The sequence below is a fragment of the Osmerus mordax genome, chromosome 11 (assembly GCF_038355195.1).
Source record: "Osmerus mordax isolate fOsmMor3 chromosome 11, fOsmMor3.pri, whole genome shotgun sequence".
Classification (NCBI taxonomy): Eukaryota; Metazoa; Chordata; class Actinopteri; order Osmeriformes; family Osmeridae; genus Osmerus; species Osmerus mordax.
In genome coordinates, this window is record NC_090060.1 from 14,354,202 (window position 1) to 14,412,360 (window position 58,159).

The window sequence follows — 58,159 nt, forward strand, 5'->3', positions numbered from 1 at the left end:
ATTGGGTGGTAATAAGGCTCTGTGTGCATCATCCAAGTGGGTTAAGATGTTAGTTTCATGCTGAGCAGCAGGAATCGGGGTAATTTTCACTTGTACGTTCACAATGACCGTACAAGCAGATTCACACTGGAACTGGATTTAGCCAAGTGTTTCTCAATTGAAGTCCTGAATTCTATCGGGCCTGTGTTGTTTTCATCAGTGACTTTTCTTTTAATATGATGTATGGCTCCAAACTTCTGTTTGGAGATGTATTTGTCTTATTTGATGTTATCGGAACAGCTTTGGCAGTTATAAATTAGAAACACAGTTTTCAGAGTGTTGTGTCTTTGGTGATGATGAATATGACTGTGTGAATAGTAGGCTACATCTCACATCAATCACCTCTGACACAATCGAAGAGGAAATGTCTCACAATCAAGGCTAGATTAATATACTGTCTGAATAGAGATTTTCCTTCTCCACTCTGGCATGAGAACATCTAGAAAATATGTTTCTAGCCCTTCGGTCTTTGGGGGTCTAATGTGCCAAATGCATGTTCAGTACAGAGTAAATGGTGTCTGTCCAGTTATATGCTGCTAACCCTCAGTCAGTCTGCCAGGGATGTCTGAGCGGGTTAGTTGAGTAATTGAGTCAATTTCTGTTTGAGGTACTGATAGAATCTTCTAGATGCTTTTGTTTTCTTGCATCATTATTGAGAGACAAATTACCTGTGGTCAGCTCACTAGTATCGATGCCTCCAGATATTCATAACCGCAGGCTGACAGCCAGGCTGGTAGACAGGCTGACAGCCAGGCTGGTAGACAGGCTGATAGACAGGCAGGTTGTCCGGCTGACATAATTCTACTGTACCATACCTGTATACCTTGCTGTGTGAGGCTGCATATTCATGGTAGATCATGTCTACAGTTTTGTTGAATTAGGCTACATTCAAGCAACGTTGTCTAAACGTTCGATCCAAGATGGCGCCGATGATGGCTGCCTCGGTCGTTAGGTGCGCTCTTTTTTGTCTTGTTTTGTCTGTTAATTCAGTGTTCTGCCAAGATTTCCAGGGTTCTCTAACTAGAGAAGTACTTCTAAACATCAGGACTACAACTCCTGTGGATTTATTTCCCACTTTTCTGCTTCCAGCGGCAGAATTAGTGGGAATTATAGTCAAAGCCACCCTCGGCTTTGTCCTAGCAGCGAAGCGCCGTAGGAGAGGCAAACGAGCCGGTGCTCTGGTGCGACTCCGTCGGCGTGGGGCACGCACAGCGTTACCGGGGATATTTCTCTCCAACGTGCGTTCACTGAGCAACAAACTGGATGAACTTCAGCTACTGGTGTGGAAAAACAGAGACTTTCATTCATCTTCCGTTTTGTGCTTTACGGAGACATCCATCAGGACCAATACCTCACGCCACAAAAACAGTTTCTTCCCTTCCGCTGTTGGCCTCTTCAACAAGGCCAAGGGACCACACTGACTCTAATGACTTCTTGCTTAAAACACACTGCTTTTTGCACTGCATTACAATAATGGTATCTTGTACATTTGTATTTTTTGTAATATTTGTATTTTTGTATTTTATATTGTAATTTACGGCAACTTATATTTTATTTTATTGTATATTTAATTCTATTCTAATCCCACTTAGTACTGCTAGTTTATGTACCCCTAGTATAGATAGTCCACATATTAAAATTTTAGGTATATGTTTATTGTATGCACCTTCCTGCCAAAGCAAATTCCTTGTCTGTGCAAACTTTCATGGCGAATAAATCCCATTCTGATTCTGATTCTGATGGAAAAACCAAAAAAAATAAAAAAATAAAGTGTCCCGTCAGACACTATGTAAGCAGGCTAGAGTATCACATGATTGAAAAAATCCACGTGATTATTAGCAGTGGCAGCTCTGCTGGGTCTCATAATGGCTGACTGCTGAGCTAGCAGCGTAGATAAGGACATTGCTGCAAGGATTTAATGGAAGGTACTGAGCAGAACGAGCAAAGGCCCTGAATTATACATCTAAGCAGGGATGCAGACATAAACCCCTCACACGATACCAGTGTCATTAACGATATGTTCTCACTCCCTGCCTCACAGGCTCACCCGGTGGCTTATTAGCTACTTACTGTAAATGTACTATTGATGTCTCTCTCTCTCTGTCCTCAGTGGCTTTGGACGTGCAGATCACCCCCAGGCAGGGAGAGATCAGTGTCGGGGAGTCGAAGTTCTTCCTGTGCGAAGGTAAGCTCACCAGCTGGAACACTGCAGTGTCCACTTTGACCAACCGTCTCGTTACAATATTAAACATCTCGTCAAACATCAACGCCGACACTGTTTTCCCCCTCGTCGGCATGTCCGATGAGGGGGGCAGAGACGGCTGATCACTCACAGTGACACGGCAGGAAGCTAGGTCTCCTGTACCCATGACTATTCAACTCTCCGCTTGTTCACCTTCTTTTTACATCACACTAACAGCCAGGAAGCTCATTGCTGTAAAACAACACAACAGGAACACCACAGAAACAAGAAAAAGGCACACGTTGAGTCATGCTGCGTACATGAGTATTCATGAGTATCTACATTTACATTTAGCAGACACTCTTATCCAGAGCGACTTACAGTAAGTACAGGGACATTCCCCCCAAAGCAAGTAGGGTGAAGTGCCTTGCCCAAGGACACAACGTCATTTGGCACGGCTGGGAATCGAACTGGTAACCTTCAGATTACTAGCCCGACTCCCTCACCACTCAGCCATCTGACTCCCTTTTCTACTACACACTTTCCTGTTGTCAGATGTTTTGGCAACCACAGATGTCAGGTCACGACAGGAACAAGGAAATGCTCACCTTGTCCTGGGACACGTAATACCATCGGCCCTCTTTTGACACTGCTGTATAGAGTGTCCTGCATCAGTATTCTAGAGACTTACCCCCCCCCACCCCCCCCCCCCCCCCCCCCCCTCCCCCTTCAAACATTACAGCATGCCAACTCATGACATAATGACCTCTGGAGATCAGGTGTTAAGAGCGCCGTTCTAACAGAGCATGCACTGAGTGTCTGTTTCCCGTCGGGACTCGAGGGATTTTCGTTCGCTTACAGCCCAAGCGACCTGTTTGTGTTTACAGTGGTCGGGGAGGCCGAGAAGATCGACTGGTTTCTCTCCCAGCGGCGACCGGATCGAGAGCAACAGGCCGGACGTCACCGTGACCCGCAACGACGAGTCGTCGTGCACGCTCACGCTCTACAGGGCCGGCGTGGACAACGCCGGGACGTACAAGTGCGTCGCCACCAACGGAGGCCAGCAGGCCGAGTCCACGGTCAACGTCAAGATCTACCGTGAGCCCCTCCGAATGCTTCTTACGTGGTGTTATTGGATGAATGCAGGAGGGGCGGTCTGGTCGCAGTAATAGCTTCATAGGATCATACGAGGATGTCTGGGTCCTAACAGGGGGGATGCGCTAATTATGTTATTTTCAGTAAAGAGCAGGAAACAGTGGATTGTATTGATGGCTGTAGGGCAACACATCTTTCTTTTCATTTTCTGTGAAGATGGATTTTTCATCACTCCAATAAACCCTCTGAAGTCTATTAAAGCAGGAGCTAATGACCCTGTCTGTTGTGCACTTCTTCTGAGTAATGGGTTTTATTTCTCTTGATTGCCTACCATCAGGAAACGTCCATCAGAGAAATCCTTTATGACTGAGTATCCCAGTGTTTGCAGCGGAAGCCATTAGAAATGGTGGCGTAGCGAAAGATATTAGCATATATAAAAATTAAAAAAACGGAACATCAGTTCAGTTTGGTTTGTCGTCGTGCATTTGCTGAGTGAACGTGTCGCCTGTCGCCCTCTCTAGAGAAGATCACTTTCCAGAATGCCCCGTCCCCCCAAGAGTTCAACGAAGGAGACAGCGCCAGCCTCATCTGTGATGTCATCAGCTCCCCGCCCCCCACCGTCATCTGGAAACACAAAGGGGCCAAGATCCAAATGGAGAAGGATGGTAAGACACCCACACACACACACACACACACACACTCCTGGGGGATACATCGTTCTCTTTCCACCCCCTCCTAGTGTTGTCACCCATTTACACCCAGACATCTCTGCCCAGTCGTCTCCCTGCTGCCAGCCACCGTTCTGTCTGAATTCTTTCCTGACAAATGATAAGTGATGAATGGGTTACTGTAAAAACACTTTTACAGCTTAATGAATCACACAGAAGAGTGCGAGTTTTTGTCTTGTTCCCGGGGATTGCCCATTTTCCACCCATTAAATCACAGCTCGTCTGACTCTCATGCGAGTGTTGACGTGCTGAATTCAAACCCTTCCTCCGTACAGTTCGGTTTAAGATCCTGAGCAACAACCACCTGCAGATCCGGGGGATCAAGAGACTGACGAGGGCACGTACACCTGCGAGGGGCGCCTCATGGCCCGGGGAGAGATCGATTTCCGGGTCATCAAGGTCGTCGTCAACGGTCAGTTAACCCGCACCCTCTCTCTCGAACCCCACGGCTAAACTCTCAGCTCGCTGGAAAACATGTTTCACATCTGCCAGCAATTCTCCCGGATGGATTTGTTTTTGTCGTTCAGAGTTGAGTTTTTTTCCCTCTGCTTTGACAGTGGCCCCCGTCCATCAGGGTCTGGCAGTCTGAGGTGAACGCCACGGCCGACGCCGGCCAGGCGGCCATGTTGTCTTGTGCTGCCGACGGCTTCCCAGAGCCCATGGTGTCCTGGGCAAGGTGAGCAGACACACACACACGCAAACACACACACACACACACGAATACACACACAAATACTACCCCATGAGCCCCTCACTCTGACTGGCAGGACTCTTCCTGCTCGTCCTTAGCTTGTTTTTCCTGCTTCCCTGACGTCCTCTGAGCAGTTTTTAAATGATAAGAAAAGGGCAAGACAGAAGTGGACTGCGTTTGACACCTCAGAGTCGATACGTTGAAGGGTCTAAGATCACGTCTTCATTGGAATGGAACCATCCCCCCCCCCCCCCCCCCTTGCTATCTCCTCTACCCTTCCATTCTCTCTCTCCCTCCCCATCACTCTCAAGACCACAATGCAATTATCTGAGCCTAAACCTTGACTTCAAGGGTCATCGTTCTTGTCAAAAAATAAATGGCTTTCAAGAGTAGTCTTGGTTTCAGACTGGGTGAAAACACCCAACATTGGATGAGGAGAGTTCTTCAGGTTCGCACTGAAACTTGAAGTTATATGGGAGCTAATTTGTCCACAATGTGATAACGTGTTGTTGGCCCACTTCACAGTTTGAAAACTACGTTTAGGGTGAACGGTTTCATTTATTAAAAGCCACACAAGCGCTGTGGCAGACTTATCTGTCGGTTGTCTTGGATTCTGGCCTGTGTGGTTTCAGGAGAGCTGATTGCTATCACGAGACTAATGACCTCTGTATGCCCGCTGCCTGCCTCCTCACTGGCCTAACTCAGGAACGGAGTGGTTCTGGAAGCAGGGGAGAAGTACAGCTTCAACGACGACGGCTCCGAGATGACTCTAATGGACGTGGCCAAGCTGGACGAGGGAGAATACACCTGCATCGCCAAGAACAAGGCCGGGGAGGTGGAACAGGAACTCAGCCTGCGCGTGTTCGGTGAGACGACCACTTCAGATCCACTTCAACTTGGTCTGCCCAGGGGCATGGAGGGTCATATTGGATTTATTGTGTGTGTGTGTTCCCAGTGAAGCCCAGGATCACCTACCTGGTGAACCAAACCGCGTCAGAGATGCAGGAGCAGGTGACTCTGACCTGCGAGGCGTCAGGTGACCCCACCCCCACCATCAACTGGAGCTCCAGCAAGCGGGTCTTCAAGGAGGAGGAGCAGGTAGAGTCACTGAGGCTGTGGGGGGGGGGGGGGGGGGGGGGGGGGGGGGGCATGGTCTCATTTAGCCAGCGGACCAGTCATGTTCAGATGACAGAACACACCCTTAGGATGGAAGGGTAGCACGCACAAGCTAGTTACCTCCTCGCCTTAGGCCCAGTATTCCCCCCAGCACCCTCTGCTGCTGTAGACCCTCCTGCTAACCACCGCACAGTCACCTGTATGCCCTTAATCTCCATGCACTGCAGCCTCCTGTACTGTGCTAGGCTAGTGGAATCTAGGCCAGTAGGAGGAGGAGGAAGCTGGGAGTTCTGGGAGAAGTGTGGGCGGAGCCTCTAAGGTCCGTTTCATATACAACATTCTCTCCTTTACAGGAACATCCAAACAGGATCTATCAGGTATGACATCAGCGTGGCACAGAAATGTACAAAAAAACGAAACCCAAAAAACAATTTCTGGAACAAATTATGTATGCGATTCAATCGCCCCAAAACCCTGATGGAATCAAATAAGCCTTTTTTATTGAATTTTCTACTCTGCCCTTGAGTCAGAATTTATTGGAAAATCCTCAGATATGATCTTATCAGGGTTTGTGAATTCAATTTCAAAGTTGCATGCCTTCCAATTATCGCCTGATTCTCGGTCCTTTAAACACAGTGTTTATGGGTGTTTACAACGTGGGGTCTTCCTCCGGCCTGTCCACTGAGGTCAGGGGAAACCGTGTAAGTGATGGCGCTCATAAAGAGAGGACCTCCTCGTTTCGGTGTTGTCGTTCCTCCATCACCTGCGTCTCCCCCCTCGGGAGATCCATCCATCCTCTGTCATCGCCTCTCCTGTCATCTGTCATCGTCATGGGGTCAAGGTTGAAGCTGAAAGCAAAACGCCCCGCGTCCGCCCTCTGCCCCCGGGCCGCGCTGCCCCCCGGGGCCACGCTGCCCTCTGCCCCCCGGGCCGCGCTGCCCTCTGCCCCCCGGGCCGCGCTGCCCCCCGGGGCCACGCTGCCCTCTGCCCCCGGGGCCACCCTGCCCCCCGGGCCTCGCTGCCGTCTGCCCCCCGGGCCGCACTGCCCTCTGCCCCCCGGGGCCACCCTGCCCCCCGGGGCCGCGCTGCCCTCTGCCCCCCCGGGGCCCACGCTGCCCTCTGCCTCCTGGGGCCGCGCTGCCCTCTGCCCCCCGGGGCCACGCTGCCCTCTGCCCCCCGGGGCCGCGCTGCCCTCTGCCCCCCGGGGCCACGCTGCCCTCTGCCCCCGGGCCGCGCTGCCCCCCGGGGCCACGCTGCCCTCTGCCCCCCGGGCCGCGCTGCCCCCCGGGGCCACGCTGCCCTCTGCCCCCCGGGGCCACCCTGCCCCCCGGGGCCACGCTGCCCTCTGCCCCCGGGGCCACCCTGCCCCCCGGGCCTCGCTGCCCTCTGCCCCCCGGGCCGCACTGCCCTCTGCCCCCCGGGGCCACCCTGCCCCCCGGGCCTCGCTGCCCTCTGCCCCCCGGGCCGCGCTGCCCCCCGGGGCCACGCTGCCCTCTGCCCCCCGGGCCGCGCTGCCCCCCGGGGCCACGCTGCCCTCTGCCCCCCGGGCCGCGCTGCCCCCCGGGGCCACGCTGCCCCTCTGCCCCCGGGGCCACCCTGCCCCCCCGGGCCTCGCTGCCGTCTGCCCCCCGGGCCGCACTGCCCTCTGCCCCCTGGGGCCACCCTGCCCCCCGGGCCTCGCTGCCGTCTGCCCCCCGGGCCGCACTGCCCTCTGCCCCCCGGGGCCACCCTGCCCCCCGGGCCTCGCTGCCCTCTGCCCCCCGGGGCCGCGCTGCCCTCTGCCCCCCGGGGCCGCGCTGCCCTCTGCCCCCCGGGCCGCACTTCCCTCTGCCCCCCGGGGCCACGCTGCCCTCTGCCCCCCAGGGCCACGCTGCCCTCTGCCCCCCGGGGCCGCGCTGCCCTCTGCCCCCCAGGGCCACGCTGCCCTCTGCCCCCCGGGCCGCACTGCCCTCTGCCTGCCAGGCCGCACTGCCGTCCTCCCGTTGTGGTTCTGCGGGGGCCGTGGGGTGTAGAGATGATCAGCATCCTCGTTTTGATTGTGGTTCAGAGCGGCATGAGTAATGTACACATGCGGCACACAAGGGAGATGGCGCCACACCATCAGCAGACATTGTGCTTCCATTGTTAATGGTGTGCATGGAACGTCTGTTCCCAAGGCGGCCCGAGTGTGAATTGCAAATGGCTGTTAATTGTTTGAAACTTTCCTGTCGTGTGGTTTCTCTATAACAGCCTCTGTTTCAAGTGGGTATTTGGCTTGGGAAGTTATGAGAGATGAAAAGGCCTCACTTGTCTCTGTTCAGCCGTTGGGAAAAGTTGTTTCAGTGAATACGGCCGGTGTTGAGCTGGCTCTTAGCATGATAATGACTGCTTTCCTCGTTCCTGGATCTGGTGATGCTGGATATTGTCGTCCCTGTCTGTACAGCACCCGTGGGCTTGCACGGTGGGTGTGTTCCTCTGCTGTGCACTGTGTCGTTGTCGCCTATCTCTCTCTGTCTCTCTCTCTGTCTCCCTCTCTCTCTCCCTCTCTGTCTCCCTCTCTGTCTCCCTGTCTCTCTCCCTCTCTCTCTCTCTCCCTCTCTCCCTCCCTCTCTGTCTCCCTCTCTCTCTCCCTCTCTGTCTCCCTCTCTGTCTCCCTGTCTCTCTCTCTCCCTCTCTCTCTCCCTCTCTCCCTCCCTCTCTCCCTCCCTCTCTCCCTCCCTCTCTCTCTCCCTGTCTCTCTCCCTCTCTGTCTCCCTCTCTCTCCCTGTCTCTCTCTCTCTCTGTCTCCCTCTCTGTCTCCCTCTCTCTCTCCCTCTCTGTCTCCCTCTCTGTCTCCCTGTCTCTCTCTCTCCCTCTCTCTCTCCCTCTCTCCCTCCCTCTCTCCCTCCCTCTCTCCCTCCCTCTCTCTCTCCCTGTCTCTCTCCCTCCCTCTCTCCCTCCTTCTCTCTCTCCCTGTCTCTCTCTCTCCCTGTCTCTCTCTCTCCCTCTCTGTCTCCCTCTCTCTGTCCCTGTCTCCCTTTCAGCGTTTTGAAGTCCATTCTCCTCGGGCAGATGGCACCGTTGTACTCCCTTCAAACACTCATACTCAAAATTCCATCTGAAAGCTGTGAAGGATTAGCGTAATCACAGCCACCTGGGCGTTCCCCGCCCACTCCTGTCTGGGCTGACCTCAGAACCAGGCGTCCGTCCGAGGTGAAAGAGGCTTCTCTGGAAAAGAGACTGGTTTCTATTCTGAAGCACCCAGACGTGAGTGTGTGGCTAACAGGCTCACAGAAGAGCGCTCGTCGTGTGTGAGAGACGACACAGACGATAGTACAATGACGCTCGGCTTGTTGGAAAGGAGATTACCGTACCATACTACAAAGACACAGTAAAGAAGCCCCTTAGATTAGAAGCGTTAAAAAGCATTTTGAAGGATTTCTATGTGGGGTTTCCATGTGGTTGGATCTGTAATTATGTAAGTACATTCTACTACTAGTCTGTTCCTCCACTTGCGGTTTGCAAGCAGTGGTATTTTTGGTTGTGAAGGAAAGTTACATTAACTTTTTCCACAGTGAATGCACAGTGAGTCGAGTGCAGTTGGTTGTAGAGTGTCTGTTTAATAACCGAGATGCAAATAAACTGTTTTCTCGTGCTTCACACTTTATCTACATAATGAAGGCTTTGCTTATTTGAATACATATTAAACATTCAGCTGCAACACTAGGGTTTGCCAGCCAATGTTCTGTTGCTGTGAAAGCCGAGGTTCCTGCGAACAAAATTAATTGATTCTCATTTGATTTGTTCCAAAGTCATGCAGAGGATGGGGTCTCGATGTAGACCCGACGATTACATGACTAATGTCGAGTGGCGGATGAAGTGTCGTGAAACGAGGCTGTCCTTTTGTGTGAACCATCGGTGGCCATGGACATGAAACCAGAAGCATGCACTCTGCAGTAGGTGAGGGCCTGCTTCTCTGAGAGCCGTGCTGTGTTGTGAAGAGGCTCTTGTTGTCCATAGAAACAATGCCCATCTCTGTGCCTCGATGCCAGAGCGAGGGTGGAATGACTGGGGTTTCTTATCCGCAGAAAAGCCGGTTTGTTCTCAGACATGGAACTGGCCCGGTCGTCAGGATTGATGACGGACATTTTTCCACGCAGCGGCCGGTCAGAGTTCATTAAATGGCCCAAACCCTGTTGCCCCTGCGTGCTCTCCTGGCTATCTAGGCTGAACCGTGATCCCATATCAACATGATTGTCTGTGCTCTCACAGCCGCTGTTCCTTCTGTCGAGTCCCTGCCACAGCCCCCTCCCCCAAGACTCCCGTGACATCATTAAGCACGTCAGAGCAGACAGCCTGTGTGCAGAGACGCGCCTTGTTTACCGCTCTCTCCATCATCGTGTCATTTGCCGTTGTTTATTTACCTCCTCGTCTAAAACAAACGTCGTCGTGTGAGTTTTTTTTTTTTTTTTACGTCGACACGTGTCAACTCAATTACAGCCACGGAGCAGCCGTGCCAGACTCGACTGTTACTGCCTGTTCCTGCCCGCCTGCCCGCTCGCCAATCTGCCTGCGTGATAATTGGTCATCAGCCCATCCTCCTCCCTGCGGGACACGCAGCCCTACTGCTGTTCTGTGATCATGAGCAGAACGTCTTTCACAGGGGTGGGGGGCTCCTCTCCACCCCCCCCCCTCTCCACCTCCCTCCCTCCCTCCCTCTCCACCCCCTCCCTCTCCACCCCCTTCCTCTCCACCCCCCCCCCCCTCTCCACCTCCCCCCCACTCCACCTCCTTCCCTCTCCACCTCCCCCCCCTCTCCACCTCCCCCCCACTCCACCTCCATCCCTCTCCACCCCCCCCCTCTCCACCTCCCTCTCCACCCCCCCCCCCCCCCCCTCTCCACCTCCCTCCCCGACCCCCTACCGACAGCCTGGTCTCACCCCAGCGAGCACCAGAAATTACAATTACAACCAGGCACTCTGTTGCCAACACTCACTCCCGGGCTATAACAGCTACCCCAACCGCTAGCACTACCCACCGCTCATTGAGAAAGAGATTCCTATCTCAGTGTGACCTCTCCGTGACCCACACACACACACAGCCAGGGCAGCGCACAGTAGAACACAGATGCCACAGGACAGGCGGTTGAAGAGGGAGTCGCCCCACATCCCAGAGAGAGAGGTCAGGATGTCAGCGGCGCGGGGAAGCGGTGGAGCCCCAGACCCGCGGCCCTGCTCGGCGCTGTGTTAGCATGGCGTGAAGACAGCCAGATTCATCCAACCCTGTGTGTCTGGGTCTCTGCCAGCTGTGAGGAGAGCACGGCGCGGGTAGGAATATAGAACATGACTTCGTTCACGTGTTGAGAGACAGGCTTCTGTTCCCAGCAGGTTGGGAGACATGTTGCTCGCTTTTAGTGCGCCGTTTCTGGTTTTGCTTGTGTTGCTTCAGTGCCCCGCTCCGCCCATCATCCTTCCCTCATCCCATCCCATCCCTGAGTCCTGTGTCTCATCCTCCGCAGGGACTCAGTCGAGCTGCTGTGGCAGAAACACACCTTCTAAAACACATTTCAGTAGGTGTGTAAAGATTTAACCGTAGCCTATTGAGTCTAACTCTCAAAACCAAAGGTGGATAGCTAGCCGTCGGTTTTGTTTTTGCCCGTGAGTTTTTCGTTATCATAAAGGTTATGTTAATTAATATTTATTTGAGTTGATTTTCACACAGATTCCTTCACAGTATAAAAGCCTTAAATGGGAGAACGTAAGCAGGTTTGAAGATAAGGCTTAATGAACCTCCGATTTTCTTTTATTCTTCCTGCAATCCAGCCATGTAAGAAGGTAGTCTTTATCATGCTGGCTACTGGATGTCATACATGAAAGGACACATTTCTGAATTGAATATATAAAGCCTTAAATCCCTCATCGGTGTTAGAATAGTTGGATTGTGACTGGATATATTTACTTCCGGCATGCCTGAAATCTGAAAGACTAATTAGAGGCATGCGGCGAAGCCTACAGAAAGTGCATCAAAGATGTTCTGAATGAAAGCGCGTGCCAAGCGGCACGGCTACATCTTCATTGTTGCCATTCTCATGCTAATCATATGAATCTAGAACATCTGCATATGAATGCAACATAGTCTGGAGCAGTTTTTTTTTACTTTTTACATTTGACCGCCATGCCATGCATGTTCATTTAGCAGTAGCCCGTTTAAAGCCTCGGACTAGAACAGGTACCTGCTCCGGCCGGCCGGCCGGCCGGCAGCCAGACAGTTGTTGCATGCCCTGTGCATTACTAGCTCGTTGAACCCAGCTGCGCCTGGATGAAGACTCCTGTCTAAGGTCTGCTTTGCCTGTCTGTTGTTCTGTCTCTGCCCCCCCCCCCCCTACAGGCCTCGTGGACTCGACCTGAGCAGCACAAGGTAGAGCTCCCGCTGTCTACCCTCATGCATGCTTACCTACTGGAACACGCACGCACGCTCCTCTCTCTCTCTGTCTCTCTTTTTACTTCCTTCTTTCTTGTCCTGAAACACCTTCCTCTGCCGTTGCGGTAGTCATGGAAACCGCACGAGGTTCCTCTCATCAGAGTTCTGTTGGGTTCATTAGAGAGGCTGGCACACCGAGAACCGGGAGATGTTTTTTCCCCTCCTTTCCGAAAGCCCTGAAAAAATGATTACCCTCCTCCCTCGCCCCTCTCCCTCGCCCTCCTCCCTCGCCCTCCTCCCTCGCCCCTCTCCCTCGCCCCCCTCCCTCGCCCCCCTCCCTCGCCCCTCTCCCTCGCCTTCCTCCCTCGCCCTCCTCCCTCGCCCTCCTCCCTCGCCCCCCTCCCTCGCCCTCCTCCCTCGACCTCCTCCCTCGCCCTACTCCCTCGCCCCCCTCCCTCGCCCTCCTCCCTCGCCCTCCTCCCTCGCCCCCCTCCCTCGCCCCCCTCCCTCGCCCTCCTCCCTCGCCCTCCTCCCTCGCCCCCCTCCCTCGCCCTCCTCCCTCGCCCTCCTCCCACGCCCTCCTCCCTCGCCCTCCTCCCTCGCCCCCCTCCCTCGCCCTCCTCCCTCGTCCTCCTCCCTCGTCCCTTTCTGTTCCCAGGTTTCACACACGGCTGAATGATGCCATGTTTCCATTCCTTCCATGGAATAATGGTCTACTCAAATGATCAAGCCAGCCTAAAATCGGCTAGATGTTTTCAATAGACGCCGCCACCCTTTTGAATAATTCATAGCGCTTCCTTGTTGAAGTTATAAAACTTTAATGAATCAGCGATCTCATGTTGCACATCAACAGCGATATCCCCCCCCCCCCCTCTGTCAAACATGAGATTGTGTATCTCTGACGTGTATTCACCTCCTGGTAACACTGTCTGCTTGTAGCCATGGAGATCTGTAGCGACCCTTTGACCTCATACCCCCACTATCTAATCGAATGAGGTCGCTCTCCACCATCTGAACGGTGTGGGGTCACCAGCACGAGCACTCAAACACACCTAGACCCGACTCGGCTCACAAGGGCTGTCATTGGTCGCAACACAACCCAGGTTAAGCAGTGACGACGCGTGATGTCATCCTCTCCAGACTCTGGCTGGCGGTGATGTCATGAGCCTCGTCAGTGTTTGTGGAAGACCAACAGAGGGCATCGGAGAGAATGAAAGGGGGACTGCGTTATGTAAGAGTTTCCCCCGGCCCCGCTCGCCTCGGGCATAATTAATGCCCCAGACACGCTGCTTCCATCCAGTTAGAATGCAAAGTAAGGAGGTCTTCCTCTCACCAGGGCTCCCCTGCTGAGGCCCCCCTCACACGGTCTGTTCCGGAGCTGTAAGTGTAGGTGGCATGCTTGGCATGTCTGCTGGATCAAAGACATGCAAATAATAGAAGTCCCCGGAGGAGGGAAGCAGAATAGACCTGAAAGAGAAACATTGGGAGTATTTGAAGCCGTGAGACCCAGGCGGACCCTGTGTCACCATCCACGCAAACGCAACTCGAAGAGAGATTCCCAGCCCCCTTAAACTGTAGTTAAGGCAGGTATCATAAGGAGACAGCATCTTATTAGCATCGTCTCTGCGTGTGTTGTAATTGGCGAGCCCCTGAGTGTGCTGGCACTCGTCCTTCATCTCCCTCCTGGTCTCCAGGAAGATCTCTTCGGGAAGTTTCCCTCGTCTAACTTTGTTGCCTCCCTCTCAGAATTCGTCAAATGCATCGTCAGCATGAACGTGCTGGCGGTGGAAGCCTGTGACTCATGAAAGCTGCGGCGTCCCAGGGCGCTCGTGTCATAGGTGGCATGTATGCACCATGCCAAGTGCATGGTGGAGTGGAGAAATAATCGAACACCATATTTTATTAATGGACAGTCGTATTTAGGTAATGCTAAATAAATCAAACAGCCGGCAAGACCTCGGAGGGCTTGTAAAAGTGTGAGCTCGGCATGTCGACTCATGTGACAGACCCAGACACCCTTCACAACTGGTGACCTAAATAGGGAACTTTTAACAGTTTTCATCCTCCAACTCGCTGCACAGCCATTGTGAGAATCGGTTGATAGTTTCTATCCGCCTCTTCCATTATTGATGCTGTGTCTCTCCTACTGTACATATCTCTCTTCAGTCTCACACTAAGAGACCACCTGATGTTTTCTCTGGCTATCATGTCTGCCTCTTCTACAGCACCGGCTGCGTGTGTGTATGGTTGTCCACGTCTAACACACACACACGCGCACACACCTTACCAGTGATAAGACTCACCTCATCAGAGATCACAGTTAATTACAGCGCTTCAGACCTCAATGATCCAATATTGTTCAAAGTGGTGTGTGAGGATGTTCCGGCTCCGGGGTCAGGAGGACAGAGGGGTGGATGTGGGGCGGAGGGCCCCAGCGCTGCGTGTCTGACAGGGTCAGGAGGACAGAGGGGTGGATGTGGGGCGGAGGGCCCCAGCGCTGCGTGTCTGACAGGGTCAGGAGGACAGAGGGGTGGATGTGGGGCGGAGGGCCCCAGCGCTGCGTGTCTGACAGGGTCAGGAGGACAGAGGGGTGGATGTGGGGCGGAGGGCCCCAGCGCTGCGTGTCTGACAGGGTCAGGAGGACAGAGGGGTGGATGTGGGGCGGAGGGCCCCAGCGCTGCGTGTCTGACAGGGTCAGGAGGACAGAGGGGTGGATGTGGGGCGGAGGGCCCCAGCGCTGCGTGTCTGACAGGGTCAGGAGGACAGAGGGGTGGATGTGGGGCGGAGGGCCCCAGCGCTGCGTGTCTGACAGGGTCAGGAGGACAGAGGGGTGGATGTGGGGCGGAGGGCCCCAGCGCTGCGTGTCTGACAGGGTCAGGAGGACAGAGGGGTGGATGTGGGGCGGAGGGCCCCAGCGCTGCGTGTCTGACAGGGTCAGGAGGACAGAGGGGTGGATGTGGGGCGGAGGGCCCCAGCGCTGCGTGTCTGACAGGGTCAGGAGGACAGAGGGGGGGATGTGGGGCGGAGGGCCCCAGCGCTGCGTGTCTGACAGGGTCAGGAGGACAGAGGGGTGGATGTGGGGCGGAGGGCCCCAGCGCTGCGTGTCTGACAGGGTCAGGAGGACAGAGGGGTGGATGTGGGGCGGAGGGCCCCAGCGCTGCGTGTCTGACAGGGTCAGGAGGACAGAGGGGTGGATGTGGGGCGGAGGGCCCCAGCGCTGCGTGTCTGACAGGGTCAGGAGGACAGAGGGGTGGATGTGGGGCGGAGGGCCCCAGCGCTGAGTGTCTGACAGGGTCAGGAGGACAGAGGGGGGGATGTGGGGAGGAGGGCCCCAGCGCTGCGTGTCTGACAGGGTCAGGAGGACAGAGGGGTGGATGTGGGGCGGAGGGCCCCAGCGCTGCGTGTCTGACAGGGTCAGGAGGACAGAGGGGGGGATGTGGGGCGGAGGGCCCCAGCGCTGCGTGTCTGACAGGGTCTTCCTGCCCTCCTCGCAGAGCCTGGACGGGAACGTGATGGTGAGGAGCGATGCCCGCCTGTCTTCCCTCACCCTGAAGAAGGCCGAGTACACGGACGCAGGCCTGTACCTCTGCACGGCACGCAGCTCCATCGGAGAGGACGCCCGGCACGCGTACCTGGAAATACGCTGTGAGGCCCCGCCCACCCTAAACTGCCATATCCAGCATTTACTGACTGTTTTTGTTTTGATGAATCATTGACCTTTTTGTGTTTGATGAATCTGTGATTTTTGGGGGGGTTTGTTTGCTACATCTGTGATTCTTTTTGTTTGTTTGTTTGTTTGATAAATCTGTGTTTTTTTTGTTGATAAATCTGAGATTTCTTTTGTTTGTTGGACTGTGCATGACACATGGTTGTTGCTCTCATGGACGTGGTCTTCCTCAGACTCTCCTAAGATCACCGGCTCGGTCGCCGTGTACACCTGGGAGGGCAACCCAGCCAACATGAGCTGTGAGGTCCTGGCCCACCCCAGCCAGGTGTCCTTACTGTGGCTGAGAGACGGCCTGCAGCTGCCCAGCCTCAACACCACCAACATCAAGGTCTACAGCGGCCCATCAGCCAGCTTCTTGGAGGTGGGCACACAAGCAGGCACACGCATACACACTCACACACGCACACATACACAAACGCTTACGTAGGCACTCGGACCAAAATAACACTTACCTCAAGCCATAAAGATTTCATATGTTTGCGCTGGATTGTCAGGGTTTTCCCATAGTTCCATTGTGGAAAAACTCTCCGGTTCCAATCAATAATTCAGCTGTGGGAACGATGTGAGGGAGGAATAAAAATAGAAGCCTCCTGATGGACAAACACCAGCAGAACTAAACACCCCCAGTCACCTTGGCTGGCCTTGTAGAGCCCCTACTCTCCCTGCATCCTCACGCCCGCCGGTGCTTCTGCCTCCGCAGGTCACCCCAGAGTCGGAGAACGACTTTGGGAGCTACAACTGCTCCGCCTCCAATGAGATGGGCACCGAGTCCAAGGAGTTCCTTCTCATTCAGGCCGGTAAGGGCTCCACTGTCTATGCCCCATCACGCAAACACAGACACGCCCTCACACACAGCTGTGTTTGGGGACTGTAGCCCTCTTCATTACCCCCCAGTTTGGTGAAGAAATGTGCTAAGACATGAAATGAAACACTTGAGTTAAGAACCTCGGAGACCAGATTGATGCTAATTACAGACGACTAGAATCAGCTGAGGTCCCCCCTCAGCTGATCCCCCCCCCCCCAGCTGATTCCCCCCCCCCCCAATCCACTTACCCCTGCAGAAACACATTTCTGCACCTAAGCACCCACTGCACTCTGCCTCTCCCCCTCCCCCCCACCCCAGACGTGCCATCTGCCCCCTCCGTGGGACAGGTGGAGCCCTTCTCCAGCTCGGCCAGGGTGCTGTTCCAGGAGCCCGAAGCCTCCGGGGGGGTGCCCATCCTGCGCTACCGGGCCGAGTGGAAGCCCGTGAGCCGGGGGAGCTGGGTGCACCGGGTCTACGAGGTCCAGAGAGGTGAGTCTGGGGTGTACTGGGTAGTGTCAGGTCTACGAGGCCCAGAGAGGTGAGTCTGGGGTGTACTGGGTAGTGTCAGGTCTACGAGGCCCAGAGAGGTGAGTCTGGGGTGTACTGGGTAGTGTCAGGTCTACGAGGTCCAGAGAGGTGAGTCTGGGGTGTACTGGGTAGTGTCAGATCTACGAGGCCCAGAGAGGTGAGTCTGGGGTGTACTGGGTAGTGTCAGGTCTACGAGGTCCAGAGAGGTGAGTCTGGGGTGTACTGGGTAGTGTCAGATCTACGAGGCCCAGAGAGGTGAGTCTGGGGTGTACTGGGTAGTGTCAGGTCTACGAGGTCCAGAGAGGTGAGTCTGGGGTGTACTGGGTAGTGTCAGGTCTACGAGGTCCAGAGAGGTGAGTCTGGGGTGTACTGGGTAGTGTCAGGTCTACGAGGTCCAGAGAGGTGAGTCTGGGGTGTACTGGGTAGTGTCAGGTCTACGAGGCCCAGAGAGGTGAGTCTGGGGTGTACTGGGTAGTGTCAGGTCTACGAGGCCCAGAGAGGTGAGTCTGGGGTGTACTGGGTAGTGTCAGGTCTACGAGGTCCAGAGAGGTGAGTCTGGGGTGTACTGGGTAGTGTCAGGTCTACGAGGCCCAGAGAGGTGAGTCTGGGGTGTACTGGGTAGTGTCAGGTCTACGAGGCCCAGAGAGGTGAGTCTGGGGTGTACTGGGTAGTGTTGGGGCTAGAGAGGATCTCAGAGGTGATGCTGTACGTTGAAGTCTTGTTGGTCATCAGTAGAGCAGGTGTGGTTTTACCGTGTCCCGTCAGAGTGAGATATTGAATGGGTCTTCCCAGGTGCTTCGACGGAGGTGACGATCACAGGCCTGAAGCCAGAGACCAACTATGAGGTGAAGATGTCTGCCGCCAACGGCAAGGGAGAAGGTGACAGCAGCCCCGCTGTGATCTTCAAGACGGAGCCTGTTCGTAAGTCGCACACAAACACACTCGCACTGTCACATCTGTCACACCTACCTCTCTGTCACACCTGCCTCTCTGTCACGCCCGCCTTGACAACCCGAATCTAACCACACACCTGGTCCTCTTTTAAACCTCTCCTGAGGACATAGGAGGCTCCCTGTGTCTTTGTGCTTCATATTTCCCCTATAATTTTTTGTTTCGTACCGTAACCATATTGTTTGTGTTTGAGATGGACTGCATAGTCTGGCTGGAGATCCCCCCTGCTACCAGGATATCCACCCCTCTGCTAATGCTCTCCCGGCCTCCTTAAGTTAGATCGCCACCTGCTGGTTGTGTTTTTCTTAGCGGAATATGCCAAAATGGCCTAGAGAAATTTATAATATACCGACAAGGATTATGTAGAAGTATGTTTTGATCGCTATTTTCAGTTTTGCACGTGACCCCCCCTTTTTTTCTATACGCACATTTGTTTTTTCATGTTGTGTTCATATATTTTCTGTCATCTCTTTAATTTCTTTTTTTCCCCCTTCTGTGGACCACTCAGGTTATTCTTACACAAGTAAGTGTCCCATCACCCCCTGTCCCAAGCCTAGTTTGCGTGGTGCTCACGTGCGGGCCTATCCTGTCCTCAGCTGGGTGTCCTACGGGGGTCTCAGAACCTCTCCCTCAGCTCTGGTGACCCTAACCCTCCCTGTCCTCCTCCCTAAACACATCACCTCTCTCCTCTTCTCTTCAGTCTGACATCTGTTCTTTTTATATCCCCCCCCCCCCCCCAGATGGCATTTTTAATTTTTTCACCGAGAAAACAGGTTTGTTGGGAGGACTTCGGAGGTGATAGACTGTAGTTGGTAGCTAGAAAATTAGTTTGGATTCCTTTTTCAGGAGGAATAGATCCCCCAGTCCCCCCCCCCCTTGTCGCTTCCTGTGCTGGTCCTGGCTCCTGTGTCTTTAGGTCTCTTTGCTCCTTCTGTTGTGCTGTGAACCACACCTCGTTGTGGACCGTGTTTTTTCAGTGTCATTAGATTGTCCAAGCAAGCCCATTAACTGAACATGGCTCATAGTATTACCAATACTACAGTATTTAAAATACCAACATAGTGTCTAAAACGTGCCCTTCTCTCCTGGGAGTGTTTTGAATACTGTCTTTATTGGAAATACTGCAGTTTCCTCTGTCCTGAGTTGACAGACAAGGGCTCCTTTTAGATCAGGCCGAGCCCAGGACTGATTGAAATTATAATGTAGATATCCTGGTGTAAGTCTCACTTGTCAACTTCTTGCAGAGGAACCATGTCTGTTGTTCCCCCTCCTGGATTCTGTGTGGTTTTCTGTTTCTGTAAATCTGTTTCATTTGTCATTTTCTTTTGAAGTCTTTAAAACTGTGCTTTTTCTGTCGTTGTTTTATCTTGTCTATTTTTGTATCTTTCATGTTACCTCTTCCGCTTTCCTTTCAACCAATCACACGCGTGCGTTTCATGTGACTGTTTTGTGGCTTGCATGGTGCTGGTGATCTCGTCTGACCCGCAGAAGGTAACTCTTTGTTCTGAAGAATCACAACCTCGATACTAAAAGCTGCTTCTCACATCCTAACCCTTAAACTACCTCTGACTCACCACATTCATCCACATGCTAGGCACTCAGTTATGTGCAGCCGATTGTCTGCACTGTGTATGGAGGCTCAGAGTCATCACAGAGATTTAGTTGAGAGCGTGCTTTGTTGTCGCAGCTCCAACGGTCTCCTAAGAAGCCCTCCCTGTTTAACAGCTTTAACAGCGCAGGATAAATCACAGCACACACAGTCATAACTCTTCTAGACGGGTTTAGCCCAAATGAAGACAAGCTTTTGTCTCCTTTCCAGATAGCATACTAGCTTTCCATCTGCTGTGCCAGACCAGGCTCTCCATGTTCCTCAGATGCAGTCTTGAACTGGCCTTCTGGATTAATCAAGTGAATTGAATCATTGTACACACCTAACATCAGAACTGCGCCTCTCCTGACTAACGCCGAGTCTTCAGTCTGAGTGTGTTCTGCTGAGGTGCCGTGCCTGTGGGGTGCGCGCTCTGAGGCACGCTCCACACTGTGGGCCATGTCCTCTTCAGTCTGTCCTCACGGCGCTCATCTCCACCACTCTGGAGTGGGAATACACCCCCTAGTGGTCGCTCCTTGCATGTATAATTACTATGCCGAACCTCTTTGTTCTTCCACAGTAGTCAGGCCTGCTGTGTAATTAGATCAGATAAACATAGGCTGCTTATTAAGCGTAAGTAGGTCAGGAATACCAGCGTTAAAAGTTCAGAGGAACTACAAACGGCTTCCTCGCAGCTGTTGCATGCGCCTGGTTTGATGAGGGATTCAGGCTTGAGGTTGAAAAATGAACAAGAAATTAACACTTCTGTTTACTTTTAACAGAATTTTCACATATATTTTACGCAGCTAGCAGGAGGTTACAGGAAACATATTTACACAGTGCCAGACTCAGACGGTGTCCCACTCCTGTCCCAGTGATTCGACTAACGCTGCTGTCCACCTGCAGGGGAGCCCAACCCTCCTAAGCTGGAGGGCATACTGCAGCCCAAAGGCAACTCCCTCAAGGTGAAGTGGACCAAGCAGGACGACGGGGGCTCGCCCATCACACACTACCTGGTCCGCTTCAAACCAGTAAGTAAGGTCGCCTGGAGAACACAGGGGAAGGGTGTCACTCCAGACAGCCCGGCCATCCGCACAGGGCTCTACTGGAGGTGCTGTAGCTGTAACTGTAGGGAGTCAGATGGCTGAGCGGTGAGGGAGTCGGGCTAGTAATCTGAAGGTTGCCAGTTCGATTCCCGGCCGTGCAGAATGACGTTGTGTCCTTGGGCAAGGCACTTCACCCCACTTGCTTCGGGGGGAATGTCCCTGTACTTACTGTAAGTCGCTCTGGATAAGAGCGTCTGCTAAATGACTAAATGTAAACTCTGTTCCTCGGCCCTAACCACTGTCTAACCGCTAGAACGGTCCATTAGTGATCTTTCATTATCCACCGCACTCGCCGCAGCGCGTGCACTTTGTCACGTCGCTCTGGATTTCAAAAGGTCTGCTAAAGGAATGAGTGGAAGTGGATTGCAGCTCTGCGTGGGGAGCAGCTTGGCTGACGGAGGCTCGGGGGGGGGGCGTCTGTGTCTCCAGAAGCAGCTGTCGGAGTGGAAGCCTGAGATGAGGATGCCCAGCGGGAGCGACTACGTGGTGCTCACCAGCCTGGACTGGAACACGGAGTACGAGGTGCTGGTGGTGGCCGAGAACCTGCAGGGGAAGTCCCAGCCCGGGGTCCTGACGGTCCGGACCGACCCCGAGCCAGCGGCCGTCCCAGGTAGGTCCCTCCCCGCGGCCTCCCGTCAGGGGGCACGCGGCGTCTGTTCAAAGTGTCCGCGTCCGTTTTGGACTGCTGTCTGACCTGCGCTGGGGACGCTGGGGATGCTGGGGACGCTGGGGACGCTGGGGACGCTGCGGCGATGAGGCTCACACTCCACACACAGAGCTTTGACTTCGGTACGCCCCTTTTTTTTTTTTTTTTTTTTTTTTTTACGCACTCCTTTTTGCGAAAACGATGGTTGTATCTGGCTTCGGAGATTAATGGCGGAGCCACAGCCGGCCCTCTGTACGAGTATGAGTTATTGTCTCAGGGTTAAAGCAGGCTTCTTCCAGGCTCCCGTACACGCAGAGGGTGCTGCTGACCTGCATCCCACAGAACTGCAGGTGCAAAGCCGTACGTAGCTAGCTGGGCCCTGTGGAAGCAGCCTGTTCCCACGCAGCACCCTTTGATGAATGGAGCTTATTTGTAACATAGCCGGGCCAACTCCCATCCCCATCCCTCGCCCCCAGTAGACCCACACATAGCTGCGCTGCTGCAGTGCCCTCCTCCAGCTTGTCCCCAGGTGAGACAGGGTGCTTTGATCTAATACCGCAGGGCTCTTTCCCTCTCTCACTCCTTCCCTCGTTTGTTTTTCTTTGACTTACTTGTCTCTCACTCGCTCACTCATTCACTCACTCTCGCTCGCTCACTCAGTTACACACACACACACACACACACACACACACACACACACACGGCACTCAGTTACTTCCTCTCTCTCACACACACAAGCACACTTCCTCTGTCAAACACGCACTCTTACTTATGTACACGAGTTATCCCTCATGTACTCACCACAGTCCCGTAATCCTCTTAATCATATCTGCTGTACTCCTATCACTTGTGCTGTGCTTTTGCTTTACTGTTGTAAAGTTTTGCTTTGTTTTCCAATTCTCTCCAATTTGTCCTCTGTTCTTTTTTTGTTTTGTTTTCAAACTTGACATATTTTCTCTTTTCTCTCCCCCCCTCTTTTCTATTTTCCCGCCCTTCTCTCCGTGTCCATTGTTTTCATTTACCCCGACTTCCTTCCCTCGTTTTCCCTTTCTCTTCCCTTTGCTCTCTCTCTCTCTCTCTCTCTCTCTCTCTCTCTCTCTCTCTCTCTCTCTCTGTCTCTCTCCCCTTTCCTCTTCTTCTCTTCCTCTCTCTCTCGTTCCTGTTGTCCTGGCGGGGCTTGGACACGGGTGGACCACATGACCTTTGTCCCCATCACTTTTCAAAACACCTTCCTCTTCCTCTTGCGCCCATGTGCGTGTCACGGTGGGCGTGGTGCGCCCCCCCCCCCCAGCGTCCCAGGGCTGCTCCGCGGTGACCTCCACCCTGAGCGCTCTCTTCATGTCCTTACTGACCACGCTCCTGCTCTCATAGTTCACACACACACACACACACACACAGAGGTCGCCTTGCCCGTCCCGGCTCTCTCTCTCTCTCCGGACGCCTTCTGTCACCATGTCGTCCTGGCTGGGACAGACATGTTTTGTATGGGGAGGGTAGCTGGGGAACATCACCGGGAACATCACTGACCTACTGAACATAAAAGCTTCCTCTGTGTGCTGCAGAAGCAGTGGGCGGTGCGGCGCAGCACCGCTAGCATCAGCACTAGACTACTGAACAGTGCTGGAGTTTACAGTAATGAACACTAGCGTAGTGACCCGGGTATGAGGTATTTGTGGTAGAGCACCCCTTGACCTGTGAAAGGTGAGTAACAGGCGTGTCCGTTTACATGCTGTAAAGGATGTGCATCATTTCTTTTTTTTCACTCACTAAATGGAAATGTACCATATGTAAAGATTTTTTTAACATGAATTATTAAACGAGCAACCATATAAGGCTTCTAACCAGAACCAAATATGTAATATTGAACATTAACGCCCCAGGGTTAGACTGTACCCAAATCATTGTGATGTTGATATGCGTGTCAGTGCGTGTGTTTTAATAAAGGAGTATTTGCCGTGTGGAATCCCATCCCAGTGTGCCAGCTGTTGTGTTTGACACATCCCAGCTGATGTTACTGATGCGTGCTGATGTGTGTGATGCATGCTGGGAGTGGCGCTCCCTGGCCTCGTGGCAGAGATCTCCTCAGCGTGAGCGAGGAGGCAGGAGCGGTCCTGGTGGTAGATGAAGCGTGTGTCCTGAAGGTCTCTACGCAGACTCTACTCCGTCTCTCTGTCTCTCTCTCTCTCTCTCTCTTTCTTGGAGATAAAAAGGCCACTCAAACATCAGAGATGACCCAGTTGAATACACACTGGCGGAGAGGGGGAGAGGGTGGGGGGGTGGGGGGGGGGGGGGCATTTAAAGTGCTGTTTACAAAAGCGTTAATATGGTCCAACACAAAAACCTTCCCTCAGGTTTTATTGTTATTGTATTATTGCTGTTTGGAGTGGTGGCGGCGTGGGTGTCTAATATTAATAAAGTTGGTTTAATACATCTATCTGTAAATTGATCTGTCTTTTTGTAAAGGTCAGGCCAGGCAATGCCTGTTTCAAAACATCTGAAATGGCAGAAAAGATCAATATGTTTATTCGAGTGCATTTAGCACACACACTGTTTGCTAGCTGTGAGCTATTGATTGGCGCGCTGTTCTGCCCGGCACGTGTATCTACTGCTGGGCAGATGCAGGGACTCCTCCACTGTAGACAGGGTCATTGTGCATGCCAGGTGAGTTGTTCATTCCATGAAATCATTTTTTGCCCGACAGTATAGAGTTCTCGTGACCGTGTAAGAGGTCGGCGTAGGTGTGCCCCCAGGTGCGGCTGACCCACCGCCTGTTCCCTCCTCTCCAGCAGACCTGGGCGACGAGTCGGCGCTGTCCACGGGCATCATCGCCAGCATCCTCCTGGTGGCCGTGCTGCTGCTGCTGCTGGCCGTGGACGTCAGCTGCTACTTCATCAACAAGTGCGGCCTGATCATGTGTCTGTGCGGGAAGCCCGGCTCCACGGCCAAGGACAGCAGCCTGGAGGGTGGCAAGGCAGCCTTCATGTGAGCCCCCCCGTTCATCCACACCCTCATTCAAATCCACAACGTGGTTAAGTTCATGTTGGTGAAAAACCTTTCAAGGAAAGGCAATTCGAATGACCTCCCCGACCCCGAACTCTGCCAATAAAACTACTAGTACCCTAACATAGCTACTGTCCTGTAAATGGTGTCATAGATGCGTAACCGGAAGGCTAATCCCAGAATGCTCTCCTCCACAGGAAAGACGAGTCCAAAGAGCCCATCGTGGAGGTGAGGACGGAAGACGAATGCACGGCCAATCACAACGCGGGCGGGCCCACGGAACCCAACGAGACCACGCCCCTCACAGAGCCAGAGTGTGTATAGGCTGGTACTGACTGTACACGGTACATGTCCGAGCTGGTACAGGACACTTCTCTTTGAAGAATCACAAGGCCACGTCCCGACCCATCCGGTTCAGACGTTTCTTTTGGTTGAGTTGTAGCCAAATTCTTGATTCTGACATCTAAAGCACAGCTTGTCAGTGTGGGATGGCAAGTCGTTTATGGTCTGTTACTGTTTACGACGGTAAAAGAAGTGATTCTGAAGGGGAGTCCTCTGTCTTGAGCTCATGTGAAGCTTTCTGTTGTAAAGCTACTCTTTTTCGCTTCTTTTTCAAGGGGGGGGGGGAGGGGGAGTGTGTCGTTAAACCATTTTTCTTTCGCAGCTTTTGGAGATGATTTATTGTGTGTAGAAGGTTGAATCAATACCAGTCAAAGACACGAGCAGGGCTTTTGTCCTCCAGCGTAGGTCATTTATGGTAGTATCACTGAGATACATCCTCAAAATAGTGCTAGTCAACCTGGTGCTGGATTAGCTAACAGTCACTGGTACTGTTCAACCCTTTCAGGCGGTGATGCTTGGTGCTCTAGATGTTTCTAGACGGTCGTCTTTGCCTACAGGACTGTAGGTCCTCTGTGAAGTCTATGGTAGTGGATGCATGGGATGTAGTTCCGCTGTGTGTTCACTCACTGCATGGTTACCTTGTGTGTCTTTTCGTCTGTGCTAGTCGATGTTTGGGGCTGCTCTCTGTGTTTTGGCTGCTGTCTGTCTGTAACGCACGCCTCCCCAGCCTAACTCTGCTTGCCTGCTGTGTGTCAGTCAGCCCTGCTGTGTGTCAGTCACCCGGGTGTCTAGTGTGTGTGTCTCTGCTCTCTCCCTTGCTCTCTCAGGCTGGCCGCTCACGCCGCGGCCCTGGCCCTGGACACGCTCTCCTCCGTAGCCACCAACTCTGACACGCCCACCGCCGACACCTTTGACCCCACCCTGGACAGCCCCTCTAGCGAGACCACCACCCTCACCTGCAGCTTCTCAGCCCCGGCTAGCGACCCCTCTCCTGCCCCGGCCTCTGCCCCGGCCCCCACCCATGCTGCCCCACCCAAACCCACAGCCTCTACACCAGCCCCAGCCCACACCCGCTCCTCTGCCCCAGCCCCACCCACATCCCCTTCCCCAGGCCCCACTCGTTCTGCCCCTGCCCCCGCCGTCACCCCTGCCACGGCCACGCCCCCGGCCCCCACTCGGAAGATCTCCTCTGACGTCCAAGCTAAAGCATCCCCGTTGCTAGGAGACGGAGCCCCCCAGCCTGAGGTCAGAGCTGCCCCTGCTGTGACGGCCTCTGACAGCCCCAAACCTCCACGGTCCCCGATACCAATCCCCCCCAAGCGCCGCAACTCTCCCAAACTACTGGGCACGCCTCGCAGAGCCAGCCCCCCCCCGTCTGCCCTCGCCACTGACTCCCCCTCCTCCTCTCCCACCCTGAACACCAACAAACCCTCTCCCCTGGCCCCTGCGAATACATCTCCTGGCCCTGAAGCACTTGTTACTCCCAGCTCCACCAAACCTACCCCAGCTCCACCTACAGCCCTGTCCACCGGTCTGCTCACCTCGACCCCTCCTAACACTGATCCACCAGCCCCTGGTGTCCAGGACACCAGCGCTGGACCACCTCCTATCAAAGATATCCTGACCCCAGCTCTCACTACCCTGACCCCAGCTCTCACTGCCCTCACTGCCACTAATACCCCAACCTTCCTGGACGCTGACATCATTTCCCCCGGATTCCTTGATAGTATGACACCTGCCGCTGACGCTTCAGACATCCTCACCCCCACCCCTGTAGCTGCACCCACACTTGTCCCTAAAGTCCCCATCCATGCCCAAGCGGTGCCCTCTGCCACCCCCACACCCATCTCCTCTTCCTACGACATGCTAGCTTCCACTCTGACCGCCTGTCCGCCCGCGACCACAGAGCCCAGGGCCCCAGACAATGACTTAGAGCTGAGCGGTGTGCTGAGCCCCTCCGTGGCCCTAGCAGAGCTCTCTAGGCTGGGGAGCGCTCCCATCCCTGCCCCCTCCCTGGCTAACGGAGACGGAGCTGACCTCCTGCCTCTGGAGGACCCTGAGACTCTGGCCAAGGCTGCAGTCCACAACGAGTATGGCGCCCTCTAGAGGTTTATCTCCTTCTGTGTGTGTTTTTCTGTGTGTGTGTGTCTGTATGTGTGTGTGTGTGTGTGCGTGCGCGTCTGACCGTATGCCCATTCACTCCGCATCTTGCCATTGCTCACAGAAAAGGAATTTGTATTATTGTGGGTCATTTGTAGTGAAGTGTGTCGTGCAATGGTGTTACAGAGAGCTAGTGCAAGTCCCTGTAGTTATTCTGAGTGGGTATGCGTGCGTGTGAGTGTGTGTGTGTGTGTGTGTGTACAGTCGATTGGCAGTTGTGCAGTATTGTAGTGTGACCCTTCTTGTCTGTTGAGGTGCTGGTGGTCATGTCTGCTGGCCACTCTCGCTGATTCTGCAGCTTAACTAGAGAGAGGAGGAAGAAGAGGAGGTCCAGCTGGGGGCATCAGCAGGGCTGTGGGCCTGAGGGGGGAATCAGCAGGGCTGTGGGCCTGAGGGGGGAATCAGCAGGGCTGTGGGCCTGAGGGGGGAATCAGCAGGGCTGTGGGCCTGAGGGGGGCGGCAGGCGGCAGGATCAGGCCTTAAGGCTCCTGTCAGATGTGGGGTTATCTCTCCCCTCAGACAGGCTCAGTCTCCCCCCTAACAAGACATAGTCAACATGGCAACAAACTCAGGATTCTCAGGAACTAACTGCTGACTCATTACCGTAGTGTACAGGAAATACATGTTTGTTTACTGCTGGTCTGTTACTGGCTGATGGAGGTGAGTGTTGACTACACAACCTTTCTCCATTACAGGAAGATGATATGCGAGGAAAAGACTAAAGAGGAGTCGGACATGAAGACAGCCCTGTCAGAGGTGACAGGAGAACTCAACGACATCGCACGTCTAAACGCCAGCGAGAGCAAAGCATGATGGGTGGGCGAGGCCCTGGCGTTCCTCATGGCTGCAGCAGCAGCAGAAACTCTGCCGGTTTTGATTTCCAGTGCCCTTAACTGCATCTCCAGCACACATAGACGAGCATGAGAATCATCAGAGCACAATCTGATTGTGCTGTGTTTCAGTTTAGTTTATCATTCCATTACAGTTTGCTTGTCCCATGAAACACTAAAGAACACCGTTTTACGTTTAATTTCAAATCACATGAAGCATTTTCAAGAGACAAGTCTTTTTTTGTTTTTGTTTTTCTTTGTTTTGTTTTTTTACTACACTGAGTTAGTGGTAATTGTTTGAAGTCTGGTTGCACTTAAACATTGGATTATACATTATATATATTAAAAGATTGACTCTATATAGATGTTATTTTATTATTTCCATGTTACATCGTTCAAATGTAAAATTATTTGTATTTTTTTATCTTTAATAATTTGAGGGCTAGTCTAATAGAATAGTGTGTTTGCATGTCAGATTTACAAATGGTTGTAATGTTCAATATTTTTCTCTTGTCTGTTAAGGGGTTGGGTGGTTTTAAACATCCAGATTGTTGTCATGTAGCTAGCTATCAAAACATGTGTATTGATTTGATTACTCTCAAGAAGGGTGTGGCCATGAACACTCTCTACTTTATATGATGTACAGTGAGGTTGGGTTTAAAACACAGATCTCCTGTTAGACAAGATAGTATCAGATGGGCATCTCTTAGCCTGCTAAGCTTTGTGATGCAGAACTTGCAGGTACACATACTGGTGTCAGTCCCACTCCGGTCCCTGTGAAGTCCTTATGTCCCCTGAGGAGAGAGACATCTGGAGCAGCTATCTTACCTGTAGAACAAAGTGTTCCGAGTGTTGGCAGAGAAACGTGGAACCTCAGCAGAGCCCGTGGTTCTCATGGACAAGGGTTGAAGAACCCAGATCAAAGTGAATGTCATCATAAACTTGATGTATAGCACTCCATTCTTTAGCATCAACTATGATGAGTCTCTTCTCATCTGGAGAAGGCAGATGCCGTGCTTCTCTCTATCATCCATTCAATCGTGTTTTTAACACAAATCTTTAAAAAAAGGCATTTTTTTTGTACTCTGTAAATCTGGAGCAATCTTCTTTTCCACTCTTGACTGCAAGCTTGTGCACTGTGACTGTGTCAATTGATTGTCTTGTCATCAGTTTCAATAATATCTGCATAGCTTTGTCGTGAAAAAAAAGCCTTTTTATATGCTGTAGTGTATTAAAAATGATGATACAAGAAATGGATTAAAAGAAAGGTCTAGTGTGTAATGTTGTCAAAGTCTCCCATCATAGCACTATTTATAATAACCAGTAGTGCAAGGGAGATGTGTTTTGAGTCTTGGCATGAATTCAATTAAACCTTAATAACATGTAACTTCAGCCCAGATACCTATGTTGACCATGGTGAAGCTAATTTCTGAATTCTCTGTGAACTCAAAGCCTGTTCAGGCCAATTGAGTTTCGTTTTCTTCCCCTGTTGTGGTTCAAGTGTTCTGAAAAGCTGTTTTAGAGTTTACATTGATTTTGTACAAAAGCAGTCACTGAAAGTGTTTGCCTGTACTGAGGATGATTCCATGGGCAGGAGGTGGGATGGTTATCTGACTTTTATTTTATTTTTATTGAATCCTGAATATGTTGTAAATGCCAAAGGTGATGTAAAATAAGGTCAAGCCCGTGGCCCTTTAATGTAACTGGACAACTAAACATCACCTGTTGAATCATTCGGAGGTGCCGCGTTACCAACCTACCCCCTGGCAAAGATCCTATCTTTTTTTCTGGGTTCAACTCAGAAAATCTCTCAGTGGTGTACAGTCTGAGTACTAACCCATTTACAAAATAAAATAAGGTTTTGAAAACTCACGTGTGCTTGAAGGTCGAAGTCTATTGTGAATCCATTAGATGCAGTACATATTTGTCGGCGCTAGATGGCATAAAATTCAATACATATCCTGCTGGTCAGTGCTCTTTACTCGTAAAATCTCAATATCAATGGTCCAGCTGCTGTGAGACAGTAGAATTAGTAAGATTCATAGATAAACAAGGCTCGTATACAATGTCTGTATTTCTTGTGAATAATGAAAAAAGGTGAGATTACAACGTGGATTTTCATGAAAATAGTTCTTGCGAGGGCATACATTCGTTGAATATGGAGTTTGAGCGCGTTATATTTGGTACTGCTTGGCGAACGTGGCTGCACGCATGCTTGGCTTAAATGAGATTATTAAACAAAGACTCGTTACAGGAGTTTTGCTATTTTGGCACATCGGCAAAACCGTATAGGAATGTCATAGTCTTGGCTATCACATCAAATATGTCTGGTAATGATTTTAACATTATCCTGCAAGTAAATAAACTTAAGTTCTGCTCTTCTGCTGATGTCGTCCATAGATTTGACAAAGCATCCAAACAGAACAGGACTTACTAAAACCCCTCCCTCCTAAACCCAGGTCGTGCCGACAGCTGCCCTGTAGATGTCCCTGTTTGCAGCTCAGAGAGCGCCCTGGAACACAGGACAATCATTCAAAGCTCTGACGCCGCGCGGGTGATGATTTGCTTATTCGGAGCAGGAGGGCGTCCGGAGCGGGTACTGTGAACTGCCTTACCATGATGTTGCCTGAATGATAAAGAAATAGACGGAAGACACGGGGCAATTAAGGTAAGCAGTAGTAGCTTAAAGTTTTTACAAATGAATCGCAATGCTCTTTTACAATTGAATGATACGCGAATATATGGATCCCGCTATACGGTCTACAATGTTGTGTTTACAAATAACGATGTTGGCCATTGATTTGTGATTTATTGCGTAAAATGCTTTGATATGGCTATTTTTTACACACAACATGCCAGATAAGCACTGTAGTTTAATAAATCGCACACACTGAAGTTTTTGCGCACCCAGTAGTTTAATCAAGGACCTAAAAACTGGAAATTCAAAACGCGAGCCAAAAATATTCCGTTTACCTGTTGGTTGTTGTCATAAAATCAACGTTTTTTGCTTTTATCTTGTCACAACAAATTCAAATTGACTGAGAATTTGGGATTTATGATGGGAGCGCGTTCTGCACCTGATGCGCTCAGTGTTGAGGGATCAGTCTAATGTTGATCCATTGCCCACCATTCAAGGTATATAGACCATTAGTCTCAAGCCACTGGACTGTGAGTTTGCACTGTGGGATGTTTAACAAACGTATCGTGCAAAACTGAAGTTGTACATTCATCTACTTCATTTTGAATAGTGACCATTGGACATTGTCTGTCAGGAGCGGTCACCACCCTCAGACATGGGCCACAAACGATAGAGAATAATGCAATGCCTCATTAATCTTTTCACTATTCGTCACGTATTATACATTTAATCTAAAGTATTTATTTTAAATTTAAAACGGAAGTAAATTCTGAACCATTAGTGGTAGAGCTGTGCCCGCTTACGTTTTAACGCATCCCACCAGAAGACTAGACGCATCGGAGCGCGTAGACTGTAGCCAGCTGCATACTCCGAAATCAGGCGGTAACCTGTTGCCTGCACACATAATTTCCCCCCTGTGCAATTGATGTCATGATGGCTTTTATCTGATGACAAGTTGAAGACTTCATTGCCTAGCTTTGACATGGCAAATCGCAAGCAGACCGGGAAATAAGACAGTGGCATGTGCATCATGCCACTGTCTTATTGGGATGTAATGTGCATCCTGCTCTTTCGTTAGACGTTTTAAAACGTCCTTTTGGATTAATTTAAACAATATAAATCATATGTATATATAACATTTATATTGCTTGTAACAAATTGTATTATGATAATTACATTTCATAATCATTTTCAAACTTTAGGAATATGCTGTCAAGATATAATTAAAAAAATATATGTTGACTGTTAATGGCAATTGCATGAGCATCGTTGGTGTAAGCTAATTACAACTGATATTTGTATCTCCCTTCTGCTCCTCCACCTCTCCAGACTCACACACACACTGAAGGCAGGTGGGAGAGTCACACCTCATGCGTGGGCTCCAAGGTGGTCGGAGGCATAGAGGATACGTCTACCATGGGCATGCTCCAACTCCACAACCCCACCCACCCCAGTACACTCCTGCAGAGGGCCAATGAGATGCGTCTGACAGGCACACTCTGTGATGTCATCATCACCGTGGATGGCCAGGAGTTTCCGGCTCACCGCTCCATCCTAGCCTGCACCAGCAAGATGTTTGAGATCCTGTTCCACCGTAGCAGCCTGCGCTACGCTCTGGACTTCCTGTCGCCCAAGACCTTCCAGCAGATCTTAGAGTATGCATACACGGCCTCCCTGCAGGCCACCGTGGAAGACCTGGATGATCTGCTGTACGCTGCTGAGATCCTGGAGATAGAGTATCTGGAGGAACAGTGCCTGAAGGTGTTGGAGACCATCCAGTCAGAGGAGAACCAGGAAACGGGAGGCAGGAACCCGATCCCGGGCGAAGGTGACCACAGCAGGGCCAGACACTGGAGGAACATGCTGAACTCCAAGAAGCATTCCAAACAGGAGAAAGGCTGCAGCCCGTCGGAGCCGTACCTGACGCTTTACCACATGGCCGAGCCGGCCTCCCCCGGGTCAGACCCCCCGGGAGCAGGCTCCACACGGCAGGATGCAGAGGCCAGCCGGGAGGGCGGCGAGCTCTCCCAGCAGAAGAGCTTCGATCTGGGCCGCAGTCCCTCCTCTACCCTGACCAAGAGCATTAAGACCGAGGACATGCAGGTGGACGAGGCCAACAGCTACGGAAGCAGGTCCTCCAGAGACGGAGAAGGGGGCTTTGAGTCCGACCAGCCCAGAGTGCAGAGCCCCGGGACCCCCCTCAGAGGCAGCGTGATCACCAGCGCCCGAGAGCTCCACTCAGGTCAGGAGGAGGGAGTCTCGTCGGCTGGCAATGCCCTGGAGAGCCTCCCCGGCTTGGCCGAGAAACACCTGGCCTCGCTCTACTCCATGGCCCCCAATCACATAGGCGAGGGGATGGTGCCGGTGCCCGTCTCAATGGCCCCATCCCTGGCCATGTCCCTGGACATGAGGGCCTATGGCGGTCTGCTGCCCCAGGGCCTGCTCCACAGGGAGCTGCTCAGCCGGCTGGGCCAGTTTGCAGCAGGGATGAGGCGTGAGGGTCAGGCCGAGGCCCAGCGCTGTGGAGACTGTGGCCTGCAGCTGCACAGCAGGGAGGCCATGGAGCAGCACAGGTAAACCGTGATCCTCCCTGTTTTCTGTCACATCTCCTGCTGCTTTTGACACTGTTGTTGTTGTTGTGTTCTAGCGTTAGCATTGTACTGTACTGCAAGCCCATGTTAGGAAGCCAAGGCAACAGTTGCTAATTATCAGAGCTGTCTCCCATCAGTTTGGTGCTCGACTCCTCAATGTGGGAGATTGGATTTGAGGTTGGGGGCGAGAGTCCATGTTAACCAGCTGAGTCCAGGATTGTGGACGTTTTAATGAACTCCTCTTGATGAAAAGGGTGGATATTTTTTTGATTCATCAGAATTGTATTATCATAATAAAACATCTCAAAGCAATCAGGCTGGGCGCAGACCCAGCTAATATGTTCATTAGTTTGAGGAGACACCTGTGCTGACTCTCAACAGTCAGGCCTGAGGAGAGGTGTGAACAGGCTCTTTGGGAGCTCTTTATTTACACCAGACTTTTTTTAAATAAAGTGTTGACCAACGACCCTCTCACTGACCAATTTCTGTGCATTCCTTTGTCAGTGAGAGAGACTCTTCTCAAACAGGACCTTAGAGACAGCTCCACTCAGCCTGGTTAGGGATGTCTGTTCACGAAGCAGGGAAAGCTCTGGCACAGTGTACATTTAAACCATCCATTGGCCTGTTTCCATTCCTCTTTTCTTTTCAGCTTCAGTCTTTTGTCTTGAACTTTCTGTTGTCTTCAGCCATGAAGACCTCTGACCTCTGTGGGAGGCATTAGGCCCCATGCTTGCTTATCTCCAACACAAGTGACATCAAGTCCCATTGCTCAGTCACCCTATCCTCTCACCCTGTCTGCCCACTCATATACCGGAGCTGACATTTCAGACTCGAACCAATCCAGCGTTTCATACTGCCTGATGAGCCAGAGGGTCCAGCTGGAGATATGGAGCTGCTTCTTGCCCACTCATGGAGACTGGCAGACATCCAGCGTCCAGGCTTGGGAACGCTTCTTTGGTGGCTCAGACAGTCATAATGAGGTGGGACCCTGTGGGACACCGTGCCAATGATCATCCACCTGAGCTAGATTGACATTTTGAATGTCAGGAGAGGACTATCTCAGGGCACAGAGCTCAATGAAAACCGTACTTTTACCACACTGAGGTAATAATTAGGATTGATTGTCTTCAAGAATCTCCGGGGTCCACAGTAGGAGGATTACGTAAACAATATATACTATATAGCATTTTATATTGACTTTAACACACAAAATGATTGTGTGTAACGTAATTAAGCTGTCATGAATTCCGGTACAACTATTCAATTGGTCAAATGTATTTGCTGTGACTTTGGTCAGGCTCCTGAGTGGCCTACTGTTACAAGGAGGAATCTGAGGATAACAGTACAGATGCATTGCACGGTTGGCTGTCTGTGATATGATCCGATTGGTTTGGCTGCAGGCAGAGCAGCGAGTCATGTTTTCTCATGTAGCAGCTGAGGGAGGTAAATGTGAGTGTGTGTGTTCACGTGAGTGTTCATGTGAGTGTATGTAGGCGTGCACACATACCACTGCCTCTGTTTGTATGTTTGTGTTTGTCTCTTTCTGTGTGTGTCTGTGTATGTTTATGTCTGTCTGGATGGTGAGTGTGTGTATGTATGTGTGTGTGTGTGGGTATGTGTGTATGTATGTGTGTGTGTTTATGTCTGTCTGGATGGTGAGTGTGTGTATGTATGTGTGTGTGTGTGTGGGTATGTGTGTATGTATGTATGTGTGTGTGTGTGCGTTTATGTCTGTCTGGATGGTGAGTGTGTCACTGAGTGTTTGAGCATCCCCAGACTGTGTGTGCTCATTGGTTGGAGGCAAGTGCATGCATTGGTTGAATTTAGCCAGATATCCTTTTGTCTGTGTTCTTTTAGCATTCATGCAGTGTTATTCAGGCTCTAAGGGCCTCTTACTTTAATGAAACTGTGTTTTGAGAGCCTGGAATGGAATCATGCTGTTCCGTACGGGGACAGAAATAGAGAGTAGACAGAGATACTTTGGGCCATACCACTTGATCTGCACCCCTCCATCTTTGTGGTCAGTTGTCTTCACCCATCGTCTCTGTCAGTTGTCTGCCCTAAACCTGATCCTCTTCCTCTCCCACAGGTTGCTGCACAGCGGAGACAGCGGCCATGCCTGTGAATACTGTGGGAAATGCTTCATGGACAGTGTGCGGCTCCGGATGCACATGCTGTCCCACACAGGTAATCACTGGAAACCATGAATCCCCATGACACACAACCATTAAACGGTTCATATTTGATGCAAGTTACTGGTTTAGATTAGAAAAGACATTGAGGCCCAGGTGCTGAACGGGTCCACAGGAAAGATGGTTCTGTATCCTGTCTGTGGGGTATGTGTGGTTCCTGTGCCTGTCTCCTGTATCTGAGTCTGTTTCACATCCTTAGAGAGAGAGAGAGGTATATTTATATTATATTTATATTTAGTCATTTAGCAGACGCTCTTATCCAGAGCGACTTACAGTAAGTACAGGGACATTCCCCCCGAAACAAGTAGGGTGAAGTGCCTTGCCCAAGGACACAACCTCATTTGGCACGGCCGGGAATCGAACTGGCAACCTTCAGATTACTAGCCCGATTCCCTAACCGCTCAGCCACCTGACTCCTACCTGAGGTAGACAGACGGAGATGTCTCCTCCTCCTCTCTCTCTCTCTCTCTCTCTCTCTCTCTCTCTCTCTCTCTCTCTCTCTCTCTCTCTCTCTCTCTCTCTCTCTCTCCCTCTCCCCCTCTCACTCTCTCTCTCTGTCTGTCTCTTTCTCCTGCTCTCTGTTTCTCTCTGGGTAGAATCTTTCTGTGTTTTTTTGGAGAGCCTGGCAGCTCGCCAGCTCTGCCCCTTCTGAGTGATGACATCATCAGCTGCCGGCAGGCCTGGGTGTTCTGCCAGTGTTCCGAAGCGTGTGTGATGGCTCGCTCGCAGATGTGTGTCCAGGAACACACTGTACCCAAACGCAGACTTAATCAGACCTGACTGCTCTCCCAGCCACTTTATCCAAAATAGAGCAGGAGGAGGAGGAGGGGGTGGGGGAGGGGGGCATGGTACATATGAAACTAAAACACAAACAGAAATCCCAGTTGGAATATGAGGATGGACTAAACTGGGCTCCCTTTGCTCTCATCTTCTCCCTCTCTCTCTGTCTCTCTCTATTTCCCTCTCTCTGTCTCTCTCTCTCTCTGTCTCTCCCTCTCTCCCTGTCCCCCTCTCACCTCCTCTCCCTTTCTTTTTCGGTGTTTCCCCCTCTTCCTCTGTCCCTCTCTCTTTCTTGTCTACTCCTCTTCTCCCTTCTCTCTGCCTCCCTCTCTGCCTCCCTCTCTCTGCCTCCCTCTCTGCCTCCCTCTCTCTGCCTCCCTCTCTCTGCCTCCCTCTCTCCGTCTCTGCTGAGTCTTCAGGCATGACACTGCAGACAGAAGAGAGATGTCTTGTCAGTCAACATGATCCTTACAAACAAAGTAGCAGCTCTCCTGTTATCTGTTGTGTGTGACATCTCCTTGGTGTCCCTGTGCTTGTCTCTTAGCCATACTGTTGCTCTAAGCAACAAAACCCTCCAGGCTTTAATGCAACGTGTTTTCCGAGGGCACCTTTGCTCTAATTTGAATACACAACAAAAGAATGTCGCCCCTCCACATGCAACATGAAGAATTTTGGTTCTTTGTCGTGGTGTGTTGCACTATATAGCAGCCTTAGATCCTGCTGGTTGCTAAGGAGCGAGTGCTCTAGTGCTCTAATGGGCTGATTTGGTATTCAGCTCAATGCTGGCTCTTATTTTGGTATGCCAGACAAAGTGTTTTGATGGAGGACGATTGCAGCCGCGTCTGAGACAGTTTGATGGTTTATGGATGAGAGCACACTCCGTGCCTTTGACTGCACAAGACAATGCACTATGTTCTCTTCCCCTCTAATCAAACAATCCTCACAAAACACCACACATACACACAGACACACACACACACTGGAAAATATCATACAACATTGTAATCTTTTACCTCCAACATGCGACTTTCAGTCAAGTTTTTCAAAGAGCGCAACGCTAGTGTAGACAACACAGTAACACCGGTTTGACATCTCTGTGGAGATGGGAATTCGAAAACAGAAATCTGTTGGAGGAGTCCCTGAAGGAACTGAGTACGGGGCACTTTGGTTCCACGTCTGTATGGGGAGGTGGGAAGGGTTGAAAGAGGACTACATTTAGGCTGTAGTGCGCAGACTTCCCAAAGCTTGTGGGCGTTTTAATGAGTCATTTTAACTTCATTTAAAGCCAGCTGAGCAGAAAATAGATCAGTGAATGAGCCCTGGGCCAGTATGGATCTGCAACCGATTTACATCTCTGTGAGAGCCAACCCACATTCAAACAGCTGTGGGTGTGTGTTAGAACGTGTGTGTGTGTGTGTGCGCGCGCGCGTGTGTGAATGTGTGTGCGCGCGCGCGTGTACGTATGTGTGTCGGTGTGCGTACGTGCGTGACTGTGTGCATGATGGTATCGGTGGGCACCCCATCGCGCAAACATACATGCACATGTTTTAGTGAGGGCTAGTGTGTGTGTGTGTGTGTGTGTGTGTAAGTAGGCCCACACACACACTTCCACACCCCACCCCCGAGCGGCAGCCCCAGTTGGAAGCAGCCTCTGGAAGGAGTAAATCTCCTCTCCCCATCCTGAGTGTTGTCAGCACCCTTGTGCGAGCGGAGGGCTCCATCAGTGGAGACAAGGGCATTCCAGAGGTGAGCCCAGCGGAGTGGTGCGCACGGCGTTCACGGGAGCAGCGTGGGGAGTGTTGACTGTAGAGTGTTTTCAGATAAAGGGATGCGCCGCAGGCGGGGAGCGTCTGCTGTGGAGAGAACAGCCAGTCCTTCTGTGGCCTCTCCGGCAGACAGTCTGCTCAGTGTTCGCAGGCTGATAGCAGGGCACGGTAAATAAAACTCTTCAGCTCGCCTCCTCACCAGGGAAAGAGAAGAGGCCATGGCATGTTTGTCTGGCGCCTTTGTTTGGCCCGACTTGTGTTTTTCCGGTGGGTTCTGTTTTTTTGGACTGTCTGTGCCTCCTTACGTAACAGTGAGAAGGCAAAGTGTTTGCAGACGAGCAAGAGTCCACGGGGATCTTTAAATAGAGCAGTTTTTTTTCCCGTCCGCCAATGAAGTTAATGTAGATTGATTGTGAAAAGGGAAGCTTTGATGGTCTTAGTCCTGGATTTTGGTGCTGGAGCCGCACACGCCTTCCTTTAATGCCAGCTGCGGCATTTATTATCTGAAGCTCAAGACCTCTGTACACATGTTGTTTATAGGGGATATCACAATCTGCTTCCAACTCAGCACTGATAAGCATAATATTGGACAAACATTATCTGCTGGTATCTAACGATCAGCTGAGCGCTTAGAAAACAGCAGTTCGTCTATCATTTTGGACAGTTTTTTTCCATAGCTTAATCCCTAATCAGGCACAGAGTTCAGCTCAACAAACTGTCTGCCCACATGCCCAGTTTTTGTTTATGACAGTAACACATGACTGTTTCTCTTGCAGCTGGAGCAGAGGCTCTTGTCTGCGATCAGTGCGGAGCCACGTTCTCTGCCGAGGACGCTCTGGAGGCCCACAGACAGACACACACAGGTACTGTCGAAGCTCAACTGCACATGCACACACACACACATTTACATTTAGTCATTTAGCAGACGCTCTTATCCAGAGCGACTTACAGTAAGTACAGGGACATTCCCCCGAGGCAAGTAGGGTGAAGTGCCTTGCCCAAGGACACAACGTCAGTTGGCATGACCGGGAATCGAACTGGCAACCTTCGGATTACTAGCCCGATTCCCTCACCGCTCAGCCACCTGACTCCCACACACATACCAGCATATACACGCACACAAACGCTGAATTAAAACATTTGTGCGGAAACCTCCTTGTCATGCTGGCTAGGTTAAACTGCCCCTGTCATGCAACTCCATCATTTATCAGGGCTGAGGGGAGGGGCCTTCTCATGTTTCCTACACTAATATCTCCTGGCATCCAGCGTGAGCGCATGCCAGCGTTGCCACAGCCATGGTAAACCTGACACACTGGGCCAAGCTCAACCCCCTCTTTCCCGGTACATTACGCCGTCATAGATATGCCATGCTCCCCGTCTGTGTGCGTGTTAGTGGTGCAAAGGTCATTTACTCCTGCCCCCCCCCCCCCCCCCCCCCCCCCCCCCGGCGCAGATGTCAACAACCAAGAGGAACCTGCTTTGTTTGGGAGCGGTTTCACAGCGAGAAATTGTGAAATTCCTATTCTCCGTAGCTTCAGAAGAGAGACTATACACACCCTCAAAACAAGGCTGAAACCAACCCACCTGGATAATCTGCCTGCCAACTGAGGATGTTTTATTGAGGCTGGTCAGATCAAGCTGAAATCAAAGCTGCCTGTAAATGTCATCCAAGCCAGGATTCAGCCTCGACACCACAAGCTGCAGCTGAGTCCAGTCATCACAGTTCAATATTTAAAAGTTTTTCCAGATCAGTTCAACAAAACGTCTATTTACCTTACACCACATACGCCCTGTGTCTGAATCCACACCTTTTCTGCTACTGTTAGAGAAATCTGATAAGCTTCAGGAGCGTTGGCATGTAACTGTAACTGCAGGCACACACAGTATGAATCATTAACGTGCGTGGACATGGAGGGGTGTTAACGATGCCCAGAAGTTTCTACCTGTTCTCCTTGAGTTGTAAACATCTACAGCTCCGTTTCAGTTTGGCAGCATATCAAGTCCAGGGTACAGGAGGGCATCGCTCCCTTATTTTGTCATGATCTCAGCTAGGCCTGATGTGACGCGTGACCCTGTTGCTGTCACTATTCAGCCAGGGCCAGCCGAGGACACTACCACAGCAGCATGAGTTATATTTGAGGTCATTGTCTGCTCGGTCAACAGAAAGTACGATTCACATGTTTCTGGTCAAACGTCTGTACAAAGAGTAACTTCTGCTGTCACCGGGTTACGTGTGTTTGATAGTGACAGCATGGCTTAGGTTTTCGCAGTGAGGTCTGGTGTACCAGGGAGATAAATGTGCTTCCTTCTGACAGGGGAGTCCATGCCAGGCCCAAGCAGCTGCAGCTCAGTGGTCAGCCTGCCTAACAGGGGAAATAACCCTACTTGAGAAAGACCTGTCTGTCTGTACAGCTAACTGGCGGAATAGCTAGCTAGTTTTACAGTCCCTGTGTGTTTAGCTCTGTGGATATATCAAAGGTGAATGACCGGGGGTTGGCAGGGGTTTAAGATCAAACACTGATGGTGAAGGGGTGGGGGAGGGGGGTGGGAGGGAGGGGGTTAGAGAGAAGGGGTTATGGGGCTTGTGTGTGTTTGGGGATGGGTGAGAGGCTTAGCAGAGGGGAGTTGCTGAGAGCACAGGGAATGGTTGGTGGCACTGGATGCCAGCATAGCAGAGGGAAATGAAAACAACATCATGTGGCTCTGTTTACTCCCCGCCACCGCCCTGTCATAGTCTCCGCTCTGACCTACTTGTGAGCGCCGAAAATATAAGAATGGAGCCGTCTCAGGATCTCTCGGCTAACAAAGAGCCTGTTTCACCAAGCCCTGTCGGAGCTTTGGGATACTGTTATCTGGTTGAAGCCATTTTGGGAAAGCCCAGGATTGGAAGCAGATCTCCATCGCAGACTGGATATGCTAGAGAACCTTCTGGCTCATAGTTCAGCCATCTTGCCCACAGGAGAAAGGCCCTGAGAGAGGCGGTCTCTGTGTGCTAACACGCAGCTGCAAATTTCACTCACAGAACCCTTTTCCTCCACTCCAAAACCTTAATAAATACTAAGCTTTTATTAAACTCTGTGACATTTGGCTCTTTGAAAGCTCCCTTTGTCTACATTGTCTATTTTCAGGTACAGAACCCATTGGAAATGAAACCCTCTATTTTACAGAGCGTTGACAATGGCATGGTCATTACAGCACAGTACTGTAGCCCACTGTCCCCCAGTACGACTGTTAAAACCCCATAATCATTCCAGAGCCTTAATTGAATGTCTCTGTGATGCGGGCCCTCCCTGTCTATTGTACTGCTGGCCCCTAGTGGTTGACTGCACAGCCTGCTCTCCTCTCATGGGCCCCCAAACAGTCTGACATTCAATATAGGGGAGGCAAAAATATGCAGAAATGCGTCGCAATTAAGGGATACCTGATCTGGAACAGCATGCAACCTCGATAAACCGGTTCACGGAATAGTGGTTAAACACTAGCAACGTATCTTCTTGTTGCATTAATTATTGAGCGGGCTGTTCCTCACTCCGGTAGATTAGTGTTCTTGTGATCAGAGCCTGGGGTCACCTCAGGTACTGTATGAGGCTGTGGTGGCGCGGTTGCCGGGGCTGTGGTGGCGCGGTTGCCAAGGCTGTGCCCGTGACCACGTCTGCAGAGAGCAGACTCCCTGACACACTGTGCTGAGTCCTGCACGGTCACACAGAGTCTGGAGCAGGGGGCATAATGTACATGACTGTTTATGTCTAACTAGGTCATGTGAGATCGCTGGCATTCTGTACAGAGCTGGCCATGAGGCAGAGCTTTGATCCCAGTGCCTGAGCCGAAGTCTGGGATGGAGCTAAGTGGCTTGTGTGTCACTGCGTTCTGGAATACGTCACAAGCCTTGCGACGAACACTTTCAAGAGTGTTTGTGGCACTCCGGGGTCATTAGGACCCTTTTTTGTGCCTTTGGCTTAATAACTTAGGATTTCCTTGACACACAAACCTAGTGGCCCAAGCTAAGGGCAACTCACTTGATTAGATTGAAAGTCTTTTTAAGCGCACCTATCCCCCCGCCTTCTGTAAGACGGCTGTGAAAGAACTATCTTCAGTGGTTGGTTTGTACGATTGTGTTGAGTTCTACAGTTTTGTAGGGAGACATATTCAAACACATGTTACTAATTCAGTCTGTTAAACTGGATTTCTTTTTTAACCCTAAACCCAAGACTGAGGACTTTGCAGAGATCTGAATTAAATAACTGAATGTGATTCCTTGTTCAATTTGCAGTTAGTTTACTCTGAGATTCTCAGGGTGGGAAAACCATTGTGTGTGTTTTGAAAAGGAACAGGCTTCGCTTATTTGTGAATGAAGGGATTAAGCCCAAACACTTCACCCTGAGCTGGGCCAGGATCTAATCTGGTTGCCTAGAGACATGGTTTTGTCTGTTAAGCAGCGTGAGAGGTCCCGTCCTCACGTTAGGGTGTGAGGGTCTGAGGACAGACCCCAACACACCGCCACGCTCTCTGGTCCGACCGGAGAAAACACGGAAGCTACAACCATGTCCGCCACCATCCTGAACTACCTCAGGCTTCTTTATCACCCCAAGACGTGCTGAAACGACACATATGCTACAGTCCAACTGGTCTATTGAAACCCAGCGTGGGGAAGTTTTGCCGATGTGTACACTGAGCACATTGTCTGTGTGTCCTGAGAGCCACTCCTCCTGGTTCCCACCCTTAGCTTTGTCCAAAGAGTGGAGTGCAATGCCCAGTCAGCCAACCAGACTCTGAGGAACACCCCTGATTACATGGTATTTACCCTATTGAGGGCATGAGGTCAAGAGGTCATTCTTTGCCTTAAGACCAAATCCAATCCCCATTGTCCATTTAAGGGTGAGAAAGCAGGGGGCAGTGACATCCCAACCGGAGGTCCTGCTCTCTCACTGAAAGGGTTCTCTACAGGAGTAAAGCCCTACTGGAAAAAGCTGCAACAGCAAATGCTGTTTTTGTTCCCCTAAAGTTATGAGTGCTCGCTGGTGCAGACAGTGGGTAACTTAACAAAATGCCACAGAGGCTGCTCTTTGACCTCTGAAGCTTAGTGTTTAGAATCGTGTTGAATAATAGGTATAGGTGCCTGCTGTGCAGGCCTTTGTATCAGTTGTTATGGCAAACTACTGTCACAGTTCTTGTCACCAGATACCTCATCTGCCTAAAACTGCAATAGAAGTTAACGGTGTCGAAATCTGTGTTGGATATTTTAATGTCTGATTATTGGTAATAGACAGTGCTGTGCTTTGAAAACCAGACCATTCTAAAGTAGCTATATTCCAAGAAGGTAATGACTGTGAAGGGATTGTGAGCTGAGTAGTAATTTGAGCTCTTATTCTCCAGCAGCTTAGAGGGTGCAGTGTAAAGAAAGCACTCCCCCTGCTGGTGGTAGTGAGCACTGACACCTGCAGAGAGCAGGGCCACTCCATACAGAGCAGAGAATGAATTCTGTGCGCCTCAAACATCTTTAGCGTTTTAAGAGAAATTATTATTCAGACGGGGGGCTGGGGAGCTTCGCCAAAGGGCTGGTCTAGCTGTGACTCCGAAAATCCCCAGCCATCTCAGACAAGGAGACAGTGGGCGGCTCTCCTGCTTGGTCAGTGGACACGGTGTGGTGTTGTCAAGGGAAGAGGGACCTTTTATCTCCTGGTGAAACATTGTGCTCCGTGGGTGAGAAGGGGCTCTGGTCATTAGTCCAAAGCACAAAGCCTAGGAGTGTAGGAGTAGCAGGAGAAGCCTGTGACTAATGGCCAGGTCAATGAGGGTCTGAGTCACATTGTGTGTCCTTTGTGTGGCCTGACCACTGGAAGAAATCTACTGAACAGGTGCAATGCATTCCAGGAGACTATTTCTCTCAGCAGCATTGTTCCAAGAGGAGAATGTCCCTCATCCTCGCTTTTGTTAATGAGCAGAAATTCTCTGTTGTATTAGTGCTGTTTGACAGAACTCCACTAATACAGGAGCAAGCTGTGTAGATTCAAAGTAGAATCAAAGAGATAGGGAGTAATCAGATATCTCGCTCCAAGTGGATTTCCCGGTGCTGCTTATTTCTCTCATAATAACTCAGACAAACCCTCGTTGATTTTGACGTGTGAATCGGACAACAACAAACCGCCGAGATATTGTATGGTTTGTATTCCTGAGTGAAATTGTGAATTAAATAATTTACTCTGAATACCTTCGTCTGTTAACTTGATTGAACCTGCAACACTGCCTGACACTCTCCCTTCTTAGTATGAGCTTGCTGTATCCCTTTCCCAGCACTAATTCCAATTTAATTGCCAGTTGCCTCAAGGCTCTTCAATAACAGTAACAAATGATTTGATTTAGTGGACCTCATCAGACTGCATTTTAAATGCGACACAGCCACCCCACTTGAATCCCAATGAGGCTGTGGCACAGCTCGGTGTTTACTAATGATGCTCCACTGGAGATGTCTGATTGAATCCGAGTTGGGATCTGCGGGACCTGCTAGCGTTGTAAATGACGCAGAACCTGAGCTGCCAGAGAAAAAAGCAGATGATAACGACTTGCGTTAGAGCACTGCTCGACAGGACACACGCACGTCATTGTCTCTGGAGTTGATGACCTGACAACAGATGCATTCTAATGAGGCTTTAATTAAGGATTCCGAGATGTGGTCTTAATAACAGGTACCTTGTGTGTTTGTACCAAATACGGTCTCTACTACCCTGACTGTTGAGTAAAACTAGCCTGTGTCTTCCTATCTGTATTCCTCTCCACACCCGCTGCAACAGGAAAGCAGCCCTAAAGTGATGCCAGGTCACACGCGGGATTAAAAGGATTGTGTTTTTTCCTGCAGTCCTGCCTTTAATGGCTTGATACCGCTACTTAACATTCTGCACGTAGCACATAGTGTAGGCATCATTTAGGGTGGAGCTGCTATCTAGGGCTCTGGTTGCACAGAGAAAGAGGACTTCACAGGCTGGGGCTGACTCTTGATGGGGAATGAGGGGAATAATTACACTTCTAACAGCCTGGAGAGAAGACATTGATTACTGGGTTTGACAGGTCCACTCTTCTCTGTTCTGTGTTCTGCTTTCTGTCAAATAATCTGCAAGACTTGAGTTGAGAAATTCCTACACAAAACACAGTTAGCGGGAATCCAAGAGTCAATACGACAATGACTCCTACTACCCATGATATTTTCTGAAGTCAAACTGAAAGTGCCTCAGGGCTTCCGGGAGAGTTGGTGGAGGTAGAAGTACTTGCTCTTTGAAGGAAGCTTTCTCCTCAGAGGACTCACAGAAAGTTGAAGTGACCCAGTTTCCCCCACTTAGGGCCCTGGCTGTCTGTATATGGGACTGAAATAACTGTGTTCCTGCCTCTCTGTCTGTGTGTTGTTCTGTCTCCAGGGACAGACATGGCGGTGTTCTGTCTGCTGTGTGCAAAGCGGTTCCCGGCCCAGAAGGCCTTGCAGCAGCATATGGAGGTCCATGCAGGCATGCACAGCTACATCTGCAGCCACTGTGACAGGCCCTTCCCCAGCCACACCACGCTGAAACGCCACCTGCGTTCACACACAGGTACTGTTAGGACTAATTCATCTTCAGTATCATTGCCCATTGTCATTGTTATCGTCCACATCATCACATGTAGCATCATTGTTATTTCTATTCTCATCGTAATTAACTTCCTTGCCCTTGTACTCACACAATCAACACCCCTATTAACTAACTAATCCGAACAATTTATTTCTGTGTGTTAAAACATTCACTTGTCAGATAAAATATACCTAATTATAAAATGTTCATTCTCTCACGCTCAAATTTGGTTTCTCTCTGACTGACTCTCTTTACTGATGCCAGCAGTGAAGTTATGGCCAGTGTATATTTTAAGCAATTTTATCCTGTTTATATTTTGGGGTTTTCAGACAGCCTTTAGGCGTCAGCGATTCATGCCTGTCACTTTGACTGTGGTTCACTCCACATAACGGTGAAAGGAAATAAATATCGAAGGGGAAAGCAAATGGAAATGACTTGTCTGTCTGTCTGTCCCACTGAGGACAAGCCAGCTAGTGCCCAAGGAGGGAAACAAAATATTTACTGAGAAGATGTCCTCTTTCTCCATTACCTTAAAATAACACCCTCGCCTGTCAGGACTGGTTGATGTCTAGACAGCAGAAATGCATAATTGATATGAAGAGACAGTGTAGAGAGTTTGGCCATCACTGCATGTCTTGTTTATATCGCAGCCTGCTTGGAAGTAACATTTTGTAAATGTCATCTGTTCTGTGTTGGGGGGGTGGGGGGGGGGGGGGTGGAGGGGGGGGGGGGGGGTTTGGCATAATGAGAAGAGCAGTGTATCCACTGACTTGGCTGTTGCTGTGGACACTGAGATAATGAGACACATAGGTCATTGAAGATGAGTCAAAGCCTCAGCCGGAGAACGAGCAGGAAATAGATTTACTACTGTATGGAGAGCACCACGTCTGGGGCAGCTTTATTAGCTATAAGCAGCCAGCCCTGGGGAGGCACTCGTGTCGTAGCATTAGTAATGTATGAAAGCTCATTATTCTTCGCCTGCCCGCTACCCTTGGTGGCCTTGAGTCTGTTTGACTTGTGTAACTCTATCTATATTTGTACCTAGCTTTTATACCAAGTCACAACAGCAACTTTAATAAGAATTCATCATGATAATGGGTGGTTTACACCTCCACTTCAGTCCCTGTGGCCACAGACTACCCACTGTGCTGACTGGAATTAGAGAGTCTATTCAGTGTCCAGTTACAGACGCTGTAATGCATGTTTCAACTTGCTAATTAAACTAACAATGTTGTGTGTGTGTGTGTCCTTTGTGTTAGATACTGCTGTGATGACTGTGCCGTATCTGTTTCATTAGGTGACCACCCGTTCGAGTGCGAGTTCTGTGGGAGCTGTTTCCGCGACGACGGCACGCTGAGGGGCCACAAGCGAATCCACACCGGGGAGAAGCCGTACGAGTGTAACGGCTGTGGAAAGAGGTTCAGCCTCAAACACCAGCTGGAGACACACTACCGAGTACACACTGGTGAGAACACACATGCCTCCACACAACTCAGTCAGAGTTGTGTGGGAGTCAGGTGGCTGAGCGGTGAGGGAGTCGGGCTAGTAATCAGAAGGTTGCCAGTTCGATTCCCAGCCGTGCCAAATGACGTTGTGTCCTTGGGCAAGGCACTTCACCCTACTTGCCTCAGGGGAATGTCCCTGTACTTACTGTAAGTCGCTCTGGATAAGAGCGTCTGCTAAATGACTAAATGTAAATGTAACTCACACCTACACGAACACACACAAACACGGTTTATTTTGGGTCGCCTCTTGTACTGAATGAACGTATCGTGTGAGCGTCGCCTTGTCTACTGTGGGTTTCAGGTGAAAAGCCGTTTGAGTGTAAGCTGTGTCACCAGCGATCACGTGACTACTCTGCCATGATCAAGCACCTGCGAACGCACAACGGAGCCTCCCCATACCAGTGCACCATATGCCAGGACTTCTGCCCCAGCCTGGCCGCCATGCAGAAGCACATCAAGGGCCACAGGCCTGAGGAGGTACCTTCAGACTGGCGCATCGAGAAGACTTATCTATACGTCTGCTACGTCTGAGCGGGACTTGGACAACTTTATACACACACACACACACATACACACGGAAATGTGTACACTCTTTGTCGCACACACACACAAACACACACACAGAGTTGCATGTGTAAGGATGCACACGCACAGATGCACAGGTACGCACTTGCACACACCACACATACACGCACTCACACACTCTAGTCCTTCCTTAAAGCAACATTCAGTTTAATTGCTTATGTGGTTTAGGTCATTGTGATGGTCAAACCGGAGCAGGTGTAGCAGGGGAGTAAGAATGTTGAGCTTGAAAGCAAAGTAAGTTGCTGCAAGGGGTTGAAGTTGAATGCAGTTCCTCCAAGAATTGAGTGGTTGAAACGTGTATTGAAACATTTCCTGTCTTATTTTCCTGTGACATTTCAACTTTGGATTGTTATTTTTTGCATGTTTTTTACTTGAATGGCCGCAATGTTTTGACCTCATGAGCTTGATATGACTTTGGTTGTCTTTTCTTCAGTGATTTTTAAATTTTGCTGTTTCTTTTTTGAACAACTTTGGTCGTTTTAAGGAGCTGTGCTTAACCTTAGGAAGCGTAAACCCTCACGTTCTGTAATTGATTTAAATGTTTTTTCTGCACGGAAAGATGGGATGTTTAATTTGCTTAAGGGACAGAGGATGAGCATCGAAGTTTCCTGGATCTTTCTGATAAATCATTTGGTCTGCAGTATTAAAAACAGCATTTGAGACAAAACAAAAGCACTATAAATTGTCATTTGTTTATATTGAGTTTCATAGGCTATTACCTATCAGGTAGTCTCTTCATGCTGATTTGTTTTGCATTAAGCGGTAACATTGTTTTTTGTTTAAAGTACGTTTTGTTACCAAATAGGTGTTGAGTTTGTCACCCAACTGCTCAAGGGTGGTTGTAGAATAACTGCTACCTCGTCAACCGTCACTTTTGCACAGAGGCAATAGCAGCGCGTCTTAGTTTTGGCCTACTTCTTTTTTAATTTTGTTTTTATTCACGTCATCCGTAGGTTCAGTAGGTAGATCAAGCATTTAGAGATGTTAGCACAGTACATTTATAAAATTGATTCCTATGGCTGTCTGGCTTTGGTGTTCGAAAGACAAGACCCGCAAAGTGAATCTTTTTTATCTTGAAAGTTGTAGATGTGTTTGAAATCACAGAAAACAAATTTTCTAGGGGAGGAAATAAAAGAAAATGTCATAGGTGTTTCCTTTTTTACTAAACGTGAAAAAATGATTCTCAAATTGAATCACTATAAGCAGGTTATTGTCATTTGTGGTGTTTTGTTGGTGTCATGTACAAAATGTAATTGTATCTAATTCCTAAATGAGAGTCTAACAAGGGCCTCTCCGTTTTTAAAATTGTGTATTTTTGTATTACTGTGATTTGCAATTTGTTTACATTTGTTATGATTTCAAAAAACATCTTTGTTGTGTTTTATAAGTCTCTGATTTGAGTAAGATCCCTCCCTTGTGCCTCTTTTATAAAGTGTGCATACATGTGCTTGAATACATGAATACAGTTTGTTGTGCTGATTGATGTATCTGGGTGTTAGTGAACGACTGAATATTACTGCCATGCTATAAATCATGTAGTTTAACATTGTCTTAAAAGGCAAAATGCTCATAGGGACTCTGATATTATGCTGCAGATATATGAAAAAAATACAGTATTTTTCAAAATAATTTTTTTGTGGATTATTTCATTATTTAGAAAAAAAAACACCATGAACGTAGTCTCTGTAATTATATTCTTAATTAGTTTTATATTTGACGAGATTTTCTGCATCCGAGGGCGTTATCTTGGCCAACACTCAGTGCCATAACAGCGTTGAAAATCAGTAAGCACTGCACTACTGTCTCTACCTTGTTCATGCACTAAAGATCGATTTCCACGGTGGACCAAAAGGAACAGAGCACTTTTTCTTCTGTTCTCGAAAGGTTTTTTGTTTGTCTTTCTTATAGTGTTACAAAACAAATGTCGTTTTATTTGTCGTGAACTACAGGTGATTACCGTTCATATAGATACTGTATGTCTCTGTCTGTCTACCTCAGCGCCAGCTCAGCTTGACCTGGTGTCCAATCAGGGTTGTTCTTCTTGCCATGTCTGTGCAGTAAAAATCCTCTTCATTACAGCTTTGTAACACTGTGTGCAACTGTTTCTCTCAGTGTGGATTCAGGCACGAGTCTTTGTACGCGTCAGTGTTCTGTGGCATGATGAAAAAATATGAAATAAAATGATTAACTCTTTTGGAGGATTGCCATTTTGCCTCATTTACCGAGAAAACATAGCATGTCCAAGAACTAAAATCACTGTAGCCTACTTGTTTATATTTGTATCCTATAGGATAATTAAACAGAAATGTTCACATAGAGCAATTCACTATTAATTCTAATTTAAGATGTTTACGTCCTGCTGCTAGAGCTGCGCATGCTTTATTGGCTCACGCCACACACAATTACAAGCTTAAGTAGTTGGAATTTTCACTTGTCACCGTGCGCTGGCAGCATCCGGCTGGCGTCCCGCCAGACACCGTGGTGACCCATGGTGGCACGCCGCCATATGCACAGCTGGCGTGCCACTACAGATGTGGAGAAGGATGAGTTTACTGGCTCGTCTGCCCTCCCCCCTGCAGCATGTACACTGGCTGCTCCATGTGACATCAGAATGACAGCCACTCTCGGAAAAAGCACGGACAATCTCCCCGGTAGCAGGTAGGCCTTCTGTATCTATTCACTTTGTGCGTTATGTTGAAGTGTATGTGTTTTAGGTGTGGATGAGGATAAAATAACCTGGACTGTTACAGTATTGTCATTGTGTTTTTCATCCAGTTGCCTATCTACGGAGATCTGATCAAACTTTAAATATCCTGATGGATTTTTATGCACCATGCATGGTTTGCGTTTGAACGTTTTGAATTGCTATGAATTATATTGGATTAAGCAGTCACCTACATCTCTACCCACAATACAGTGTTATACCAACTTCCCAAAGTAATATTTTAGTGAAACCAGAACACTTACAATACACTGTTTCATCTGTGGATCTCCATCAGAATCCAATCAGCCCAACACACTTGTTTAGACCTGTTTTTACAACAACAAAACAACAGGTTTTACAACAACAAACATGTTCTGTATTTTGAATGAAAAGTGCAAATATAATTATCCTATCTGTAATCTCCTTCAATCCAGGGCTGTGTTCAGTAGGGAAGCAGATTAAGGCAGCACCAGTTCTAATGTAATCTCTTCAGTTTAATTAGAGGGACTGTGGTGGGCAGATAGTGCAGACCACATTACTTACCATCTGGACTCTAGTTTCTCCGACCCACTCTCAGAGTCATTAGTCTACACAGGAAGAAGACACCAGCTAGCAGTTGTTATCTCTTCATTCATTCTGTCAAATGTACTGTACGCAACAACACACACAAAAGGAACAGCAGCACATCCTAATACAGGCACTAGAGCACTTCAAACCTGGTGATGTGGAGTAACACGACAGGTATAATTGAAAAGATCATAATGAAGGACTTTTGTCCAGTCATGTTTCCCACAGTGGTCTCCAGCAGCATGGCTCTTTGTGACCATGGTATCGACGGCACCCCAGTCTTCCTCAGGAGGAACCTGAAACCCAGAGCCTCATGTCGTCACAGCCCACACCAGCCCTCGGTGGGACTGAAGCAGGCAGTTCAGCTCTAAATGACTGGTTCACTTAAAAAAGAATATCAAAGGATCGATAGAAAATGACTTTTCTATGAAAGTGACTTCTGTTGTAATAACAGTGTTCATGTCTAAATTGCAGGTGGAAACTAGGGTGTATTTTTCTGATGTGAGAAAGAACTCCCGAACCACCAGAAGGGGTCACTATGACACCATGCATGTCCGCCACAATCCCAAACTGCACCTGTCCCCCAGACTGGGGCAGAGGCTGGGGCTGCCTCGCTCCTACAGTAGACGGAGCCCATTGCCAGTGGGCCAGAGGATCTACCTATCTAAGCATGCAGGAGCCCAGGGCAGGAACTCTGGGAGCTGTTCCACCAACTCCGGGGTTAGCAGAAGTTCCAGATCTGGGAGAAACAGGATCACACACACAAAAGCCTCCTCCTTCACCCAGGCCAGAGGAGACTCAAGACGCTCGACCTGTTCAAGTGTCCGTCCGTACCTGCGATATTTTACCAAGGATGGCATGTGCCGTGACACCGTTTACAGTTTAAAGGAGAAAAGCAGCTTCAAATGGGATCTTATCAGCACCCTGGTGGACCTCAAGTATAGGTGGGTCTTCTGTATCTTCACCCTGTGCTACATTGTCATGTGGACAGCTTTTGCTGAGGTCTACTTCTTGGATGCGTGGTTGCGTGGCGACATAGCGCACATGCAGGACCCACAGTGGCTGCCCTGCTTTGACAGGGTAAACAGCTTCCACTCTACCTTGTCTGTCTCTATGGACAGCTCCAACATCAATGGCCATGGTCCCCAAAGTGCCACCTCCAACTGCATTGATGGCATCGTTCTTGTGATGACACAATCTATTCTGGAATCAGTCTTGAACGCCCTTATGCTGGGCTGCGTTTTAGCCAAGTTGTCAAAGCCCAAAAGAAACCTCCCTTCTCTGCTGTTCAGTCAGCACTGTGTGACCAGGGAGAGGGATGGCAGACTGTGCCTGATGTTTGACGTTAGAACTGTGAAGAAGACCCACATGCTGGTCGCAGAGATAAGAGCAAAGCTGATTCGATCTCGCTACACCAAGGAGGGTGAGTTCATCCCTGTGGAGCAGAGAGAGATGGATCTAGGGCCAAACTCAGCAGGAGCCAGGCTCTTCACCCTGGAGCCTCAGAGCATTGAGCATGTCATTGATGAGGCCAGTCCTCTCAGAAGCCTCTGCTCGCGCCAGGAGACCTTTGAGATTGTGGTCATGGTGGAGGGCTCAGCCAACAACTCAGGTGTGTGCAAGGGGCCTTCTAGAACTTACAAATTGAAAAATCAACTAGTGTTTATCTTGTGTTTGAATAAGTAGCTTTGACTTCTAAATAAATCAAGATATATGCATATACATAATGTATGTATTTACTTTATACATGTAGTACTTATAATAATAAACGAATAAACTTCTCATACTGATGCATTATTCCATCATCAAAGCAGTGCGCTAGAATTTGATGGGTTTATTAGCATATTTGACATGAATATGTATATTTTCCTAGGGGCTGCCTTCCGTGTGAAGACCTCCTACACAAAGGATGAGGTTATTTGGGAACAGCATCAGGAGTTATATAAGACACTGGATGAATCTGTCTGTGGCTCTCATCACAGGACTTCTGATAAAACCTTCAGAGACAGGCAAAGATCTTCCAGTCAGAAGAGGCTGTTAGTGAGAGACACGCGTGAGAGACCAGAGCTGGACGCAGAGACTCCTTCTGTCAGCAGATCTTACAGCGTGATCCCAGAAGAGAGATACCGCTGTCCAATGGGTGAGCTGTTTGTCCGCAGCTCAGCTACAAATGACTGTAAAACTAAACTAATTCAACTTGGAAAGAATGAGTTCTTTATATGACTTGCATTTTTTGAATTGTATTTGTATGTATTGTGTTTTTGTTGTGGTGTGTAAGCTGTGTAATTGAATGCATTTTAAATAAACTCCCAACCTTAATTCTATATTTCACCAGCAGAGGGAAACATTTCTCCATCATAGAAAACGCGAAAAAGAGTCCATTTAATACCATCTGGAGATCAAACCCAGACTCAGTCAATAGTCTGAGTCTCAGCCCACTGTTGTGAATTGTGAGATCTTTTTTCGGCATGATTCATTTTGATGCTTTTCACTTTGAAATCATTTACTGTGACAGGCGTTAGATGAGCCAGAGAGATTCACCTTTTATTGGGATGCTACCTGGATACTCTGAATACGGTACAGAATGTTCTCCTTGTCATTGATCTCCTCACCTGGTCTAAACAGCTTAATCCCCTACCAGGAACAGGAGAGATAGCATCATTCAAAGGTAGCCTCTGCACAGGTGAACATAGCCCTGGAAGATTCGTTCAAATTGACCATGCCATTGTTAGACCTTGCTGTTCAGGATTCTAAAAGGTGAGACAGAGTCATGGTCTCCAGACACAACATAAAGGTACTTAGATTCACACAGTTTAAACATTCTGAAAACCCTGACTTGAATCTCAAATTGTTTTTTCAGTTGTCTGCACTGAATTATTCTATGATACTGTGTATACAATATTCATGTTAAGTCTTTGCTATCCAGACTGAAACCCTTGGCAAATAATGTTCCCAACTAATTTCCCATATACATATGATTATCCTTAGCAGTCAGCCTATAGTGTAATGAGCAATCTGAAATAAAGTATTATTAGCAAATACTGTGAAAGTGTCTTTCATGAAAAAAAATTCTTATCTGTCGGCAGGCTCAATGAACACTGTTCATTTTGTTTTTGATTGACCGGCTGAGAGAGGATTCTTGTGGATACTAAATCACTGGGACTGATGTGACATGAGGCTTTTCAACAATTCGTAATAATGACCTTTGCTCAGAGCCTCCAAATGGTCAACTAATAAAGTTCCATCGGAGAAAGTGGACACTCCGTTGGCACAGGTAAAGGTGTTACCTAGCAACCAGGATCCTATCAGTGCCTGGCTTGAGGAGGTTATCTCTGGAGATGTCCCCCTTTCCCCCCTCTTAAAAAGCCCAGGTTGAGCCAGCCTCTACAGGCCCCATGACCCCCTTAGCAACAACAACAGGTTCATTCTTTGCACCACTGCTGACCTCATTGTCTCTTTGTGAGGGGAAAATCCATCCAGAGTTGCATTCTGTTCAACAGTAAACGTTCCGCCAGCTGGGAGCCGACAGCTTCTACTCTGGCCCTCACACAGGCTCTCCGATGAGATCTGACAAGCACCGTTCTCCTCTGAACTGTACACAAGAAGAAAATGGTAAGACGGCATGCGAATATATGTTACATTTATACATACTGTGCATATGGAAATGTAGATAACAACACCGTTCTTTTCTCTCACCATCACACACAATTCATCTCAAAACAGATGTTGTTTACACTTGTGACTGTAGTTATTTTGGCTCATCCTATGATTCACTGATTCTGACTAAGCTACAGATCTATGTCATACATTTTTATCCAAAGTAGCAATTTGAGTGTTTCATTTGAATGGTTAGAAGAATAACTAATCTCTGGACACTAACCCGGTGTTTTTATTTAAACAATGACCTGTTCATAATAACCTTCCCCAGTCACTTGTTCACCAGCTGGTATTACAGGGGTTTTGTTGATTTCATTTTGTGTTTTTCCACACCATTTGGCTCTGCATTGCAATTACTAAACTGATAGCATTGTTGCTTGTTCATAATTTAATTTGGACACATCTTACTTTTTCTCTTAACAATGTAATTTACATGTGATACAGACACATGTATTAGTGTTACAATGTTTGGTGTCAAGTCTGTAAGTGGCAAAGTCTGCACTGTATGTCTTGAAGACATGGAATAACGTTCTGTGACCAATTACTTTGTGGAATGAATGATACATTGTGCTTCGTACACCGGGTCACCTGTGACATCTACATGTGTTTACACACCTGCGATTCCAAATCCAAACACCTGGACATGACATTCCTCTGGGCATGGCTGTTTCAGCTCTAATTAAATCGGTGATATACATGGAGACGGACATCTACAGAAGATGGGCTGGCAGGGTGGTTTAATGTTCATGACGACTGACAGGTAGAACTCATTATCTGAACAGAAGATGAAATGCAGTCATTGTGTTTGCTCCAGAGTCTTGATGGAGACACATTATCTGTGATTGAGAATCCTGCGGCTGTCAGTCACCCTTTCCACCAACAGAAGACAGAAGTTGAAGGGGCTAGAGAGGCCAAGGTCTACCATGCCTGGTTGAAGTGGATTCCTAACACTAACCATGGTAAGCCCCTGTGGTTCACTCATGGCCTGGGGAGGATTGCTCCGTTTCTGCACCTTATTGAAGGGAAATCAATGTTTCAATCAGAGTGGTGCTTTGGTGTCAGCCCACAGACTGGTGAGATTCCTGGCAGCTGTGTGTGTGGTGGGACTCCTTGGAGGCCTGGCTGTAGGAGTCTGGTTTCTGGGTAAGACACTGCCTGTGGCTGAATCAAAGAAATGGAGAAATGACTTAAGTAGTTACTAAAGACTCAGATGTTCACTGATAGCTAAAGATGAAAGACAATACCAAGTTGTCATGTGCATATTAGAAATCCAGACATTTGCTGAAATGCCAGAGATTCTCACTTGTGGAATATTATACTGTATAACTGCATTTATAGGGAATACTAAAAGGATGGTAAATGTGTTTCAGCTTCCGGCCATAAATCATAATCTGCATGGAATCCGACTGAGTCATAATATCTCTGTCATCCTCTAGTGAGACTGCTGTTGAAGCCCACCTCTTCTCAAAGCCAGTCCGGACTGGGGGACACAAAAGACACTGCCTTCTGTAACGTGACCGAGGACATCCCTGTGAGCGACCCTAGGAAAGGTCAGTGCTCCCCTCCCTCGGTATCTTCACCACCTTCACACATGCCTCACTGTGATAGGACGAAGACCCTGTTGCTAGGCAGAACACTGTAACATCCAAACAGTTGTCCTCTTTATGAATTGCACTTGTGGTTAATCATCATCATCTGTAAAGGTTACAACAGGACAACATAGTTCATTTCAATTATTATTCATGAATGCCTGCAACCTATGTGCCCTGGTCGCTCCAGAGACTGTACCTATTGACTGACAACCAAACATCCCATAATCAGATGTTTATATTGACTACATTAGCTTGAATATTACAGCCATGGCTACTTACCATGTCCCTCTCAAACACGAGGTTTGTTCATTACAGTTTATGTATTCCAGTTGGCATCTGGAGGGATTTTCAATCAATCAGGTTCAGTCTTTTACAGGATCAGCCCAGAAAACTCCCTTCTGGAGATCCAGCTGGAGAAACAGGCCACATGGCTGCCTGTGTGCTACGAGAGATGGAACGTGTCCTTGGGGACGTTGGTCTGTCGCCAGCTGGGATACCTGAGGTTAGTCTGACTGTCCTTGGTTTCCAATATCTCTTCCTCCATACCCCTCAGCTGAGCACCCCCATTGACTGACCACAACCTGCCCACCAGCCACAAGCTTAATTGGCTGCAGAAAATGAAGGGTTGTTTTATGTTCTGTTAATGCTTTGTGCATTTCTTTGGCTTCACAGCCCATAGGGTCTTGAATTACTTTTATACCTTGAAAGAGACTGTGTTCTCTTTACAGACTGACCAAGCATAAAGGAGTGAACTTAACTGATATCGGGCCAAACTACACGGATGGCTTCATCCAGATTACTCCGGAACACAAGGACAGTCTGGAAAGCATATGGCAGCTCAGGTAAAGCAGCAGACTAAGGACATACTGCACATAATGATGCACCGAAAATGAAAGGGGATGGTGAATTAATCACATCTAATTGTCTCATTGATTTTCATTCAGGGCAAGCTGCATCACAGGGAAAGTTATCGCTCTGCAGTGTTTTGGTAAGTCTGGAGCTGTGAAAACCCCCAATAATAACCCGCCTGTCAAAACCTTGTGGATAACTGTAGTTTCCTGTGTTTCTGTAGAGTGTGGGATGCGAGCTAAACTGCCAAGGATAATTGGCGGAGCTGAGGCCACGCTGGGCAGGTGGCCATGGCAAGTCAGCCTCTACTACAGCAACCGTCACACCTGTGGTGGATCCATCATCACCCGGCAGTGGGTGGTGACAGCCGCACACTGCGTACACAAGTAAGACCCCCTCACCCCAGTGACCTTGTGACAGGAGGGTCATATGCCAGTGTTCACAGTTCCGTGACGTTAGAAAATGCCTGGACCAAACTAATGTAAGATGGTAGAACGATCGCTCTTCACTGATATTGTCTTCCTTCATTGGGTTCCAGTTATCGGCTTCCTCAGGTGTCTAGCTGGGTGGTGTATGCAGGTATTGTCACACGCAGTTCGGCCAAAATGCCTCAGTACACTGGATACGCCGTGGAGAAGATAATCTACAACAAGAATTACAATCACAGGAGCCACGACAATGACATTGCTCTGATGAAACTGCGAACCCCGTTGAATTTCTCAGGTCAGTTCGAGCCTTATGGCTCACTCTGTATGCGGCATGCAGCCTCGCCGCTGAGTGGAACACTCAGACATTATGATTACAGTCATCAGTTCCAAATCAGCTTCCAATTTCAGTAAAATCAGCTTTAATCAGGTTTCCTAACATTCAGCATAATGTTCTTTCAACCTCCAGACACCATCCGGCCAGTGTGCCTGCCACAGTATGACCATGATCTCCCTGGAGGAACACAGTGCTGGATCTCTGGATGGGGCTACACACAGCCTGATGATGGTACAGCACTATCCTCCAGTCCTTTCTGCACACTGACGTGTCAATGAAATGGAATGGAATTAATTGAAAACACACTGATGGGTACATGCTAACTTGTTGTCCTCTCGTTTTCAGTTAATATTCCTGACACTCTGAAAGAAGCCCCGGTTCCACTGATCAGTACCAAGAAATGTAACAGCTCATGTATGTACAATGGAGAAATCAGCCCTCGGATGCTCTGCGCTGGATATACG

General features: G+C 49.6%; 2 protein-coding genes across 2 annotated transcripts; both read left to right on the forward strand.

Annotated features, from left to right (window-relative positions):
* Positions 1-1,957: 1,957 nt before the first annotated feature.
* ncam1b (neural cell adhesion molecule 1b) lies at positions 1,958-28,180 on the forward strand. Its single transcript, XM_067246724.1, is given in 24 exon segments — positions 1,958-1,964; positions 2,150-2,224; positions 3,109-3,137; positions 3,139-3,319; positions 3,838-3,981; positions 4,320-4,367; positions 4,370-4,456; positions 4,579-4,720; positions 5,441-5,601; positions 5,691-5,833; positions 6,205-6,228; positions 12,197-12,226; positions 15,724-15,874; positions 16,130-16,317; positions 16,657-16,753; positions 17,080-17,250; positions 18,061-18,210; positions 18,981-19,013; positions 20,735-20,859; positions 21,364-21,544; positions 24,367-24,562; positions 24,778-24,894; positions 25,750-27,012; positions 27,778-28,180. Coding segments are annotated over 24 exon segments (3,861 nt in total). The 3' UTR covers positions 27,896-28,180.
* A 2,283-nt stretch (positions 28,181-30,463) lies between these two features.
* Positions 30,464-47,588, forward strand: zbtb16b (zinc finger and BTB domain containing 16b). The gene is made up of 7 exons (XM_067246934.1): positions 30,464-30,580; positions 31,880-33,123; positions 35,231-35,328; positions 38,656-38,742; positions 45,286-45,456; positions 46,772-46,939; positions 47,281-47,588. Exons 2-7 carry the CDS (start codon positions 31,967-31,969, stop codon positions 47,508-47,510), a joined length of 1,911 nt encoding a protein of 636 aa, XP_067103035.1. The 5' UTR covers positions 30,464-30,580; positions 31,880-31,966; the 3' UTR covers positions 47,511-47,588.
* Positions 47,589-58,159: the final 10,571 nt, after the last annotated feature.

What these genes read in the sequence shown, in the direction of transcription:
- zbtb16b (XM_067246934.1), top strand. Translation starts at nt 31,967, where the DNA reads ATGGGCATGCTCCAACTCCACAACCCCACCCACCCCAGTACACTCCTG. An exon ending in GAGGCCATGGAGCAGCACAG is followed by an intron (nt 33,124 to 35,230) that starts GTAAACCGTGAT and finishes CCTCTCCCACAG; the next exon opens with GTTGCTGCACAGCGGAGACA. An exon ending in CCACAGACAGACACACACAG is followed by an intron (nt 38,743 to 45,285) that starts GTACTGTCGAAG and finishes TTCTGTCTCCAG; the next exon opens with GGACAGACATGGCGGTGTTC.